A 72,089-nucleotide genomic window follows, 5' to 3' on the forward strand; every position below is an offset into this window, starting at 1 on the left:
AGAACAAGGGGTAATCACAGCTTGAAAAATAAAAAGGACATGCCTTAAAGCTCGATTTCAACGGATTATGAGGCACGTGCGAATTCAACCACAAAAAGGTATCAGCTCACACTTGTCAGAATAACCATCTTTAAGAAAACTACAAACAATAAATGCTGAAGGTGTTGTGGAGAAATGCACACCCTCAACTTCAAGAGGGACGTAACTTGGAAAGGGCCACGAATGAGAACAGAATGGATGTGCCTCAAAAAGGTCAACGTTGAGCTACCGTATGATCCAGCAGGCCCACTCCTCGACCTAAAATCTAAGAAGAGAGAATTGCAAAGACACAGGCAGGCAAATCTGCATGGCACAGTATTACAATAGCCAAGATATGGAAGTAACCAAAAAGTCCACCAACAGATGGGTGGACAAAGAAGAACTCCTCCATGTACAGATGGAATATCCGCTAGTGAAAAAAGTGAAACAATGCCATTTGCAGCACCATAGATGAGTCTAGACGTAATCACGCCACGTGTAGTAAGTGAGAAAGCAAAAGACACATATCCTATCATATCACTTTTAGGAGTTACTTAAAAATTGATACCAATGAAGATATTTCCACAGAGAAAGGCAACCACAGATTCATTAAAAAAAACTCATGGTTCACCAAATAGAAAGGGATGAGGATTGGCTACATTACCATATTGGGGTTAACAGAGATATACAAACCATGTGAAATATATAATCACCAAAGACGTACGGAAGACCAGGAGAGAGACTACTCAACATTGTGTCATAAACTACATGGAAAAAGGACTCGAGGAAGAATAGATACACGTATATGTGTGAAAGAACCACATCTTGCACACCTAGAACAAACAAACCATTGTAATCAAATTTGCTGGGATAAAAAATAAAAAGTAAATTACAAATATGAACAAGAAGTAATGAGACATAAACTTACAGGGCTTTTTCCTGGCACATTCCATTCTAATTTACAACCTAGAACACCACTTCCATTAAGGCTCTGTTTCCCCAGTAACCAAATTTGGTAAAGGAGAAATGCTGCCACCTTCTGACCTGTCCCTGCAGGAGCAGCTTTAAACTCACACCTAATGGTCACTTAGCATTCCCAAGGACTCAGGGCTGTAAAGGACACCTGCCCTCAAAAATTGTGCTGAAGTAGGGAATGGACAAAAAAATTCAAAACAGGCAAATGTTTCAAGAAGAGAGTATGAAGAGTTAAGTTTTACTCACGCTCTTTAAAAAAAAAAAAAGGAAAATGGATAAAAGCTCAACCTCAGGGAGTGTTAGACCCATGCAATCTAATCTACAAAAAGTTTCAACTTACACCAGTCGACTGACCATCAGCAGAACGTCTACAAACAATAAATGCTGAAGGGGTTTTAGGGAACTGTGTACCCTCTACCTGCTGGTGAGACGTAAAGGGGTAACAGCCAATAATGAGAACAGAAAGGAGCTGTGTTTAAAAGTAAAAATGGAGGTACCATTCAATCCAGCAGGCGCACCATTGGACCTCTCACCTGAGAAGACAAGAATCGAGAAGACACAGGCCGCAAAAGCTGCAGTGCAGCCTTATTCACAATAGCCAAGAAAGTGAAGCAATCAAAATGTCCAACTAGAGGTGAATGGATAAAGAAGAAGTGGTCCATGTACACAATGGAATATTAGCCATGGAAGACAATGAACTATTGCTCTCTGAGGCACCACAAATGAGTCTGGAGATAATCATGAAACATGAGGTAAGTCGGAAAGCAAAAGACCTATATTCTATGATATCACTTATAGGCGTTCTCTAATAACTGACACAAATGAACGTATTTCCACAGAGAAAGACACTCACAGACTTAGAAAACAAACTATGCTCATCTAAACGGAAAGGTGGGGGGAATGGATAAATTAAGATTAGTGTTACTATATGTATACAAACACATATTATATACATATATCAAAAAGACCGACCATATAGCAAGGGAGGTCTGCGGAACCCTCAGTAACATTTTACATGGGAAGAGGATCTGTACTTGCATAGACGTATATAATGTACAAATGAACCAGATCGTGTACACCTGGGAGAAGCAATATTCTTAGCTTTACCCCAATTAAAAAAAATTTTAAAACCAAGAAGAAATAATGAGACATAATCTTATGGGGGTTTCTCCATGCACATTCCAATGTAATTTACAACCTAGGAACACGACTTCCAGAAAGACTCTGCTGCCCTCGTACCCAGATTTGGGAATGGAGAAATGCTGCCTCCTTGAGCCACTTCCCACAACAGCAGCTTTAAATCCATTGCCAAAGGTCACTAAATATTCACCAAACTTGCAGTTCCGTAAATGACACCTGCTCTCTAAAAAAATTCTGGGGTGGAAAATCGACCAAAAACTTCAAAAGAGGGCAACCTTCCAAGAAGACAATTTCAAGAGTTATATTGTACTCCCAATTGTTTCCTTTTTTTAACAGAAAAGAAAACGGCAGAGAAAAATGATGAGTTTTACGAATTTTCAAAGACATGCAAACCCAAATTACAAACACCTATCAGCTCACAGCAGCCAGAAGGGCCGTTAGCATAAATGCTGCAAACAATACATGCTGAAGCGATTGTGGAGAAATGCGTACCCTCGATTCTAAGGGGGACGTGGTAAGAGCCACTAATGAAAACACAAAGAAGGTGCTTTGCAAAGGGTAACACGGTGCTACCAGTCAATCAATCCCAACCACTGCTGGGCCTATCACCTGAGAAAATGAGAATAAAAAGTCACAGGCTGGCAATCCTGCACCCCAACAATATTTACCATAGCCAACACTTGGAAGCAATGAAAATGTCCATCAACCGAGGAATGCACAAAGTAGAAGTGGTCCATGTACACAGTGGAAAATCACTCCAATAAAAAATAAAAAGTAAATTTAGAAAACCAACAAAAGTAAGGAGACATCAGCTTGTGTGGGTTTGTCCGGGCACACTCCACTCTAATTTATAACCGAGAAACACGACAGGCCGCAAGGGCTTTTCCCTAGGTAACAGGGTGGGGAACATAGAAACGCTGCCACCCTCTGGCAGTTACCTGCAAAAGCAGCTTTAAAGGCTTTGCTAATGGTCATTTCATAGGAACAAGTACTGCAGAACTGTAAATGAAACCTGCCCTCAAAATGTCTTGAGGGAGGTAATGGCCCAAACATTTCAAAATGTGACACACACTTTAAGAGAACACTTTGAAGAACAAGGGGTAATCACAGCTTGAAAAATAAAAAGGACATGCCTTAAAGCTCGATTTCAACGGATTATGAGGCACGTGCGAATTCAACCACAAAAAGGTATCAGCTCACACTTGTCAGAATAACCATCTTTAAGAAAACTACAAACAATAAATGCTGAAGGTGTTGTGGAGAAATGCACACCCTCAACTTCAAGAGGGACGTAACTTGGAAAGGGCCACGAATGAGAACAGAATGGATGTGCCTCAAAAAGGTCAACGTTGAGCTACCGTATGATCCAGCAGGCCCACTCCTCGACCTAAAATCTAAGAAGAGAGAATTGCAAAGACACAGGCAGGCAAATCTGCATGGCACAGTATTACAATAGCCAAGATATGGAAGTAACCAAAAAGTCCACCAACAGATGGGTGGACAAAGAAGAACTCCTCCATGTACAGATGGAATATCCGCTAGTGAAAAAAGTGAAACAATGCCATTTGCAGCACCATAGATGAGTCTAGACGTAATCACGCCACGTGTAGTAAGTGAGAAAGCAAAAGACACATATCCTATCATATCACTTTTAGGAGTTACTTAAAAATTGATACCAATGAAGATATTTCCACAGAGAAAGGCAACCACAGATTCATTAAAAAAACTCATGGTTCACCAAATAGAAAGGGATGAGGATTGGCTACATTACCATATTGGGGTTAACAGAGATATACAAACCATGTGAAATATATAATCACCAAAGACGTACGGAAGACCAGGAGAGAGACTACTCAACATTGTGTCATAAACTACATGGAAAAAGGACTCGAGGAAGAATAGATACACGTATATGTGTGAAAGAACCACATCTTGCACACCTAGAACAAACAAACCATTGTAATCAAATTTGCTGGGATAAAAAATAAAAAGTAAATTACAAATATGAACAAGAAGTAATGAGACATAAACTTACAGGGCTTTTTCCTGGCACATTCCATTCTAATTTACAACCTAGAACACCACTTCCATTAAGGCTCTGTTTCCCCAGTAACCAAATTTGGTAAAGGAGAAATGCTGCCACCTTCTGACCTGTCCCTGCAGGAGCAGCTTTAAACTCACACCTAATGGTCACTTAGCATTCCCAAGGACTCAGGGCTGTAAAGGACACCTGCCCTCAAAAATTGTGCTGAAGTAGGGAATGGACAAAAAAATTCAAAACAGGCAAATGTTTCAAGAAGAGAGTATGAAGAGTTAAGTTTTACTCACGCTCTTTAAAAAAAAAAAAAGGAAAATGGATAAAAGCTCAACCTCAGGGAGTGTTAGACCCATGCAATCTAATCTACAAAAAGTTTCAACTTACACCAGTCGACTGACCATCAGCAGAACGTCTACAAACAATAAATGCTGAAGGGGTTTTAGGGAACTGTGTACCCTCTACCTGCTGGTGAGACGTAAAGGGGTAACAGCCAATAATGAGAACAGAAAGGAGCTGTGTTTAAAAGTAAAAATGGAGGTACCATTCAATCCAGCAGGCGCACCATTGGACCTCTCACCTGAGAAGACAAGAATCGAGAAGACACAGGCCGCAAAAGCTGCAGTGCAGCCTTATTCACAATAGCCAAGAAAGTGAAGCAATCAAAATGTCCAACTAGAGGTGAATGGATAAAGAAGAAGTGGTCCATGTACACAATGGAATATTAGCCATGGAAGACAATGAACTATTGCTCTCTGAGGCACCACAAATGAGTCTGGAGATAATCACGAAACATGAGGTAAGTCGGAAAGCAAAAGACCTATATTCTATGATATCACTTATAGGCGTTCTCTAATAACTGACACAAATGAACGTATTTCCACAGAGAAAGACACTCACAGACTTAGAAAACAAACTATGCTCATCTAAACGGAAAGGTGGGGGGAATGGATAAATTAAGATTAGTGTTACTATATGTATACAAACACATATTATATACATATATCAAAAAGACCGACCATATAGCAAGGGAGGTCTGCGGAACCCTCAGTAACATTTTACATGGGAAGAGGATCTGTACTTGCATAGACGTATATAATGTACAAATGAACCAGATCGTGTACACCTGGGAGAAACAATATTCTTAGCTTTACCCCAATTAAAAAAAAATTTTAAAACCAAGAAGAAATAATGAGACATAATCTTATGGGGGTTTCTCCATGCACATTCCAATGTAATTTACAACCTAGGAACACGACTTCCAGAAAGACTCTGCTGCCCTCGTACCCAGATTTGGGAATGGAGAAATGCTGCCTCCTTGAGCCACTTCCCACAACAGCAGCTTTAAATCCATTGCCAAAGGTCACTAAATATTCACCAAACTTGCAGTTCCGTAAATGACACCTGCTCTCTAAAAAAATTCTGGGGTGGAAAATCGACCAAAAACTTCAAAAGAGGGCAACCTTCCAAGAAGACAATTTCAAGAGTTATATTGTACTCCCAATTGTTTCCTTTTTTTAACAGAAAAGAAAACGGCAGAGAAAAATGATGAGTTTTACGAATTTTCAAAGACATGCAAACCCAAATTACAAACACCTATCAGCTCACAGCAGCCAGAAGGGCCGTTAGCATAAATGCTGCAAACAATACATGCTGAAGCGATTGTGGAGAAATGCGTACCCTCGATTCTAAGGGGGACGTGGTAAGAGCCACTAATGAAAACACAAAGAAGGTGCTTTGCAAAGGGTAACACGGTGCTACCAGTCAATCAATCCCAACCACTGCTGGGCCTATCACCTGAGAAAATGAGAATAAAAAGTCACAGGCTGGCAATCCTGCACCCCAACAATATTTACCATAGCCAACACTTGGAAGCAATGAAAATGTCCATCAACCGAGGAATGCACAAAGTAGAAGTGGTCCATGTACACAGTGGAAAATCACTCCAATAAAAAATAAAAAGTAAATTTAGAAAACCAACAAAAGTAAGGAGACATCAGCTTGTGTGGGTTTGTCCGGGCACACTCCACTCTAATTTATAACCGAGAAACACGACAGGCCGCAAGGGCTTTTCCCTAGGTAACAGGGTGGGGAACATAGAAACGCTGCCACCCTCTGGCAGTTACCTGCAAAAGCAGCTTTAAAGGCTTTGCTAATGGTCATTTCATAGGAACAAGTACTGCAGAACTGTAAATGAAACCTGCCCTCAAAATGTCTTGAGGGAGGTAATGGCCAAAACATTTCAAAATGTGACACACACTTTAAGAGAACACTTTGAAGAACAAGGGGTAATCACAGCTTGAAAAATAAAAAGGACATGCCTTAAAGCTCGATTTCAACGGATTATGAGGCACGTGCGAATTCAACCACAAAAAGGTATCAGCTCACACTTGTCAGAATAACCATCTTTAAGAAAACTACAAACAATAAATGCTGAAGGTGTTGTGGAGAAATGCACACCCTCAACTTCAAGAGGGACGTAACTTGGAAAGGGCCACGAATGAGAACAGAATGGATGTGCCTCAAAAAGGTCAACGTTGAGCTACCGTATGATCCAGCAGGCCCACTCCTCGACCTAAAATCTAAGAAGAGAGAATTGCAAAGACACAGGCAGGCAAATCTGCATGGCACAGTATTACAATAGCCAAGATATGGAAGTAACCAAAAAGTCCACCAACAGATGGGTGGACAAAGAAGAACTCCTCCATGTACAGATGGAATATCCGCTAGTGAAAAAAGTGAAACAATGCCATTTGCAGCACCATAGATGAGTCTAGACGTAATCACGCCACGTGTAGTAAGTGAGAAAGCAAAAGACACATATCCTATCATATCACTTTTAGGAGTTACTTAAAAATTGATACCAATGAAGATATTTCCACAGAGAAAGGCAACCACAGATTCATTAAAAAAACTCATGGTTCACCAAATAGAAAGGGATGAGGATTGGCTACATTACCATATTGGGGTTAACAGAGATATACAAACCATGTGAAATATATAATCACCAAAGACGTACGGAAGACCAGGAGAGAGACTACTCAACATTGTGTCATAAACTACATGGAAAAAGGACTCGAGGAAGAATAGATACACGTATATGTGTGAAAGAACCACATCTTGCACACCTAGAACAAACAAACCATTGTAATCAAATTTGCTGGGATAAAAAATAAAAAGTAAATTACAAATATGAACAAGAAGTAATGAGACATAAACTTACAGGGCTTTTTCCTGGCACATTCCATTCTAATTTACAACCTAGAACACCACTTCCATTAAGGCTCTGTTTCCCCAGTAACCAAATTTGGTAAAGGAGAAATGCTGCCACCTTCTGACCTGTCCCTGCAGGAGCAGCTTTAAACTCACACCTAATGGTCACTTAGCATTCCCAAGGACTCAGGGCTGTAAAGGACACCTGCCCTCAAAAATTGTGCTGAAGTAGGGAATGGACAAAAAAATTCAAAACAGGCAAATGTTTCAAGAAGAGAGTATGAAGAGTTAAGTTTTACTCACGCTCTTTAAAAAAAAAAAAAGGAAAATGGATAAAAGCTCAACCTCAGGGAGTGTTAGACCCATGCAATCTAATCTACAAAAAGTTTCAACTTACACCAGTCGACTGACCATCAGCAGAACGTCTACAAACAATAAATGCTGAAGGGGTTTTAGGGAACTGTGTACCCTCTACCTGCTGGTGAGACGTAAAGGGGTAACAGCCAATAATGAGAACAGAAAGGAGCTGTGTTTAAAAGTAAAAATGGAGGTACCATTCAATCCAGCAGGCGCACCATTGGACCTCTCACCTGAGAAGACAAGAATCGAGAAGACACAGGCCGCAAAAGCTGCAGTGCAGCCTTATTCACAATAGCCAAGAAAGTGAAGCAATCAAAATGTCCAACTAGAGGTGAATGGATAAAGAAGAAGTGGTCCATGTACACAATGGAATATTAGCCATGGAAGACAATGAACTATTGCTCTCTGAGGCACCACAAATGAGTCTGGAGATAATCACGAAACATGAGGTAAGTCGGAAAGCAAAAGACCTATATTCTATGATATCACTTATAGGCGTTCTCTAATAACTGACACAAATGAACGTATTTCCACAGAGAAAGACACTCACAGACTTAGAAAACAAACTATGCTCATCTAAACGGAAAGGTGGGGGGAATGGATAAATTAAGATTAGTGTTACTATATGTATACAAACACATATTATATACATATATCAAAAAGACCGACCATATAGCAAGGGAGGTCTGCGGAACCCTCAGTAACATTTTACATGGGAAGAGGATCTGTACTTGCATAGACGTATATAATGTACAAATGAACCAGATCGTGTACACCTGGGAGAAACAATATTCTTAGCTTTACCCCAATTAAAAAAAAATTTTAAAACCAAGAAGAAATAATGAGACATAATCTTATGGGGGTTTCTCCATGCACATTCCAATGTAATTTACAACCTAGGAACACGACTTCCAGAAAGACTCTGCTGCCCTCGTACCCAGATTTGGGAATGGAGAAATGCTGCCTCCTTGAGCCACTTCCCACAACAGCAGCTTTAAATCCATTGCCAAAGGTCACTAAATATTCACCAAACTTGCAGTTCCGTAAATGACACCTGCTCTCTAAAAAAATTCTGGGGTGGAAAATCGACCAAAAACTTCAAAAGAGGGCAACCTTCCAAGAAGACAATTTCAAGAGTTATATTGTACTCCCAATTGTTTCCTTTTTTTAACAGAAAAGAAAACGGCAGAGAAAAATGATGAGTTTTACGAATTTTCAAAGACATGCAAACCCAAATTACAAACACCTATCAGCTCACAGCAGCCAGAAGGGCCGTTAGCATAAATGCTGCAAACAATACATGCTGAAGCGATTGTGGAGAAATGCGTACCCTCGATTCTAAGGGGGACGTGGTAAGAGCCACTAATGAAAACACAAAGAAGGTGCTTTGCAAAGGGTAACACGGTGCTACCAGTCAATCAATCCCAACCACTGCTGGGCCTATCACCTGAGAAAATGAGAATAAAAAGTCACAGGCTGGCAATCCTGCACCCCAACAATATTTACCATAGCCAACACTTGGAAGCAATGAAAATGTCCATCAACCGAGGAATGCACAAAGTAGAAGTGGTCCATGTACACAGTGGAAAATCACTCCAATAAAAAATAAAAAGTAAATTTAGAAAACCAACAAAAGTAAGGAGACATCAGCTTGTGTGGGTTTGTCCGGGCACACTCCACTCTAATTTATAACCGAGAAACACGACAGGCCGCAAGGGCTTTTCCCTAGGTAACAGGGTGGGGAACATAGAAACGCTGCCACCCTCTGGCAGTTACCTGCAAAAGCAGCTTTAAAGGCTTTGCTAATGGTCATTTCATAGGAACAAGTACTGCAGAACTGTAAATGAAACCTGCCCTCAAAATGTCTTGAGGGAGGTAATGGCCCAAACATTTCAAAATGTGACACACACTTTAAGAGAACACTTTGAAGAACAAGGGGTAATCACAGCTTGAAAAATAAAAAGGACATGCCTTAAAGCTCGATTTCAACGGATTATGAGGCACGTGCGAATTCAACCACAAAAAGGTATCAGCTCACACTTGTCAGAATAACCATCTTTAAGAAAACTACAAACAATAAATGCTGAAGGTGTTGTGGAGAAATGCACACCCTCAACTTCAAGAGGGACGTAACTTGGAAAGGGCCACGAATGAGAACAGAATGGATGTGCCTCAAAAAGGTCAACGTTGAGCTACCGTATGATCCAGCAGGCCCACTCCTCGACCTAAAATCTAAGAAGAGAGAATTGCAAAGACACAGGCAGGCAAATCTGCATGGCACAGTATTACAATAGCCAAGATATGGAAGTAACCAAAAAGTCCACCAACAGATGGGTGGACAAAGAAGAACTCCTCCATGTACAGATGGAATATCCGCTAGTGAAAAAAGTGAAACAATGCCATTTGCAGCACCATAGATGAGTCTAGACGTAATCACGCCACGTGTAGTAAGTGAGAAAGCAAAAGACACATATCCTATCATATCACTTTTAGGAGTTACTTAAAAATTGATACCAATGAAGATATTTCCACAGAGAAAGGCAACCACAGATTCATTAAAAAAACTCATGGTTCACCAAATAGAAAGGGATGAGGATTGGCTACATTACCATATTGGGGTTAACAGAGATATACAAACCATGTGAAATATATAATCACCAAAGACGTACGGAAGACCAGGAGAGAGACTACTCAACATTGTGTCATAAACTACATGGAAAAAGGACTCGAGGAAGAATAGATACACGTATATGTGTGAAAGAACCACATCTTGCACACCTAGAACAAACAAACCATTGTAATCAAATTTGCTGGGATAAAAAATAAAAAGTAAATTACAAATATGAACAAGAAGTAATGAGACATAAACTTACAGGGCTTTTTCCTGGCACATTCCATTCTAATTTACAACCTAGAACACCACTTCCATTAAGGCTCTGTTTCCCCAGTAACCAAATTTGGTAAAGGAGAAATGCTGCCACCTTCTGACCTGTCCCTGCAGGAGCAGCTTTAAACTCACACCTAATGGTCACTTAGCATTCCCAAGGACTCAGGGCTGTAAAGGACACCTGCCCTCAAAAATTGTGCTGAAGTAGGGAATGGACAAAAAAATTCAAAACAGGCAAATGTTTCAAGAAGAGAGTATGAAGAGTTAAGTTTTACTCACGCTCTTTAAAAAAAAAAAAAAGGAAAATGGATAAAAGCTCAACCTCAGGGAGTGTTAGACCCATGCAATCTAATCTACAAAAAGTTTCAACTTACACCAGTCGACTGACCATCAGCAGAACGTCTACAAACAATAAATGCTGAAGGGGTTTTAGGGAACTGTGTACCCTCTACCTGCTGGTGAGACGTAAAGGGGTAACAGCCAATAATGAGAACAGAAAGGAGCTGTGTTTAAAAGTAAAAATGGAGGTACCATTCAATCCAGCAGGCGCACCATTGGACCTCTCACCTGAGAAGACAAGAATCGAGAAGACACAGGCCGCAAAAGCTGCAGTGCAGCCTTATTCACAATAGCCAAGAAAGTGAAGCAATCAAAATGTCCAACTAGAGGTGAATGGATAAAGAAGAAGTGGTCCATGTACACAATGGAATATTAGCCATGGAAGACAATGAACTATTGCTCTCTGAGGCACCACAAATGAGTCTGGAGATAATCACGAAACATGAGGTAAGTCGGAAAGCAAAAGACCTATATTCTATGATATCACTTATAGGCGTTCTCTAATAACTGACACAAATGAACGTATTTCCACAGAGAAAGACACTCACAGACTTAGAAAACAAACTATGCTCATCTAAACGGAAAGGTGGGGGGAATGGATAAATTAAGATTAGTGTTACTATATGTATACAAACACATATTATATACATATATCAAAAAGACCGACCATATAGCAAGGGAGGTCTGCGGAACCCTCAGTAACATTTTACATGGGAAGAGGATCTGTACTTGCATAGACGTATATAATGTACAAATGAACCAGATCGTGTACACCTGGGAGAAACAATATTCTTAGCTTTACCCCAATTAAAAAAAAATTTTAAAACCAAGAAGAAATAATGAGACATAATCTTATGGGGGTTTCTCCATGCACATTCCAATGTAATTTACAACCTAGGAACACGACTTCCAGAAAGACTCTGCTGCCCTCGTACCCAGATTTGGGAATGGAGAAATGCTGCCTCCTTGAGCCACTTCCCACAACAGCAGCTTTAAATCCATTGCCAAAGGTCACTAAATATTCACCAAACTTGCAGTTCCGTAAATGACACCTGCTCTCTAAAAAAATTCTGGGGTGGAAAATCGACCAAAAACTTCAAAAGAGGGCAACCTTCCAAGAAGACAATTTCAAGAGTTATATTGTACTCCCAATTGTTTCCTTTTTTTAACAGAAAAGAAAACGGCAGAGAAAAATGATGAGTTTTACGAATTTTCAAAGACATGCAAACCCAAATTACAAACACCTATCAGCTCACAGCAGCCAGAAGGGCCGTTAGCATAAATGCTGCAAACAATACATGCTGAAGCGATTGTGGAGAAATGCGTACCCTCGATTCTAAGGGGGACGTGGTAAGAGCCACTAATGAAAACACAAAGAAGGTGCTTTGCAAAGGGTAACACGGTGCTACCAGTCAATCAATCCCAACCACTGCTGGGCCTATCACCTGAGAAAATGAGAATAAAAAGTCACAGGCTGGCAATCCTGCACCCCAACAATATTTACCATAGCCAACACTTGGAAGCAATGAAAATGTCCATCAACCGAGGAATGCACAAAGTAGAAGTGGTCCATGTACACAGTGGAAAATCACTCCAATAAAAAATAAAAAGTAAATTTAGAAAACCAACAAAAGTAAGGAGACATCAGCTTGTGTGGGTTTGTCCGGGCACACTCCACTCTAATTTATAACCGAGAAACACGACAGGCCGCAAGGGCTTTTCCCTAGGTAACAGGGTGGGGAACATAGAAACGCTGCCACCCTCTGGCAGTTACCTGCAAAAGCAGCTTTAAAGGCTTTGCTAATGGTCATTTCATAGGAACAAGTACTGCAGAACTGTAAATGAAACCTGCCCTCAAAATGTCTTGAGGGAGGTAATGGCCAAAACATTTCAAAATGTGACACACACTTTAAGAGAACACTTTGAAGAACAAGGGGTAATCACAGCTTGAAAAATAAAAAGGACATGCCTTAAAGCTCGATTTCAACGGATTATGAGGCACGTGCGAATTCAACCACAAAAAGGTATCAGCTCACACTTGTCAGAATAACCATCTTTAAGAAAACTACAAACAATAAATGCTGAAGGTGTTGTGGAGAAATGCACACCCTCAACTTCAAGAGGGACGTAACTTGGAAAGGGCCACGAATGAGAACAGAATGGATGTGCCTCAAAAAGGTCAACGTTGAGCTACCGTATGATCCAGCAGGCCCACTCCTCGACCTAAAATCTAAGAAGAGAGAATTGCAAAGACACAGGCAGGCAAATCTGCATGGCACAGTATTACAATAGCCAAGATATGGAAGTAACCAAAAAGTCCACCAACAGATGGGTGGACAAAGAAGAACTCCTCCATGTACAGATGGAATATCCGCTAGTGAAAAAAGTGAAACAATGCCATTTGCAGCACCATAGATGAGTCTAGACGTAATCACGCCACGTGTAGTAAGTGAGAAAGCAAAAGACACATATCCTATCATATCACTTTTAGGAGTTACTTAAAAATTGATACCAATGAAGATATTTCCACAGAGAAAGGCAACCACAGATTCATTAAAAAAACTCATGGTTCACCAAATAGAAAGGGATGAGGATTGGCTACATTACCATATTGGGGTTAACAGAGATATACAAACCATGTGAAATATATAATCACCAAAGACGTACGGAAGACCAGGAGAGAGACTACTCAACATTGTGTCATAAACTACATGGAAAAAGGACTCGAGGAAGAATAGATACACGTATATGTGTGAAAGAACCACATCTTGCACACCTAGAACAAACAAACCATTGTAATCAAATTTGCTGGGATAAAAAATAAAAAGTAAATTACAAATATGAACAAGAAGTAATGAGACATAAACTTACAGGGCTTTTTCCTGGCACATTCCATTCTAATTTACAACCTAGAACACCACTTCCATTAAGGCTCTGTTTCCCCAGTAACCAAATTTGGTAAAGGAGAAATGCTGCCACCTTCTGACCTGTCCCTGCAGGAGCAGCTTTAAACTCACACCTAATGGTCACTTAGCATTCCCAAGGACTCAGGGCTGTAAAGGACACCTGCCCTCAAAAATTGTGCTGAAGTAGGGAATGGACAAAAAAATTCAAAACAGGCAAATGTTTCAAGAAGAGAGTATGAAGAGTTAAGTTTTACTCACGCTCTTTAAAAAAAAAAAAAGGAAAATGGATAAAAGCTCAACCTCAGGGAGTGTTAGACCCATGCAATCTAATCTACAAAAAGTTTCAACTTACACCAGTCGACTGACCATCAGCAGAACGTCTACAAACAATAAATGCTGAAGGGGTTTTAGGGAACTGTGTACCCTCTACCTGCTGGTGAGACGTAAAGGGGTAACAGCCAATAATGAGAACAGAAAGGAGCTGTGTTTAAAAGTAAAAATGGAGGTACCATTCAATCCAGCAGGCGCACCATTGGACCTCTCACCTGAGAAGACAAGAATCGAGAAGACACAGGCCGCAAAAGCTGCAGTGCAGCCTTATTCACAATAGCCAAGAAAGTGAAGCAATCAAAATGTCCAACTAGAGGTGAATGGATAAAGAAGAAGTGGTCCATGTACACAATGGAATATTAGCCATGGAAGACAATGAACTATTGCTCTCTGAGGCACCACAAATGAGTCTGGAGATAATCACGAAACATGAGGTAAGTCGGAAAGCAAAAGACCTATATTCTATGATATCACTTATAGGCGTTCTCTAATAACTGACACAAATGAACGTATTTCCACAGAGAAAGACACTCACAGACTTAGAAAACAAACTATGCTCATCTAAACGGAAAGGTGGGGGGAATGGATAAATTAAGATTAGTGTTACTATATGTATACAAACACATATTATATACATATATCAAAAAGACCGACCATATAGCAAGGGAGGTCTGCGGAACCCTCAGTAACATTTTACATGGGAAGAGGATCTGTACTTGCATAGACGTATATAATGTACAAATGAACCAGATCGTGTACACCTGGGAGAAACAATATTCTTAGCTTTACCCCAATTAAAAAAAAATTTTAAAACCAAGAAGAAATAATGAGACATAATCTTATGGGGGTTTCTCCATGCACATTCCAATGTAATTTACAACCTAGGAACACGACTTCCAGAAAGACTCTGCTGCCCTCGTACCCAGATTTGGGAATGGAGAAATGCTGCCTCCTTGAGCCACTTCCCACAACAGCAGCTTTAAATCCATTGCCAAAGGTCACTAAATATTCACCAAACTTGCAGTTCCGTAAATGACACCTGCTCTCTAAAAAAATTCTGGGGTGGAAAATCGACCAAAAACTTCAAAAGAGGGCAACCTTCCAAGAAGACAATTTCAAGAGTTATATTGTACTCCCAATTGTTTCCTTTTTTTAACAGAAAAGAAAACGGCAGAGAAAAATGATGAGTTTTACGAATTTTCAAAGACATGCAAACCCAAATTACAAACACCTATCAGCTCACAGCAGCCAGAAGGGCCGTTAGCATAAATGCTGCAAACAATACATGCTGAAGCGATTGTGGAGAAATGCGTACCCTCGATTCTAAGGGGGACGTGGTAAGAGCCACTAATGAAAACACAAAGAAGGTGCTTTGCAAAGGGTAACACGGTGCTACCAGTCAATCAATCCCAACCACTGCTGGGCCTATCACCTGAGAAAATGAGAATAAAAAGTCACAGGCTGGCAATCCTGCACCCCAACAATATTTACCATAGCCAACACTTGGAAGCAATGAAAATGTCCATCAACCGAGGAATGCACAAAGTAGAAGTGGTCCATGTACACAGTGGAAAATCACTCCAATAAAAAATAAAAAGTAAATTTAGAAAACCAACAAAAGTAAGGAGACATCAGCTTGTGTGGGTTTGTCCGGGCACACTCCACTCTAATTTATAACCGAGAAACACGACAGGCCGCAAGGGCTTTTCCCTAGGTAACAGGGTGGGGAACATAGAAACGCTGCCACCCTCTGGCAGTTACCTGCAAAAGCAGCTTTAAAGGCTTTGCTAATGGTCATTTCATAGGAACAAGTACTGCAGAACTGTAAATGAAACCTGCCCTCAAAATGTCTTGAGGGAGGTAATGGCCCAAACATTTCAAAATGTGACACACACTTTAAGAGAACACTTTGAAGAACAAGGGGTAATCACAGCTTGAAAAATAAAAAGGACATGCCTTAAAGCTCGATTTCAACGGATTATGAGGCACGTGCGAATTCAACCACAAAAAGGTATCAGCTCACACTTGTCAGAATAACCATCTTTAAGAAAACTACAAACAATAAATGCTGAAGGTGTTGTGGAGAAATGCACACCCTCAACTTCAAGAGGGACGTAACTTGGAAAGGGCCACGAATGAGAACAGAATGGATGTGCCTCAAAAAGGTCAACGTTGAGCTACCGTATGATCCAGCAGGCCCACTCCTCGACCTAAAATCTAAGAAGAGAGAATTGCAAAGACACAGGCAGGCAAATCTGCATGGCACAGTATTACAATAGCCAAGATATGGAAGTAACCAAAAAGTCCACCAACAGATGGGTGGACAAAGAAGAACTCCTCCATGTACAGATGGAATATCCGCTAGTGAAAAAAGTGAAACAATGCCATTTGCAGCACCATAGATGAGTCTAGACGTAATCACGCCACGTGTAGTAAGTGAGAAAGCAAAAGACACATATCCTATCATATCACTTTTAGGAGTTACTTAAAAATTGATACCAATGAAGATATTTCCACAGAGAAAGGCAACCACAGATTCATTAAAAAAACTCATGGTTCACCAAATAGAAAGGGATGAGGATTGGCTACATTACCATATTGGGGTTAACAGAGATATACAAACCATGTGAAATATATAATCACCAAAGACGTACGGAAGACCAGGAGAGAGACTACTCAACATTGTGTCATAAACTACATGGAAAAAGGACTCGAGGAAGAATAGATACACGTATATGTGTGAAAGAACCACATCTTGCACACCTAGAACAAACAAACCATTGTAATCAAATTTGCTGGGATAAAAAATAAAAAGTAAATTACAAATATGAACAAGAAGTAATGAGACATAAACTTACAGGGCTTTTTCCTGGCACATTCCATTCTAATTTACAACCTAGAACACCACTTCCATTAAGGCTCTGTTTCCCCAGTAACCAAATTTGGTAAAGGAGAAATGCTGCCACCTTCTGACCTGTCCCTGCAGGAGCAGCTTTAAACTCACACCTAATGGTCACTTAGCATTCCCAAGGACTCAGGGCTGTAAAGGACACCTGCCCTCAAAAATTGTGCTGAAGTAGGGAATGGACAAAAAAATTCAAAACAGGCAAATGTTTCAAGAAGAGAGTATGAAGAGTTAAGTTTTACTCACGCTCTTTAAAAAAAAAAAAAAGGAAAATGGATAAAAGCTCAACCTCAGGGAGTGTTAGACCCATGCAATCTAATCTACAAAAAGTTTCAACTTACACCAGTCGACTGACCATCAGCAGAACGTCTACAAACAATAAATGCTGAAGGGGTTTTAGGGAACTGTGTACCCTCTACCTGCTGGTGAGACGTAAAGGGGTAACAGCCAATAATGAGAACAGAAAGGAGCTGTGTTTAAAAGTAAAAATGGAGGTACCATTCAATCCAGCAGGCGCACCATTGGACCTCTCACCTGAGAAGACAAGAATCGAGAAGACACAGGCCGCAAAAGCTGCAGTGCAGCCTTATTCACAATAGCCAAGAAAGTGAAGCAATCAAAATGTCCAACTAGAGGTGAATGGATAAAGAAGAAGTGGTCCATGTACACAATGGAATATTAGCCATGGAAGACAATGAACTATTGCTCTCTGAGGCACCACAAATGAGTCTGGAGATAATCACGAAACATGAGGTAAGTCGGAAAGCAAAAGACCTATATTCTATGATATCACTTATAGGCGTTCTCTAATAACTGACACAAATGAACGTATTTCCACAGAGAAAGACACTCACAGACTTAGAAAACAAACTATGCTCATCTAAACGGAAAGGTGGGGGGAATGGATAAATTAAGATTAGTGTTACTATATGTATACAAACACATATTATATACATATATCAAAAAGACCGACCATATAGCAAGGGAGGTCTGCGGAACCCTCAGTAACATTTTACATGGGAAGAGGATCTGTACTTGCATAGACGTATATAATGTACAAATGAACCAGATCGTGTACACCTGGGAGAAACAATATTCTTAGCTTTACCCCAATTAAAAAAAAATTTTAAAACCAAGAAGAAATAATGAGACATAATCTTATGGGGGTTTCTCCATGCACATTCCAATGTAATTTACAACCTAGGAACACGACTTCCAGAAAGACTCTGCTGCCCTCGTACCCAGATTTGGGAATGGAGAAATGCTGCCTCCTTGAGCCACTTCCCACAACAGCAGCTTTAAATCCATTGCCAAAGGTCACTAAATATTCACCAAACTTGCAGTTCCGTAAATGACACCTGCTCTCTAAAAAAATTCTGGGGTGGAAAATCGACCAAAAACTTCAAAAGAGGGCAACCTTCCAAGAAGACAATTTCAAGAGTTATATTCTACTCCCAATTGTTTCCTTTTTTTAACAGAAAAGAAAACGGCAGAGAAAAATGATGAGTTTTACGAATTTTCAAAGACATGCAAACCCAAATTACAAACACCTATCAGCTCACAGCAGCCAGAAGGGCCGTTAGCATAAATGCTGCAAACAATACATGCTGAAGCGATTGTGGAGAAATGCGTACCCTCGATTCTAAGGGGGACGTGGTAAGAGCCACTAATGAAAACACAAAGAAGGTGCTTTGCAAAGGGTAACACGGTGCTACCAGTCAATCAATCCCAACCACTGCTGGGCCTATCACCTGAGAAAATGAGAATAAAAAGTCACAGGCTGGCAATCCTGCACCCCAACAATATTTACCATAGCCAACACTTGGAAGCAATGAAAATGTCCATCAACCGAGGAATGCACAAAGTAGAAGTGGTCCATGTACACAGTGGAAAATCACTCCAATAAAAAATAAAAAGTAAATTTAGAAAACCAACAAAAGTAAGGAGACATCAGCTTGTGTGGGTTTGTCCGGGCACACTCCACTCTAATTTATAACCGAGAAACACGACAGGCCGCAAGGGCTTTTCCCTAGGTAACAGGGTGGGGAACATAGAAACGCTGCCACCCTCTGGCAGTTACCTGCAAAAGCAGCTTTAAAGGCTTTGCTAATGGTCATTTCATAGGAACAAGTACTGCAGAACTGTAAATGAAACCTGCCCTCAAAATGTCTTGAGGGAGGTAATGGCCAAAACATTTCAAAATGTGACACACACTTTAAGAGAACACTTTGAAGAACAAGGGGTAATCACAGCTTGAAAAATAAAAAGGACATGCCTTAAAGCTCGATTTCAACGGATTATGAGGCACGTGCGAATTCAACCACAAAAAGGTATCAGCTCACACTTGTCAGAATAACCATCTTTAAGAAAACTACAAACAATAAATGCTGAAGGTGTTGTGGAGAAATGCACACCCTCAACTTCAAGAGGGACGTAACTTGGAAAGGGCCACGAATGAGAACAGAATGGATGTGCCTCAAAAAGGTCAACGTTGAGCTACCGTATGATCCAGCAGGCCCACTCCTCGACCTAAAATCTAAGAAGAGAGAATTGCAAAGACACAGGCAGGCAAATCTGCATGGCACAGTATTACAATAGCCAAGATATGGAAGTAACCAAAAAGTCCACCAACAGATGGGTGGACAAAGAAGAACTCCTCCATGTACAGATGGAATATCCGCTAGTGAAAAAAGTGAAACAATGCCATTTGCAGCACCATAGATGAGTCTAGACGTAATCACGCCACGTGTAGTAAGTGAGAAAGCAAAAGACACATATCCTATCATATCACTTTTAGGAGTTACTTAAAAATTGATACCAATGAAGATATTTCCACAGAGAAAGGCAACCACAGATTCATTAAAAAAAACTCATGGTTCACCAAATAGAAAGGGATGAGGATTGGCTACATTACCATATTGGGGTTAACAGAGATATACAAACCATGTGAAATATATAATCACCAAAGACGTACGGAAGACCAGGAGAGAGACTACTCAACATTGTGTCATAAACTACATGGAAAAAGGACTCGAGGAAGAATAGATACACGTATATGTGTGAAAGAACCACATCTTGCACACCTAGAACAAACAAACCATTGTAATCAAATTTGCTGGGATAAAAAATAAAAAGTAAATTACAAATATGAACAAGAAGTAATGAGACATAAACTTACAGGGCTTTTTCCTGGCACATTCCATTCTAATTTACAACCTAGAACACCACTTCCATTAAGGCTCTGTTTCCCCAGTAACCAAATTTGGTAAAGGAGAAATGCTGCCACCTTCTGACCTGTCCCTGCAGGAGCAGCTTTAAACTCACACCTAATGGTCACTTAGCATTCCCAAGGACTCAGGGCTGTAAAGGACACCTGCCCTCAAAAATTGTGCTGAAGTAGGGAATGGACAAAAAAATTCAAAACAGGCAAATGTTTCAAGAAGAGAGTATGAAGAGTTAAGTTTTACTCACGCTCTTTAAAAAAAAAAAAAGGAAAATGGATAAAAGCTCAACCTCAGGGAGTGTTAGACCCATGCAATCTAATCTACAAAAAGTTTCAACTTACACCAGTCGACTGACCATCAGCAGAACGTCTACAAACAATAAATGCTGAAGGGGTTTTAGGGAACTGTGTACCCTCTACCTGCTGGTGAGACGTAAAGGGGTAACAGCCAATAATGAGAACAGAAAGGAGCTGTGTTTAAAAGTAAAAATGGAGGTACCATTCAATCCAGCAGGCGCACCATTGGACCTCTCACCTGAGAAGACAAGAATCGAGAAGACACAGGCCGCAAAAGCTGCAGTGCAGCCTTATTCACAATAGCCAAGAAAGTGAAGCAATCAAAATGTCCAACTAGAGGTGAATGGATAAAGAAGAAGTGGTCCATGTACACAATGGAATATTAGCCATGGAAGACAATGAACTATTGCTCTCTGAGGCACCACAAATGAGTCTGGAGATAATCACGAAACATGAGGTAAGTCGGAAAGCAAAAGACCTATATTCTATGATATCACTTATAGGCGTTCTCTAATAACTGACACAAATGAACGTATTTCCACAGAGAAAGACACTCACAGACTTAGAAAACAAACTATGCTCATCTAAACGGAAAGGTGGGGGGAATGGATAAATTAAGATTAGTGTTACTATATGTATACAAACACATATTATATACATATATCAAAAAGACCGACCATATAGCAAGGGAGGTCTGCGGAACCCTCAGTAACATTTTACATGGGAAGAGGATCTGTACTTGCATAGACGTATATAATGTACAAATGAACCAGATCGTGTACACCTGGGAGAAGCAATATTCTTAGCTTTACCCCAATTAAAAAAAATTTTAAAACCAAGAAGAAATAATGAGACATAATCTTATGGGGGTTTCTCCATGCACATTCCAATGTAATTTACAACCTAGGAACACGACTTCCAGAAAGACTCTGCTGCCCTCGTACCCAGATTTGGGAATGGAGAAATGCTGCCTCCTTGAGCCACTTCCCACAACAGCAGCTTTAAATCCATTGCCAAAGGTCACTAAATATTCACCAAACTTGCAGTTCCGTAAATGACACCTGCTCTCTAAAAAAATTCTGGGGTGGAAAATCGACCAAAAACTTCAAAAGAGGGCAACCTTCCAAGAAGACAATTTCAAGAGTTATATTCTACTCCCAATTGTTTCCTTTTTTTAACAGAAAAGAAAACGGCAGAGAAAAATGATGAGTTTTACGAATTTTCAAAGACATGCAAACCCAAATTACAAACACCTATCAGCTCACAGCAGCCAGAAGGGCCGTTAGCATAAATGCTGCAAACAATACATGCTGAAGCGATTGTGGAGAAATGCGTACCCTCGATTCTAAGGGGGACGTGGTAAGAGCCACTAATGAAAACACAAAGAAGGTGCTTTGCAAAGGGTAACACGGTGCTACCAGTCAATCAATCCCAACCACTGCTGGGCCTATCACCTGAGAAAATGAGAATAAAAAGTCACAGGCTGGCAATCCTGCACCCCAACAATATTTACCATAGCCAACACTTGGAAGCAATGAAAATGTCCATCAACCGAGGAATGCACAAAGTAGAAGTGGTCCATGTACACAGTGGAAAATCACTCCAATAAAAAATAAAAAGTAAATTTAGAAAACCAACAAAAGTAAGGAGACATCAGCTTGTGTGGGTTTGTCCGGGCACACTCCACTCTAATTTATAACCGAGAAACACGACAGGCCGCAAGGGCTTTTCCCTAGGTAACAGGGTGGGGAACATAGAAACGCTGCCACCCTCTGGCAGTTACCTGCAAAAGCAGCTTTAAAGGCTTTGCTAATGGTCATTTCATAGGAACAAGTACTGCAGAACTGTAAATGAAACCTGCCCTCAAAATGTCTTGAGGGAGGTAATGGCCAAAACATTTCAAAATGTGACACACACTTTAAGAGAACACTTTGAAGAACAAGGGGTAATCACAGCTTGAAAAATAAAAAGGACATGCCTTAAAGCTCGATTTCAACGGATTATGAGGCACGTGCGAATTCAACCACAAAAAGGTATCAGCTCACACTTGTCAGAATAACCATCTTTAAGAAAACTACAAACAATAAATGCTGAAGGTGTTGTGGAGAAATGCACACCCTCAACTTCAAGAGGGACGTAACTTGGAAAGGGCCACGAATGAGAACAGAATGGATGTGCCTCAAAAAGGTCAACGTTGAGCTACCGTATGATCCAGCAGGCCCACTCCTCGACCTAAAATCTAAGAAGAGAGAATTGCAAAGACACAGGCAGGCAAATCTGCATGGCACAGTATTACAATAGCCAAGATATGGAAGTAACCAAAAAGTCCACCAACAGATGGGTGGACAAAGAAGAACTCCTCCATGTACAGATGGAATATCCGCTAGTGAAAAAAGTGAAACAATGCCATTTGCAGCACCATAGATGAGTCTAGACGTAATCACGCCACGTGTAGTAAGTGAGAAAGCAAAAGACACATATCCTATCATATCACTTTTAGGAGTTACTTAAAAATTGATACCAATGAAGATATTTCCACAGAGAAAGGCAACCACAGATTCATTAAAAAAAACTCATGGTTCACCAAATAGAAAGGGATGAGGATTGGCTACATTACCATATTGGGGTTAACAGAGATATACAAACCATGTGAAATATATAATCACCAAAGACGTACGGAAGACCAGGAGAGAGACTACTCAACATTGTGTCATAAACTACATGGAAAAAGGACTCGAGGAAGAATAGATACACGTATATGTGTGAAAGAACCACATCTTGCACACCTAGAACAAACAAACCATTGTAATCAAATTTGCTGGGATAAAAAATAAAAAGTAAATTACAAATATGAACAAGAAGTAATGAGACATAAACTTACAGGGCTTTTTCCTGGCACATTCCATTCTAATTTACAACCTAGAACACCACTTCCATTAAGGCTCTGTTTCCCCAGTAACCAAATTTGGTAAAGGAGAAATGCTGCCACCTTCTGACCTGTCCCTGCAGGAGCAGCTTTAAACTCACACCTAATGGTCACTTAGCATTCCCAAGGACTCAGGGCTGTAAAGGACACCTGCCCTCAAAAATTGTGCTGAAGTAGGGAATGGACAAAAAAATTCAAAACAGGCAAATGTTTCAAGAAGAGAGTATGAAGAGTTAAGTTTTACTCACGCTCTTTAAAAAAAAAAAAAGGAAAATGGATAAAAGCTCAACCTCAGGGAGTGTTAGACCCATGCAATCTAATCTACAAAAAGTTTCAACTTACACCAGTCGACTGACCATCAGCAGAACGTCTACAAACAATAAATGCTGAAGGGGTTTTAGGGAACTGTGTACCCTCTACCTGCTGGTGAGACGTAAAGGGGTAACAGCCAATAATGAGAACAGAAAGGAGCTGTGTTTAAAAGTAAAAATGGAGGTACCATTCAATCCAGCAGGCGCACCATTGGACCTCTCACCTGAGAAGACAAGAATCGAGAAGACACAGGCCGCAAAAGCTGCAGTGCAGCCTTATTCACAATAGCCAAGAAAGTGAAGCAATCAAAATGTCCAACTAGAGGTGAATGGATAAAGAAGAAGTGGTCCATGTACACAATGGAATATTAGCCATGGAAGACAATGAACTATTGCTCTCTGAGGCACCACAAATGAGTCTGGAGATAATCACGAAACATGAGGTAAGTCGGAAAGCAAAAGACCTATATTCTATGATATCACTTATAGGCGTTCTCTAATAACTGACACAAATGAACGTATTTCCACAGAGAAAGACACTCACAGACTTAGAAAACAAACTATGCTCATCTAAACGGAAAGGTGGGGGGAATGGATAAATTAAGATTAGTGTTACTATATGTATACAAACACATATTATATACATATATCAAAAAGACCGACCATATAGCAAGGGAGGTCTGCGGAACCCTCAGTAACATTTTACATGGGAAGAGGATCTGTACTTGCATAGACGTATATAATGTACAAATGAACCAGATCGTGTACACCTGGGAGAAACAATATTCTTAGCTTTACCCCAATTAAAAAAAAATTTTAAAACCAAGAAGAAATAATGAGACATAATCTTATGGGGGTTTCTCCATGCACATTCCAATGTAATTTACAACCTAGGAACACGACTTCCAGAAAGACTCTGCTGCCCTCGTACCCAGATTTGGGAATGGAGAAATGCTGCCTCCTTGAGCCACTTCCCACAACAGCAGCTTTAAATCCATTGCCAAAGGTCACTAAATATTCACCAAACTTGCAGTTCCGTAAATGACACCTGCTCTCTAAAAAAATTCTGGGGTGGAAAATCGACCAAAAACTTCAAAAGAGGGCAACCTTCCAAGAAGACAATTTCAAGAGTTATATTGTACTCCCAATTGTTTCCTTTTTTTAACAGAAAAGAAAACGGCAGAGAAAAATGATGAGTTTTACGAATTTTCAAAGACATGCAAACCCAAATTACAAACACCTATCAGCTCACAGCAGCCAGAAGGGCCGTTAGCATAAATGCTGCAAACAATACATGCTGAAGCGATTGTGGAGAAATGCGTACCCTCGATTCTAAGGGGGACGTGGTAAGAGCCACTAATGAAAACACAAAGAAGGTGCTTTGCAAAGGGTAACACGGTGCTACCAGTCAATCAATCCCAACCACTGCTGGGCCTATCACCTGAGAAAATGAGAATAAAAAGTCACAGGCTGGCAATCCTGCACCCCAACAATATTTACCATAGCCAACACTTGGAAGCAATGAAAATGTCCATCAACCGAGGAATGCACAAAGTAGAAGTGGTCCATGTACACAGTGGAAAATCACTCCAATAAAAAATAAAAAGTAAATTTAGAAAACCAACAAAAGTAAGGAGACATCAGCTTGTGTGGGTTTGTCCGGGCACACTCCACTCTAATTTATAACCGAGAAACACGACAGGCCGCAAGGGCTTTTCCCTAGGTAACAGGGTGGGGAACATAGAAACGCTGCCACCCTCTGGCAGTTACCTGCAAAAGCAGCTTTAAAGGCTTTGCTAATGGTCATTTCATAGGAACAAGTACTGCAGAACTGTAAATGAAACCTGCCCTCAAAATGTCTTGAGGGAGGTAATGGCCAAAACATTTCAAAATGTGACACACACTTTAAGAGAACACTTTGAAGAACAAGGGGTAATCACAGCTTGAAAAATAAAAAGGACATGCCTTAAAGCTCGATTTCAACGGATTATGAGGCACGTGCGAATTCAACCACAAAAAGGTATCAGCTCACACTTGTCAGAATAACCATCTTTAAGAAAACTACAAACAATAAATGCTGAAGGTGTTGTGGAGAAATGCACACCCTCAACTTCAAGAGGGACGTAACTTGGAAAGGGCCACGAATGAGAACAGAATGGATGTGCCTCAAAAAGGTCAACGTTGAGCTACCGTATGATCCAGCAGGCCCACTCCTCGACCTAAAATCTAAGAAGAGAGAATTGCAAAGACACAGGCAGGCAAATCTGCATGGCACAGTATTACAATAGCCAAGATATGGAAGTAACCAAAAAGTCCACCAACAGATGGGTGGACAAAGAAGAACTCCTCCATGTACAGATGGAATATCCGCTAGTGAAAAAAGTGAAACAATGCCATTTGCAGCACCATAGATGAGTCTAGACGTAATCACGCCACGTGTAGTAAGTGAGAAAGCAAAAGACACATATCCTATCATATCACTTTTAGGAGTTACTTAAAAATTGATACCAATGAAGATATTTCCACAGAGAAAGGCAACCACAGATTCATTAAAAAAACTCATGGTTCACCAAATAGAAAGGGATGAGGATTGGCTACATTACCATATTGGGGTTAACAGAGATATACAAACCATGTGAAATATATAATCACCAAAGACGTACGGAAGACCAGGAGAGAGACTACTCAACATTGTGTCATAAACTACATGGAAAAAGGACTCGAGGAAGAATAGATACACGTATATGTGTGAAAGAACCACATCTTGCACACCTAGAACAAACAAACCATTGTAATCAAATTTGCTGGGATAAAAAATAAAAAGTAAATTACAAATATGAACAAGAAGTAATGAGACATAAACTTACAGGGCTTTTTCCTGGCACATTCCATTCTAATTTACAACCTAGAACACCACTTCCATTAAGGCTCTGTTTCCCCAGTAACCAAATTTGGTAAAGGAGAAATGCTGCCACCTTCTGACCTGTCCCTGCAGGAGCAGCTTTAAACTCACACCTAATGGTCACTTAGCATTCCCAAGGACTCAGGGCTGTAAAGGACACCTGCCCTCAAAAATTGTGCTGAAGTAGGGAATGGACAAAAAAATTCAAAACAGGCAAATGTTTCAAGAAGAGAGTATGAAGAGTTAAGTTTTACTCACGCTCTTTAAAAAAAAAAAAAGGAAAATGGATAAAAGCTCAACCTCAGGGAGTGTTAGACCCATGCAATCTAATCTACAAAAAGTTTCAACTTACACCAGTCGACTGACCATCAGCAGAACGTCTACAAACAATAAATGCTGAAGGGGTTTTAGGGAACTGTGTACCCTCTACCTGCTGGTGAGACGTAAAGGGGTAACAGCCAATAATGAGAACAGAAAGGAGCTGTGTTTAAAAGTAAAAATGGAGGTACCATTCAATCCAGCAGGCGCACCATTGGACCTCTCACCTGAGAAGACAAGAATCGAGAAGACACAGGCCGCAAAAGCTGCAGTGCAGCCTTATTCACAATAGCCAAGAAAGTGAAGCAATCAAAATGTCCAACTAGAGGTGAATGGATAAAGAAGAAGTGGTCCATGTACACAATGGAATATTAGCCATGGAAGACAATGAACTATTGCTCTCTGAGGCACCACAAATGAGTCTGGAGATAATCACGAAACATGAGGTAAGTCGGAAAGCAAAAGACCTATATTCTATGATATCACTTATAGGCGTTCTCTAATAACTGACACAAATGAACGTATTTCCACAGAGAAAGACACTCACAGACTTAGAAAACAAACTATGCTCATCTAAACGGAAAGGTGGGGGGAATGGATAAATTAAGATTAGTGTTACTATATGTATACAAACACATATTATATACATATATCAAAAAGACCGACCATATAGCAAGGGAGGTCTGCGGAACCCTCAGTAACATTTTACATGGGAAGAGGATCTGTACTTGCATAGACGTATATAATGTACAAATGAACCAGATCGTGTACACCTGGGAGAAACAATATTCTTAGCTTTACCCCAATTAAAAAAAAATTTTAAAACCAAGAAGAAATAATGAGACATAATCTTATGGGGGTTTCTCCATGCACATTCCAATGTAATTTACAACCTAGGAACACGACTTCCAGAAAGACTCTGCTGCCCTCGTACCCAGATTTGGGAATGGAGAAATGCTGCCTCCTTGAGCCACTTCCCACAACAGCAGCTTTAAATCCATTGCCAAAGGTCACTAAATATTCACCAAACTTGCAGTTCCGTAAATGACACCTGCTCTCTAAAAAAATTCTGGGGTGGAAAATCGACCAAAAACTTCAAAAGAGGGCAACCTTCCAAGAAGACAATTTCAAGAGTTATATTGTACTCCCAATTGTTTCCTTTTTTTAACAGAAAAGAAAACGGCAGAGAAAAATGATGAGTTTTACGAATTTTCAAAGACATGCAAACCCAAATTACAAACACCTATCAGCTCACAGCAGCCAGAAGGGCCGTTAGCATAAATGCTGCAAACAATACATGCTGAAGCGATTGTGGAGAAATGCGTACCCTCGATTCTAAGGGGGACGTGGTAAGAGCCACTAATGAAAACACAAAGAAGGTGCTTTGCAAAGGGTAACACGGTGCTACCAGTCAATCAATCCCAACCACTGCTGGGCCTATCACCTGAGAAAATGAGAATAAAAAGTCACAGGCTGGCAATCCTGCACCCCAACAATATTTACCATAGCCAACACTTGGAAGCAATGAAAATGTCCATCAACCGAGGAATGCACAAAGTAGAAGTGGTCCATGTACACAGTGGAAAATCACTCCAATAAAAAATAAAAAGTAAATTTAGAAAACCAACAAAAGTAAGGAGACATCAGCTTGTGTGGGTTTGTCCGGGCACACTCCACTCTAATTTATAACCGAGAAACACGACAGGCCGCAAGGGCTTTTCCCTAGGTAACAGGGTGGGGAACATAGAAACGCTGCCACCCTCTGGCAGTTACCTGCAAAAGCAGCTTTAAAGGCTTTGCTAATGGTCATTTCATAGGAACAAGTACTGCAGAACTGTAAATGAAACCTGCCCTCAAAATGTCTTGAGGGAGGTAATGGCCCAAACATTTCAAAATGTGACACACACTTTAAGAGAACACTTTGAAGAACAAGGGGTAATCACAGCTTGAAAAATAAAAAGGACATGCCTTAAAGCTCGATTTCAACGGATTATGAGGCACGTGCGAATTCAACCACAAAAAGGTATCAGCTCACACTTGTCAGAATAACCATCTTTAAGAAAACTACAAACAATAAATGCTGAAGGTGTTGTGGAGAAATGCACACCCTCAACTTCAAGAGGGACGTAACTTGGAAAGGGCCACGAATGAGAACAGAATGGATGTGCCTCAAAAAGGTCAACGTTGAGCTACCGTATGATCCAGCAGGCCCACTCCTCGACCTAAAATCTAAGAAGAGAGAATTGCAAAGACACAGGCAGGCAAATCTGCATGGCACAGTATTACAATAGCCAAGATATGGAAGTAACCAAAAAGTCCACCAACAGATGGGTGGACAAAGAAGAACTCCTCCATGTACAGATGGAATATCCGCTAGTGAAAAAAGTGAAACAATGCCATTTGCAGCACCATAGATGAGTCTAGACGTAATCACGCCACGTGTAGTAAGTGAGAAAGCAAAAGACACATATCCTATCATATCACTTTTAGGAGTTACTTAAAAATTGATACCAATGAAGATATTTCCACAGAGAAAGGCAACCACAGATTCATTAAAAAAACTCATGGTTCACCAAATAGAAAGGGATGAGGATTGGCTACATTACCATATTGGGGTTAACAGAGATATACAAACCATGTGAAATATATAATCACCAAAGACGTACGGAAGACCAGGAGAGAGACTACTCAACATTGTGTCATAAACTACATGGAAAAAGGACTCGAGGAAGAATAGATACACGTATATGTGTGAAAGAACCACATCTTGCACACCTAGAACAAACAAACCATTGTAATCAAATTTGCTGGGATAAAAAATAAAAAGTAAATTACAAATATGAACAAGAAGTAATGAGACATAAACTTACAGGGCTTTTTCCTGGCACATTCCATTCTAATTTACAACCTAGAACACCACTTCCATTAAGGCTCTGTTTCCCCAGTAACCAAATTTGGTAAAGGAGAAATGCTGCCACCTTCTGACCTGTCCCTGCAGGAGCAGCTTTAAACTCACACCTAATGGTCACTTAGCATTCCCAAGGACTCAGGGCTGTAAAGGACACCTGCCCTCAAAAATTGTGCTGAAGTAGGGAATGGACAAAAAAATTCAAAACAGGCAAATGTTTCAAGAAGAGAGTATGAAGAGTTAAGTTTTACTCACGCTCTTTAAAAAAAAAAAAAGGAAAATGGATAAAAGCTCAACCTCAGGGAGTGTTAGACCCATGCAATCTAATCTACAAAAAGTTTCAACTTACACCAGTCGACTGACCATCAGCAGAACGTCTACAAACAATAAATGCTGAAGGGGTTTTAGGGAACTGTGTACCCTCTACCTGCTGGTGAGACGTAAAGGGGTAACAGCCAATAATGAGAACAGAAAGGAGCTGTGTTTAAAAGTAAAAATGGAGGTACCATTCAATCCAGCAGGCGCACCATTGGACCTCTCACCTGAGAAGACAAGAATCGAGAAGACACAGGCCGCAAAAGCTGCAGTGCAGCCTTATTCACAATAGCCAAGAAAGTGAAGCAATCAAAATGTCCAACTAGAGGTGAATGGATAAAGAAGAAGTGGTCCATGTACACAATGGAATATTAGCCATGGAAGACAATGAACTATTGCTCTCTGAGGCACCACAAATGAGTCTGGAGATAATCACGAAACATGAGGTAAGTCGGAAAGCAAAAGACCTATATTCTATGATATCACTTATAGGCGTTCTCTAATAACTGACACAAATGAACGTATTTCCACAGAGAAAGACACTCACAGACTTAGAAAACAAACTATGCTCATCTAAACGGAAAGGTGGGGGGAATGGATAAATTAAGATTAGTGTTACTATATGTATACAAACACATATTATATACATATATCAAAAAGACCGACCATATAGCAAGGGAGGTCTGCGGAACCCTCAGTAACATTTTACATGGGAAGAGGATCTGTACTTGCATAGACGTATATAATGTACAAATGAACCAGATCGTGTACACCTGGGAGAAACAATATTCTTAGCTTTACCCCAATTAAAAAAAAATTTTAAAACCAAGAAGAAATAATGAGACATAATCTTATGGGGGTTTCTCCATGCACATTCCAATGTAATTTACAACCTAGGAACACGACTTCCAGAAAGACTCTGCTGCCCTCGTACCCAGATTTGGGAATGGAGAAATGCTGCCTCCTTGAGCCACTTCCCACAACAGCAGCTTTAAATCCATTGCCAAAGGTCACTAAATATTCACCAAACTTGCAGTTCCGTAAATGACACCTGCTCTCTAAAAAAATTCTGGGGTGGAAAATCGACCAAAAACTTCAAAAGAGGGCAACCTTCCAAGAAGACAATTTCAAGAGTTATATTGTACTCCCAATTGTTTCCTTTTTTTAACAGAAAAGAAAACGGCAGAGAAAAATGATGAGTTTTACGAATTTTCAAAGACATGCAAACCCAAATTACAAACACCTATCAGCTCACAGCAGCCAGAAGGGCCGTTAGCATAAATGCTGCAAACAATACATGCTGAAGCGATTGTGGAGAAATGCGTACCCTCGATTCTAAGGGGGACGTGGTAAGAGCCACTAATGAAAACACAAAGAAGGTGCTTTGCAAAGGGTAACACGGTGCTACCAGTCAATCAATCCCAACCACTGCTGGGCCTATCACCTGAGAAAATGAGAATAAAAAGTCACAGGCTGGCAATCCTGCACCCCAACAATATTTACCATAGCCAACACTTGGAAGCAATGAAAATGTCCATCAACCGAGGAATGCACAAAGTAGAAGTGGTCCATGTACACAGTGGAAAATCACTCCAATAAAAAATAAAAAGTAAATTTAGAAAACCAACAAAAGTAAGGAGACATCAGCTTGTGTGGGTTTGTCCGGGCACACTCCACTCTAATTTATAACCGAGAAACACGACAGGCCGCAAGGGCTTTTCCCTAGGTAACAGGGTGGGGAACATAGAAACGCTGCCACCCTCTGGCAGTTACCTGCAAAAGCAGCTTTAAAGGCTTTGCTAATGGTCATTTCATAGGAACAAGTACTGCAGAACTGTAAATGAAACCTGCCCTCAAAATGTCTTGAGGGAGGTAATGGCCAAAACATTTCAAAATGTGACACACACTTTAAGAGAACACTTTGAAGAACAAGGGGTAATCACAGCTTGAAAAATAAAAAGGACATGCCTTAAAGCTCGATTTCAACGGATTATGAGGCACGTGCGAATTCAACCACAAAAAGGTATCAGCTCACACTTGTCAGAATAACCATCTTTAAGAAAACTACAAACAATAAATGCTGAAGGTGTTGTGGAGAAATGCACACCCTCAACTTCAAGAGGGACGTAACTTGGAAAGGGCCACGAATGAGAACAGAATGGATGTGCCTCAAAAAGGTCAACGTTGAGCTACCGTATGATCCAGCAGGCCCACTCCTCGACCTAAAATCTAAGAAGAGAGAATTGCAAAGACACAGGCAGGCAAATCTGCATGGCACAGTATTACAATAGCCAAGATATGGAAGTAACCAAAAAGTCCACCAACAGATGGGTGGACAAAGAAGAACTCCTCCATGTACAGATGGAATATCCACTAGTGAAAAAAGTGAAACAATGCCATTTGCAGCACCATAGATGAGTCTAGACGTAATCACGCCACGTGTAGTAAGTGAGAAAGCAAAAGACACATATCCTATCATATCACTTTTAGGAGTTACTTAAAAATTGATACCAATGAAGATATTTCCACAGAGAAAGGCAACCACAGATTCATTAAAAAAACTCATGGTTCACCAAATAGAAAGGGATGAGGATTGGCTACATTACCATATTGGGGTTAACAGAGATATACAAACCATGTGAAATATATAATCACCAAAGACGTACGGAAGACCAGGAGAGAGACTACTCAACATTGTGTCATAAACTACATGGAAAAAGGACTCGAGGAAGAATAGATACACGTATATGTGTGAAAGAACCACATCTTGCACACCTAGAACAAACAAACCATTGTAATCAAATTTGCTGGGATAAAAAATAAAAAGTAAATTACAAATATGAACAAGAAGTAATGAGACATAAACTTACAGGGCTTTTTCCTGGCACATTCCATTCTAATTTACAACCTAGAACACCACTTCCATTAAGGCTCTGTTTCCCCAGTAACCAAATTTGGTAAAGGAGAAATGCTGCCACCTTCTGACCTGTCCCTGCAGGAGCAGCTTTAAACTCACACCTAATGGTCACTTAGCATTCCCAAGGACTCAGGGCTGTAAAGGACACCTGCCCTCAAAAATTGTGCTGAAGTAGGGAATGGACAAAAAAATTCAAAACAGGCAAATGTTTCAAGAAGAGAGTATGAAGAGTTAAGTTTTACTCACGCTCTTTAAAAAAAAAAAAAAGGAAAATGGATAAAAGCTCAACCTCAGGGAGTGTTAGACCCATGCAATCTAATCTACAAAAAGTTTCAACTTACACCAGTCGACTGACCATCAGCAGAACGTCTACAAACAATAAATGCTGAAGGGGTTTTAGGGAACTGTGTACCCTCTACCTGCTGGTGAGACGTAAAGGGGTAACAGCCAATAATGAGAACAGAAAGGAGCTGTGTTTAAAAGTAAAAATGGAGGTACCATTCAATCCAGCAGGCGCACCATTGGACCTCTCACCTGAGAAGACAAGAATCGAGAAGACACAGGCCGCAAAAGCTGCAGTGCAGCCTTATTCACAATAGCCAAGAAAGTGAAGCAATCAAAATGTCCAACTAGAGGTGAATGGATAAAGAAGAAGTGGTCCATGTACACAATGGAATATTAGCCATGGAAGACAATGAACTATTGCTCTCTGAGGCACCACAAATGAGTCTGGAGATAATCACGAAACATGAGGTAAGTCGGAAAGCAAAAGACCTATATTCTATGATATCACTTATAGGCGTTCTCTAATAACTGACACAAATGAACGTATTTCCACAGAGAAAGACACTCACAGACTTAGAAAACAAACTATGCTCATCTAAACGGAAAGGTGGGGGGAATGGATAAATTAAGATTAGTGTTACTATATGTATACAAACACATATTATATACATATATCAAAAAGACCGACCATATAGCAAGGGAGGTCTGCGGAACCCTCAGTAACATTTTACATGGGAAGAGGATCTGTACTTGCATAGACGTATATAATGTACAAATGAACCAGATCGTGTACACCTGGGAGAAACAATATTCTTAGCTTTACCCCAATTAAAAAAAAATTTTAAAACCAAGAAGAAATAATGAGACATAATCTTATGGGGGTTTCTCCATGCACATTCCAATGTAATTTACAACCTAGGAACACGACTTCCAGAAAGACTCTGCTGCCCTCGTACCCAGATTTGGGAATGGAGAAATGCTGCCTCCTTGAGCCACTTCCCACAACAGCAGCTTTAAATCCATTGCCAAAGGTCACTAAATATTCACCAAACTTGCAGTTCCGTAAATGACACCTGCTCTCTAAAAAAATTCTGGGGTGGAAAATCGACCAAAAACTTCAAAAGAGGGCAACCTTCCAAGAAGACAATTTCAAGAGTTATATTGTACTCCCAATTGTTTCCTTTTTTTAACAGAAAAGAAAACGGCAGAGAAAAATGATGAGTTTTACGAATTTTCAAAGACATGCAAACCCAAATTACAAACACCTATCAGCTCACAGCAGCCAGAAGGGCCGTTAGCATAAATGCTGCAAACAATACATGCTGAAGCGATTGTGGAGAAATGCGTACCCTCGATTCTAAGGGGGACGTGGTAAGAGCCACTAATGAAAACACAAAGAAGGTGCTTTGCAAAGGGTAACACGGTGCTACCAGTCAATCAATCCCAACCACTGCTGGGCCTATCACCTGAGAAAATGAGAATAAAAAGTCACAGGCTGGCAATCCTGCACCCCAACAATATTTACCATAGCCAACACTTGGAAGCAATGAAAATGTCCATCAACCGAGGAATGCACAAAGTAGAAGTGGTCCATGTACACAGTGGAAAATCACTCCAATAAAAAATAAAAAGTAAATTTAGAAAACCAACAAAAGTAAGGAGACATCAGCTTGTGTGGGTTTGTCCGGGCACACTCCACTCTAATTTATAACCGAGAAACACGACAGGCCGCAAGGGCTTTTCCCTAGGTAACAGGGTGGGGAACATAGAAACGCTGCCACCCTCTGGCAGTTACCTGCAAAAGCAGCTTTAAAGGCTTTGCTAATGGTCATTTCATAGGAACAAGTACTGCAGAACTGTAAATGAAACCTGCCCTCAAAATGTCTTGAGGGAGGTAATGGCCCAAACATTTCAAAATGTGACACACACTTTAAGAGAACACTTTGAAGAACAAGGGGTAATCACAGCTTGAAAAATAAAAAGGACATGCCTTAAAGCTCGATTTCAACGGATTATGAGGCACGTGCGAATTCAACCACAAAAAGGTATCAGCTCACACTTGTCAGAATAACCATCTTTAAGAAAACTACAAACAATAAATGCTGAAGGTGTTGTGGAGAAATGCACACCCTCAACTTCAAGAGGGACGTAACTTGGAAAGGGCCACGAATGAGAACAGAATGGATGTGCCTCAAAAAGGTCAACGTTGAGCTACCGTATGATCCAGCAGGCCCACTCCTCGACCTAAAATCTAAGAAGAGAGAATTGCAAAGACACAGGCAGGCAAATCTGCATGGCACAGTATTACAATAGCCAAGATATGGAAGTAACCAAAAAGTCCACCAACAGATGGGTGGACAAAGAAGAACTCCTCCATGTACAGATGGAATATCCGCTAGTGAAAAAAGTGAAACAATGCCATTTGCAGCACCATAGATGAGTCTAGACGTAATCACGCCACGTGTAGTAAGTGAGAAAGCAAAAGACACATATCCTATCATATCACTTTTAGGAGTTACTTAAAAATTGATACCAATGAAGATATTTCCACAGAGAAAGGCAACCACAGATTCATTAAAAAAACTCATGGTTCACCAAATAGAAAGGGATGAGGATTGGCTACATTACCATATTGGGGTTAACAGAGATATACAAACCATGTGAAATATATAATCACCAAAGACGTACGGAAGACCAGGAGAGAGACTACTCAACATTGTGTCATAAACTACATGGAAAAAGGACTCGAGGAAGAATAGATACACGTATATGTGTGAAAGAACCACATCTTGCACACCTAGAACAAACAAACCATTGTAATCAAATTTGCTGGGATAAAAAATAAAAAGTAAATTACAAATATGAACAAGAAGTAATGAGACATAAACTTACAGGGCTTTTTCCTGGCACATTCCATTCTAATTTACAACCTAGAACACCACTTCCATTAAGGCTCTGTTTCCCCAGTAACCAAATTTGGTAAAGGAGAAATGCTGCCACCTTCTGACCTGTCCCTGCAGGAGCAGCTTTAAACTCACACCTAATGGTCACTTAGCATTCCCAAGGACTCAGGGCTGTAAAGGACACCTGCCCTCAAAAATTGTGCTGAAGTAGGGAATGGACAAAAAAATTCAAAACAGGCAAATGTTTCAAGAAGAGAGTATGAAGAGTTAAGTTTTACTCACGCTCTTTAAAAAAAAAAAAAAGGAAAATGGATAAAAGCTCAACCTCAGGGAGTGTTAGACCCATGCAATCTAATCTACAAAAAGTTTCAACTTACACCAGTCGACTGACCATCAGCAGAACGTCTACAAACAATAAATGCTGAAGGGGTTTTAGGGAACTGTGTACCCTCTACCTGCTGGTGAGACGTAAAGGGGTAACAGCCAATAATGAGAACAGAAAGGAGCTGTGTTTAAAAGTAAAAATGGAGGTACCATTCAATCCAGCAGGCGCACCATTGGACCTCTCACCTGAGAAGACAAGAATCGAGAAGACACAGGCCGCAAAAGCTGCAGTGCAGCCTTATTCACAATAGCCAAGAAAGTGAAGCAATCAAAATGTCCAACTAGAGGTGAATGGATAAAGAAGAAGTGGTCCATGTACACAATGGAATATTAGCCATGGAAGACAATGAACTATTGCTCTCTGAGGCACCACAAATGAGTCTGGAGATAATCACGAAACATGAGGTAAGTCGGAAAGCAAAAGACCTATATTCTATGATATCACTTATAGGCGTTCTCTAATAACTGACACAAATGAACGTATTTCCACAGAGAAAGACACTCACAGACTTAGAAAACAAACTATGCTCATCTAAACGGAAAGGTGGGGGGAATGGATAAATTAAGATTAGTGTTACTATATGTATACAAACACATATTATATACATATATCAAAAAGACCGACCATATAGCAAGGGAGGTCTGCGGAACCCTCAGTAACATTTTACATGGGAAGAGGATCTGTACTTGCATAGACGTATATAATGTACAAATGAACCAGATCGTGTACACCTGGGAGAAACAATATTCTTAGCTTTACCCCAATTAAAAAAAAATTTTAAAACCAAGAAGAAATAATGAGACATAATCTTATGGGGGTTTCTCCATGCACATTCCAATGTAATTTACAACCTAGGAACACGACTTCCAGAAAGACTCTGCTGCCCTCGTACCCAGATTTGGGAATGGAGAAATGCTGCCTCCTTGAGCCACTTCCCACAACAGCAGCTTTAAATCCATTGCCAAAGGTCACTAAATATTCACCAAACTTGCAGTTCCGTAAATGACACCTGCTCTCTAAAAAAATTCTGGGGTGGAAAATCGACCAAAAACTTCAAAAGAGGGCAACCTTCCAAGAAGACAATTTCAAGAGTTATATTGTACTCCCAATTGTTTCCTTTTTTTAACAGAAAAGAAAACGGCAGAGAAAAATGATGAGTTTTACGAATTTTCAAAGACATGCAAACCCAAATTACAAACACCTATCAGCTCACAGCAGCCAGAAGGGCCGTTAGCATAAATGCTGCAAACAATACATGCTGAAGCGATTGTGGAGAAATGCGTACCCTCGATTCTAAGGGGGACGTGGTAAGAGCCACTAATGAAAACACAAAGAAGGTGCTTTGCAAAGGGTAACACGGTGCTACCAGTCAATCAATCCCAACCACTGCTGGGCCTATCACCTGAGAAAATGAGAATAAAAAGTCACAGGCTGGCAATCCTGCACCCCAACAATATTTACCATAGCCAACACTTGGAAGCAATGAAAATGTCCATCAACCGAGGAATGCACAAAGTAGAAGTGGTCCATGTACACAGTGGAAAATCACTCCAATAAAAAATAAAAAGTAAATTTAGAAAACCAACAAAAGTAAGGAGACATCAGCTTGTGTGGGTTTGTCCGGGCACACTCCACTCTAATTTATAACCGAGAAACACGACAGGCCGCAAGGGCTTTTCCCTAGGTAACAGGGTGGGGAACATAGAAACGCTGCCACCCTCTGGCAGTTACCTGCAAAAGCAGCTTTAAAGGCTTTGCTAATGGTCATTTCATAGGAACAAGTACTGCAGAACTGTAAATGAAACCTGCCCTCAAAATGTCTTGAGGGAGGTAATGGCCAAAACATTTCAAAATGTGACACACACTTTAAGAGAACACTTTGAAGAACAAGGGGTAATCACAGCTTGAAAAATAAAAAGGACATGCCTTAAAGCTCGATTTCAACGGATTATGAGGCACGTGCGAATTCAACCACAAAAAGGTATCAGCTCACACTTGTCAGAATAACCATCTTTAAGAAAACTACAAACAATAAATGCTGAAGGTGTTGTGGAGAAATGCACACCCTCAACTTCAAGAGGGACGTAACTTGGAAAGGGCCACGAATGAGAACAGAATGGATGTGCCTCAAAAAGGTCAACGTTGAGCTACCGTATGATCCAGCAGGCCCACTCCTCGACCTAAAATCTAAGAAGAGAGAATTGCAAAGACACAGGCAGGCAAATCTGCATGGCACAGTATTACAATAGCCAAGATATGGAAGTAACCAAAAAGTCCACCAACAGATGGGTGGACAAAGAAGAACTCCTCCATGTACAGATGGAATATCCGCTAGTGAAAAAAGTGAAACAATGCCATTTGCAGCACCATAGATGAGTCTAGACGTAATCACGCCACGTGTAGTAAGTGAGAAAGCAAAAGACACATATCCTATCATATCACTTTTAGGAGTTACTTAAAAATTGATACCAATGAAGATATTTCCACAGAGAAAGGCAACCACAGATTCATTAAAAAAACTCATGGTTCACCAAATAGAAAGGGATGAGGATTGGCTACATTACCATATTGGGGTTAACAGAGATATACAAACCATGTGAAATATATAATCACCAAAGACGTACGGAAGACCAGGAGAGAGACTACTCAACATTGTGTCATAAACTACATGGAAAAAGGACTCGAGGAAGAATAGATACACGTATATGTGTGAAAGAACCACATCTTGCACACCTAGAACAAACAAACCATTGTAATCAAATTTGCTGGGATAAAAAATAAAAAGTAAATTACAAATATGAACAAGAAGTAATGAGACATAAACTTACAGGGCTTTTTCCTGGCACATTCCATTCTAATTTACAACCTAGAACACCACTTCCATTAAGGCTCTGTTTCCCCAGTAACCAAATTTGGTAAAGGAGAAATGCTGCCACCTTCTGACCTGTCCCTGCAGGAGCAGCTTTAAACTCACACCTAATGGTCACTTAGCATTCCCAAGGACTCAGGGCTGTAAAGGACACCTGCCCTCAAAAATTGTGCTGAAGTAGGGAATGGACAAAAAAATTCAAAACAGGCAAATGTTTCAAGAAGAGAGTATGAAGAGTTAAGTTTTACTCACGCTCTTTAAAAAAAAAAAAGGAAAATGGATAAAAGCTCAACCTCAGGGAGTGTTAGACCCATGCAATCTAATCTACAAAAAGTTTCAACTTACACCAGTCGACTGACCATCAGCAGAACGTCTACAAACAATAAATGCTGAAGGGGTTTTAGGGAACTGTGTACCCTCTACCTGCTGGTGAGACGTAAAGGGGTAACAGCCAATAATGAGAACAGAAAGGAGCTGTGTTTAAAAGTAAAAATGGAGGTACCATTCAATCCAGCAGGCGCACCATTGGACCTCTCACCTGAGAAGACAAGAATCGAGAAGACACAGGCCGCAAAAGCTGCAGTGCAGCCTTATTCACAATAGCCAAGAAAGTGAAGCAATCAAAATGTCCAACTAGAGGTGAATGGATAAAGAAGAAGTGGTCCATGTACACAATGGAATATTAGCCATGGAAGACAATGAACTATTGCTCTCTGAGGCACCACAAATGAGTCTGGAGATAATCACGAAACATGAGGTAAGTCGGAAAGCAAAAGACCTATATTCTATGATATCACTTATAGGCGTTCTCTAATAACTGACACAAATGAACGTATTTCCACAGAGAAAGACACTCACAGACTTAGAAAACAAACTATGCTCATCTAAACGGAAAGGTGGGGGGAATGGATAAATTAAGATTAGTGTTACTATATGTATACAAACACATATTATATACATATATCAAAAAGACCGACCATATAGCAAGGGAGGTCTGCGGAACCCTCAGTAACATTTTACATGGGAAGAGGATCTGTACTTGCATAGACGTATATAATGTACAAATGAACCAGATCGTGTACACCTGGGAGAAACAATATTCTTAGCTTTACCCCAATTAAAAAAAAATTTTAAAACCAAGAAGAAATAATGAGACATAATCTTATGGGGGTTTCTCCATGCACATTCCAATGTAATTTACAACCTAGGAACACGACTTCCAGAAAGACTCTGCTGCCCTCGTACCCAGATTTGGGAATGGAGAAATGCTGCCTCCTTGAGCCACTTCCCACAACAGCAGCTTTAAATCCATTGCCAAAGGTCACTAAATATTCACCAAACTTGCAGTTCCGTAAATGACACCTGCTCTCTAAAAAAATTCTGGGGTGGAAAATCGACCAAAAACTTCAAAAGAGGGCAACCTTCCAAGAAGACAATTTCAAGAGTTATATTGTACTCCCAATTGTTTCCTTTTTTTAACAGAAAAGAAAACGGCAGAGAAAAATGATGAGTTTTACGAATTTTCAAAGACATGCAAACCCAAATTACAAACACCTATCAGCTCACAGCAGCCAGAAGGGCCGTTAGCATAAATGCTGCAAACAATACATGCTGAAGCGATTGTGGAGAAATGCGTACCCTCGATTCTAAGGGGGACGTGGTAAGAGCCACTAATGAAAACACAAAGAAGGTGCTTTGCAAAGGGTAACACGGTGCTACCAGTCAATCAATCCCAACCACTGCTGGGCCTATCACCTGAGAAAATGAGAATAAAAAGTCACAGGCTGGCAATCCTGCACCCCAACAATATTTACCATAGCCAACACTTGGAAGCAATGAAAATGTCCATCAACCGAGGAATGCACAAAGTAGAAGTGGTCCATGTACACAGTGGAAAATCACTCCAATAAAAAATAAAAAGTAAATTTAGAAAACCAACAAAAGTAAGGAGACATCAGCTTGTGTGGGTTTGTCCGGGCACACTCCACTCTAATTTATAACCGAGAAACACGACAGGCCGCAAGGGCTTTTCCCTAGGTAACAGGGTGGGGAACATAGAAACGCTGCCACCCTCTGGCAGTTACCTGCAAAAGCAGCTTTAAAGGCTTTGCTAATGGTCATTTCATAGGAACAAGTACTGCAGAACTGTAAATGAAACCTGCCCTCAAAATGTCTTGAGGGAGGTAATGGCCCAAACATTTCAAAATGTGACACACACTTTAAGAGAACACTTTGAAGAACAAGGGGTAATCACAGCTTGAAAAATAAAAAGGACATGCCTTAAAGCTCGATTTCAACGGATTATGAGGCACGTGCGAATTCAACCACAAAAAGGTATCAGCTCACACTTGTCAGAATAACCATCTTTAAGAAAACTACAAACAATAAATGCTGAAGGTGTTGTGGAGAAATGCACACCCTCAACTTCAAGAGGGACGTAACTTGGAAAGGGCCACGAATGAGAACAGAATGGATGTGCCTCAAAAAGGTCAACGTTGAGCTACCGTATGATCCAGCAGGCCCACTCCTCGACCTAAAATCTAAGAAGAGAGAATTGCAAAGACACAGGCAGGCAAATCTGCATGGCACAGTATTACAATAGCCAAGATATGGAAGTAACCAAAAAGTCCACCAACAGATGGGTGGACAAAGAAGAACTCCTCCATGTACAGATGGAATATCCGCTAGTGAAAAAAGTGAAACAATGCCATTTGCAGCACCATAGATGAGTCTAGACGTAATCACGCCACGTGTAGTAAGTGAGAAAGCAAAAGACACATATCCTATCATATCACTTTTAGGAGTTACTTAAAAATTGATACCAATGAAGATATTTCCACAGAGAAAGGCAACCACAGATTCATTAAAAAAACTCATGGTTCACCAAATAGAAAGGGATGAGGATTGGCTACATTACCATATTGGGGTTAACAGAGATATACAAACCATGTGAAATATATAATCACCAAAGACGTACGGAAGACCAGGAGAGAGACTACTCAACATTGTGTCATAAACTACATGGAAAAAGGACTCGAGGAAGAATAGATACACGTATATGTGTGAAAGAACCACATCTTGCACACCTAGAACAAACAAACCATTGTAATCAAATTTGCTGGGATAAAAAATAAAAAGTAAATTACAAATATGAACAAGAAGTAATGAGACATAAACTTACAGGGCTTTTTCCTGGCACATTCCATTCTAATTTACAACCTAGAACACCACTTCCATTAAGGCTCTGTTTCCCCAGTAACCAAATTTGGTAAAGGAGAAATGCTGCCACCTTCTGACCTGTCCCTGCAGGAGCAGCTTTAAACTCACACCTAATGGTCACTTAGCATTCCCAAGGACTCAGGGCTGTAAAGGACACCTGCCCTCAAAAATTGTGCTGAAGTAGGGAATGGACAAAAAAATTCAAAACAGGCAAATGTTTCAAGAAGAGAGTATGAAGAGTTAAGTTTTACTCACGCTCTTTAAAAAAAAAAAAAAGGAAAATGGATAAAAGCTCAACCTCAGGGAGTGTTAGACCCATGCAATCTAATCTACAAAAAGTTTCAACTTACACCAGTCGACTGACCATCAGCAGAACGTCTACAAACAATAAATGCTGAAGGGGTTTTAGGGAACTGTGTACCCTCTACCTGCTGGTGAGACGTAAAGGGGTAACAGCCAATAATGAGAACAGAAAGGAGCTGTGTTTAAAAGTAAAAATGGAGGTACCATTCAATCCAGCAGGCGCACCATTGGACCTCTCACCTGAGAAGACAAGAATCGAGAAGACACAGGCCGCAAAAGCTGCAGTGCAGCCTTATTCACAATAGCCAAGAAAGTGAAGCAATCAAAATGTCCAACTAGAGGTGAATGGATAAAGAAGAAGTGGTCCATGTACACAATGGAATATTAGCCATGGAAGACAATGAACTATTGCTCTCTGAGGCACCACAAATGAGTCTGGAGATAATCACGAAACATGAGGTAAGTCGGAAAGCAAAAGACCTATATTCTATGATATCACTTATAGGCGTTCTCTAATAACTGACACAAATGAACGTATTTCCACAGAGAAAGACACTCACAGACTTAGAAAACAAACTATGCTCATCTAAACGGAAAGGTGGGGGGAATGGATAAATTAAGATTAGTGTTACTATATGTATACAAACACATATTATATACATATATCAAAAAGACCGACCATATAGCAAGGGAGGTCTGCGGAACCCTCAGTAACATTTTACATGGGAAGAGGATCTGTACTTGCATAGACGTATATAATGTACAAATGAACCAGATCGTGTACACCTGGGAGAAACAATATTCTTAGCTTTACCCCAATTAAAAAAAAATTTTAAAACCAAGAAGAAATAATGAGACATAATCTTATGGGGGTTTCTCCATGCACATTCCAATGTAATTTACAACCTAGGAACACGACTTCCAGAAAGACTCTGCTGCCCTCGTACCCAGATTTGGGAATGGAGAAATGCTGCCTCCTTGAGCCACTTCCCACAACAGCAGCTTTAAATCCATTGCCAAAGGTCACTAAATATTCACCAAACTTGCAGTTCCGTAAATGACACCTGCTCTCTAAAAAAATTCTGGGGTGGAAAATCGACCAAAAACTTCAAAAGAGGGCAACCTTCCAAGAAGACAATTTCAAGAGTTATATTGTACTCCCAATTGTTTCCTTTTTTTAACAGAAAAGAAAACGGCAGAGAAAAATGATGAGTTTTACGAATTTTCAAAGACATGCAAACCCAAATTACAAACACCTATCAGCTCACAGCAGCCAGAAGGGCCGTTAGCATAAATGCTGCAAACAATACATGCTGAAGCGATTGTGGAGAAATGCGTACCCTCGATTCTAAGGGGGACGTGGTAAGAGCCACTAATGAAAACACAAAGAAGGTGCTTTGCAAAGGGTAACACGGTGCTACCAGTCAATCAATCCCAACCACTGCTGGGCCTATCACCTGAGAAAATGAGAATAAAAAGTCACAGGCTGGCAATCCTGCACCCCAACAATATTTACCATAGCCAACACTTGGAAGCAATGAAAATGTCCATCAACCGAGGAATGCACAAAGTAGAAGTGGTCCATGTACACAGTGGAAAATCACTCCAATAAAAAATAAAAAGTAAATTTAGAAAACCAACAAAAGTAAGGAGACATCAGCTTGTGTGGGTTTGTCCGGGCACACTCCACTCTAATTTATAACCGAGAAACACGACAGGCCGCAAGGGCTTTTCCCTAGGTAACAGGGTGGGGAACATAGAAACGCTGCCACCCTCTGGCAGTTACCTGCAAAAGCAGCTTTAAAGGCTTTGCTAATGGTCATTTCATAGGAACAAGTACTGCAGAACTGTAAATGAAACCTGCCCTCAAAATGTCTTGAGGGAGGTAATGGCCAAAACATTTCAAAATGTGACACACACTTTAAGAGAACACTTTGAAGAACAAGGGGTAATCACAGCTTGAAAAATAAAAAGGACATGCCTTAAAGCTCGATTTCAACGGATTATGAGGCACGTGCGAATTCAACCACAAAAAGGTATCAGCTCACACTTGTCAGAATAACCATCTTTAAGAAAACTACAAACAATAAATGCTGAAGGTGTTGTGGAGAAATGCACACCCTCAACTTCAAGAGGGACGTAACTTGGAAAGGGCCACGAATGAGAACAGAATGGATGTGCCTCAAAAAGGTCAACGTTGAGCTACCGTATGATCCAGCAGGCCCACTCCTCGACCTAAAATCTAAGAAGAGAGAATTGCAAAGACACAGGCAGGCAAATCTGCATGGCACAGTATTACAATAGCCAAGATATGGAAGTAACCAAAAAGTCCACCAACAGATGGGTGGACAAAGAAGAACTCCTCCATGTACAGATGGAATATCCGCTAGTGAAAAAAGTGAAACAATGCCATTTGCAGCACCATAGATGAGTCTAGACGTAATCACGCCACGTGTAGTAAGTGAGAAAGCAAAAGACACATATCCTATCATATCACTTTTAGGAGTTACTTAAAAATTGATACCAATGAAGATATTTCCACAGAGAAAGGCAACCACAGATTCATTAAAAAAACTCATGGTTCACCAAATAGAAAGGGATGAGGATTGGCTACATTACCATATTGGGGTTAACAGAGATATACAAACCATGTGAAATATATAATCACCAAAGACGTACGGAAGACCAGGAGAGAGACTACTCAACATTGTGTCATAAACTACATGGAAAAAGGACTCGAGGAAGAATAGATACACGTATATGTGTGAAAGAACCACATCTTGCACACCTAGAACAAACAAACCATTGTAATCAAATTTGCTGGGATAAAAAATAAAAAGTAAATTACAAATATGAACAAGAAGTAATGAGACATAAACTTACAGGGCTTTTTCCTGGCACATTCCATTCTAATTTACAACCTAGAACACCACTTCCATTAAGGCTCTGTTTCCCCAGTAACCAAATTTGGTAAAGGAGAAATGCTGCCACCTTCTGACCTGTCCCTGCAGGAGCAGCTTTAAACTCACACCTAATGGTCACTTAGCATTCCCAAGGACTCAGGGCTGTAAAGGACACCTGCCCTCAAAAATTGTGCTGAAGTAGGGAATGGACAAAAAAATTCAAAACAGGCAAATGTTTCAAGAAGAGAGTATGAAGAGTTAAGTTTTACTCACGCTCTTTAAAAAAAAAAAAAGGAAAATGGATAAAAGCTCAACCTCAGGGAGTGTTAGACCCATGCAATCTAATCTACAAAAAGTTTCAACTTACACCAGTCGACTGACCATCAGCAGAACGTCTACAAACAATAAATGCTGAAGGGGTTTTAGGGAACTGTGTACCCTCTACCTGCTGGTGAGACGTAAAGGGGTAACAGCCAATAATGAGAACAGAAAGGAGCTGTGTTTAAAAGTAAAAATGGAGGTACCATTCAATCCAGCAGGCGCACCATTGGACCTCTCACCTGAGAAGACAAGAATCGAGAAGACACAGGCCGCAAAAGCTGCAGTGCAGCCTTATTCACAATAGCCAAGAAAGTGAAGCAATCAAAATGTCCAACTAGAGGTGAATGGATAAAGAAGAAGTGGTCCATGTACACAATGGAATATTAGCCATGGAAGACAATGAACTATTGCTCTCTGAGGCACCACAAATGAGTCTGGAGATAATCACGAAACATGAGGTAAGTCGGAAAGCAAAAGACCTATATTCTATGATATCACTTATAGGCGTTCTCTAATAACTGACACAAATGAACGTATTTCCCCAGAGAAAGACACTCACAGACTTAGAAAACAAACTATGCTCATCTAAACGGAAAGGTGGGGGGAATGGATAAATTAAGATTAGTGTTACTATATGTATACAAACACATATTATATACATATATCAAAAAGACCGACCATATAGCAAGGGAGGTCTGCGGAACCCTCAGTAACATTTTACATGGGAAGAGGATCTGTACTTGCATAGACGTATATAATGTACAAATGAACCAGATCGTGTACACCTGGGAGAAACAATATTCTTAGCTTTACCCCAATTAAAAAAAAATTTTAAAACCAAGAAGAAATAATGAGACATAATCTTATGGGGGTTTCTCCATGCACATTCCAATGTAATTTACAACCTAGGAACACGACTTCCAGAAAGACTCTGCTGCCCTCGTACCCAGATTTGGGAATGGAGAAATGCTGCCTCCTTGAGCCACTTCCCACAACAGCAGCTTTAAATCCATTGCCAAAGGTCACTAAATATTCACCAAACTTGCAGTTCCGTAAATGACACCTGCTCTCTAAAAAAATTCTGGGGTGGAAAATCGACCAAAAACTTCAAAAGAGGGCAACCTTCCAAGAAGACAATTTCAAGAGTTATATTGTACTCCCAATTGTTTCCTTTTTTTAACAGAAAAGAAAACGGCAGAGAAAAATGATGAGTTTTACGAATTTTCAAAGACATGCAAACCCAAATTACAAACACCTATCAGCTCACAGCAGCCAGAAGGGCCGTTAGCATAAATGCTGCAAACAATACATGCTGAAGCGATTGTGGAGAAATGCGTACCCTCGATTCTAAGGGGGACGTGGTAAGAGCCACTAATGAAAACACAAAGAAGGTGCTTTGCAAAGGGTAACACGGTGCTACCAGTCAATCAATCCCAACCACTGCTGGGCCTATCACCTGAGAAAATGAGAATAAAAAGTCACAGGCTGGCAATCCTGCACCCCAACAATATTTACCATAGCCAACACTTGGAAGCAATGAAAATGTCCATCAACCGAGGAATGCACAAAGTAGAAGTGGTCCATGTACACAGTGGAAAATCACTCCAATAAAAAATAAAAAGTAAATTTAGAAAACCAACAAAAGTAAGGAGACATCAGCTTGTGTGGGTTTGTCCGGGCACACTCCACTCTAATTTATAACCGAGAAACACGACAGGCCGCAAGGGCTTTTCCCTAGGTAACAGGGTGGGGAACATAGAAACGCTGCCACCCTCTGGCAGTTACCTGCAAAAGCAGCTTTAAAGGCTTTGCTAATGGTCATTTCATAGGAACAAGTACTGCAGAACTGTAAATGAAACCTGCCCTCAAAATGTCTTGAGGGAGGTAATGGCCAAAACATTTCAAAATGTGACACACACTTTAAGAGAACACTTTGAAGAACAAGGGGTAATCACAGCTTGAAAAATAAAAAGGACATGCCTTAAAGCTCGATTTCAACGGATTATGAGGCACGTGCGAATTCAACCACAAAAAGGTATCAGCTCACACTTGTCAGAATAACCATCTTTAAGAAAACTACAAACAATAAATGCTGAAGGTGTTGTGGAGAAATGCACACCCTCAACTTCAAGAGGGACGTAACTTGGAAAGGGCCACGAATGAGAACAGAATGGATGTGCCTCAAAAAGGTCAACGTTGAGCTACCGTATGATCCAGCAGGCCCACTCCTCGACCTAAAATCTAAGAAGAGAGAATTGCAAAGACACAGGCAGGCAAATCTGCATGGCACAGTATTACAATAGCCAAGATATGGAAGTAACCAAAAAGTCCACCAACAGATGGGTGGACAAAGAAGAACTCCTCCATGTACAGATGGAATATCCGCTAGTGAAAAAAGTGAAACAATGCCATTTGCAGCACCATAGATGAGTCTAGACGTAATCACGCCACGTGTAGTAAGTGAGAAAGCAAAAGACACATATCCTATCATATCACTTTTAGGAGTTACTTAAAAATTGATACCAATGAAGATATTTCCACAGAGAAAGGCAACCACAGATTCATTAAAAAAACTCATGGTTCACCAAATAGAAAGGGATGAGGATTGGCTACATTACCATATTGGGGTTAACAGAGATATACAAACCATGTGAAATATATAATCACCAAAGACGTACGGAAGACCAGGAGAGAGACTACTCAACATTGTGTCATAAACTACATGGAAAAAGGACTCGAGGAAGAATAGATACACGTATATGTGTGAAAGAACCACATCTTGCACACCTAGAACAAACAAACCATTGTAATCAAATTTGCTGGGATAAAAAATAAAAAGTAAATTACAAATATGAACAAGAAGTAATGAGACATAAACTTACAGGGCTTTTTCCTGGCACATTCCATTCTAATTTACAACCTAGAACACCACTTCCATTAAGGCTCTGTTTCCCCAGTAACCAAATTTGGTAAAGGAGAAATGCTGCCACCTTCTGACCTGTCCCTGCAGGAGCAGCTTTAAACTCACACCTAATGGTCACTTAGCATTCCCAAGGACTCAGGGCTGTAAAGGACACCTGCCCTCAAAAATTGTGCTGAAGTAGGGAATGGACAAAAAAATTCAAAACAGGCAAATGTTTCAAGAAGAGAGTATGAAGAGTTAAGTTTTACTCACGCTCTTTAAAAAAAAAAAAAGGAAAATGGATAAAAGCTCAACCTCAGGGAGTGTTAGACCCATGCAATCTAATCTACAAAAAGTTTCAACTTACACCAGTCGACTGACCATCAGCAGAACGTCTACAAACAATAAATGCTGAAGGGGTTTTAGGGAACTGTGTACCCTCTACCTGCTGGTGAGACGTAAAGGGGTAACAGCCAATAATGAGAACAGAAAGGAGCTGTGTTTAAAAGTAAAAATGGAGGTACCATTCAATCCAGCAGGCGCACCATTGGACCTCTCACCTGAGAAGACAAGAATCGAGAAGACACAGGCCGCAAAAGCTGCAGTGCAGCCTTATTCACAATAGCCAAGAAAGTGAAGCAATCAAAATGTCCAACTAGAGGTGAATGGATAAAGAAGAAGTGGTCCATGTACACAATGGAATATTAGCCATGGAAGACAATGAACTATTGCTCTCTGAGGCACCACAAATGAGTCTGGAGATAATCACGAAACATGAGGTAAGTCGGAAAGCAAAAGACCTATATTCTATGATATCACTTATAGGCGTTCTCTAATAACTGACACAAATGAACGTATTTCCCCAGAGAAAGACACTCACAGACTTAGAAAACAAACTATGCTCATCTAAACGGAAAGGTGGGGGGAATGGATAAATTAAGATTAGTGTTACTATATGTATACAAACACATATTATATACATATATCAAAAAGACCGACCATATAGCAAGGGAGGTCTGCGGAACCCTCAGTAACATTTTACATGGGAAGAGGATCTGTACTTGCATAGACGTATATAATGTACAAATGAACCAGATCGTGTACACCTGGGAGAAACAATATTCTTAGCTTTACCCCAATTAAAAAAAAATTTTAAAACCAAGAAGAAATAATGAGACATAATCTTATGGGGGTTTCTCCATGCACATTCCAATGTAATTTACAACCTAGGAACACGACTTCCAGAAAGACTCTGCTGCCCTCGTACCCAGATTTGGGAATGGAGAAATGCTGCCTCCTTGAGCCACTTCCCACAACAGCAGCTTTAAATCCATTGCCAAAGGTCACTAAATATTCACCAAACTTGCAGTTCCGTAAATGACACCTGCTCTCTAAAAAAATTCTGGGGTGGAAAATCGACCAAAAACTTCAAAAGAGGGCAACCTTCCAAGAAGACAATTTCAAGAGTTATATTGTACTCCCAATTGTTTCCTTTTTTTAACAGAAAAGAAAACGGCAGAGAAAAATGATGAGTTTTACGAATTTTCAAAGACATGCAAACCCAAATTACAAACACCTATCAGCTCACAGCAGCCAGAAGGGCCGTTAGCATAAATGCTGCAAACAATACATGCTGAAGCGATTGTGGAGAAATGCGTACCCTCGATTCTAAGGGGGACGTGGTAAGAGCCACTAATGAAAACACAAAGAAGGTGCTTTGCAAAGGGTAACACGGTGCTACCAGTCAATCAATCCCAACCACTGCTGGGCCTATCACCTGAGAAAATGAGAATAAAAAGTCACAGGCTGGCAATCCTGCACCCCAACAATATTTACCATAGCCAACACTTGGAAGCAATGAAAATGTCCATCAACCGAGGAATGCACAAAGTAGAAGTGGTCCATGTACACAGTGGAAAATCACTCCAATAAAAAATAAAAAGTAAATTTAGAAAACCAACAAAAGTAAGGAGACATCAGCTTGTGTGGGTTTGTCCGGGCACACTCCACTCTAATTTATAACCGAGAAACACGACAGGCCGCAAGGGCTTTTCCCTAGGTAACAGGGTGGGGAACATAGAAACGCTGCCACCCTCTGGCAGTTACCTGCAAAAGCAGCTTTAAAGGCTTTGCTAATGGTCATTTCATAGGAACAAGTACTGCAGAACTGTAAATGAAACCTGCCCTCAAAATGTCTTGAGGGAGGTAATGGCCAAAACATTTCAAAATGTGACACACACTTTAAGAGAACACTTTGAAGAACAAGGGGTAATCACAGCTTGAAAAATAAAAAGGACATGCCTTAAAGCTCGATTTCAACGGATTATGAGGCACGTGCGAATTCAACCACAAAAAGGTATCAGCTCACACTTGTCAGAATAACCATCTTTAAGAAAACTACAAACAATAAATGCTGAAGGTGTTGTGGAGAAATGCACACCCTCAACTTCAAGAGGGACGTAACTTGGAAAGGGCCACGAATGAGAACAGAATGGATGTGCCTCAAAAAGGTCAACGTTGAGCTACCGTATGATCCAGCAGGCCCACTCCTCGACCTAAAATCTAAGAAGAGAGAATTGCAAAGACACAGGCAGGCAAATCTGCATGGCACAGTATTACAATAGCCAAGATATGGAAGTAACCAAAAAGTCCACCAACAGATGGGTGGACAAAGAAGAACTCCTCCATGTACAGATGGAATATCCGCTAGTGAAAAAAGTGAAACAATGCCATTTGCAGCACCATAGATGAGTCTAGACGTAATCACGCCACGTGTAGTAAGTGAGAAAGCAAAAGACACATATCCTATCATATCACTTTTAGGAGTTACTTAAAAATTGATACCAATGAAGATATTTCCACAGAGAAAGGCAACCACAGATTCATTAAAAAAACTCATGGTTCACCAAATAGAAAGGGATGAGGATTGGCTACATTACCATATTGGGGTTAACAGAGATATACAAACCATGTGAAATATATAATCACCAAAGACGTACGGAAGACCAGGAGAGAGACTACTCAACATTGTGTCATAAACTACATGGAAAAAGGACTCGAGGAAGAATAGATACACGTATATGTGTGAAAGAACCACATCTTGCACACCTAGAACAAACAAACCATTGTAATCAAATTTGCTGGGATAAAAAATAAAAAGTAAATTACAAATATGAACAAGAAGTAATGAGACATAAACTTACAGGGCTTTTTCCTGGCACATTCCATTCTAATTTACAACCTAGAACACCACTTCCATTAAGGCTCTGTTTCCCCAGTAACCAAATTTGGTAAAGGAGAAATGCTGCCACCTTCTGACCTGTCCCTGCAGGAGCAGCTTTAAACTCACACCTAATGGTCACTTAGCATTCCCAAGGACTCAGGGCTGTAAAGGACACCTGCCCTCAAAAATTGTGCTGAAGTAGGGAATGGACAAAAAAATTCAAAACAGGCAAATGTTTCAAGAAGAGAGTATGAAGAGTTAAGTTTTACTCACGCTCTTTAAAAAAAAAAAAAGGAAAATGGATAAAAGCTCAACCTCAGGGAGTGTTAGACCCATGCAATCTAATCTACAAAAAGTTTCAACTTACACCAGTCGACTGACCATCAGCAGAACGTCTACAAACAATAAATGCTGAAGGGGTTTTAGGGAACTGTGTACCCTCTACCTGCTGGTGAGACGTAAAGGGGTAACAGCCAATAATGAGAACAGAAAGGAGCTGTGTTTAAAAGTAAAAATGGAGGTACCATTCAATCCAGCAGGCGCACCATTGGACCTCTCACCTGAGAAGACAAGAATCGAGAAGACACAGGCCGCAAAAGCTGCAGTGCAGCCTTATTCACAATAGCCAAGAAAGTGAAGCAATCAAAATGTCCAACTAGAGGTGAATGGATAAAGAAGAAGTGGTCCATGTACACAATGGAATATTAGCCATGGAAGACAATGAACTATTGCTCTCTGAGGCACCACAAATGAGTCTGGAGATAATCACGAAACATGAGGTAAGTCGGAAAGCAAAAGACCTATATTCTATGATATCACTTATAGGCGTTCTCTAATAACTGACACAAATGAACGTATTTCCCCAGAGAAAGACACTCACAGACTTAGAAAACAAACTATGCTCATCTAAACGGAAAGGTGGGGGGAATGGATAAATTAAGATTAGTGTTACTATATGTATACAAACACATATTATATACATATATCAAAAAGACCGACCATATAGCAAGGGAGGTCTGCGGAACCCTCAGTAACATTTTACATGGGAAGAGGATCTGTACTTGCATAGACGTATATAATGTACAAATGAACCAGATCGTGTACACCTGGGAGAAACAATATTCTTAGCTTTACCCCAATTAAAAAAAAATTTTAAAACCAAGAAGAAATAATGAGACATAATCTTATGGGGGTTTCTCCATGCACATTCCAATGTAATTTACAACCTAGGAACACGACTTCCAGAAAGACTCTGCTGCCCTCGTACCCAGATTTGGGAATGGAGAAATGCTGCCTCCTTGAGCCACTTCCCACAACAGCAGCTTTAAATCCATTGCCAAAGGTCACTAAATATTCACCAAACTTGCAGTTCCGTAAATGACACCTGCTCTCTAAAAAAATTCTGGGGTGGAAAATCGACCAAAAACTTCAAAAGAGGGCAACCTTCCAAGAAGACAATTTCAAGAGTTATATTGTACTCCCAATTGTTTCCTTTTTTTAACAGAAAAGAAAACGGCAGAGAAAAATGATGAGTTTTACGAATTTTCAAAGACATGCAAACCCAAATTACAAACACCTATCAGCTCACAGCAGCCAGAAGGGCCGTTAGCATAAATGCTGCAAACAATACATGCTGAAGCGATTGTGGAGAAATGCGTACCCTCGATTCTAAGGGGGACGTGGTAAGAGCCACTAATGAAAACACAAAGAAGGTGCTTTGCAAAGGGTAACACGGTGCTACCAGTCAATCAATCCCAACCACTGCTGGGCCTATCACCTGAGAAAATGAGAATAAAAAGTCACAGGCTGGCAATCCTGCACCCCAACAATATTTACCATAGCCAACACTTGGAAGCAATGAAAATGTCCATCAACCGAGGAATGCACAAAGTAGAAGTGGTCCATGTACACAGTGGAAAATCACTCCAATAAAAAATAAAAAGTAAATTTAGAAAACCAACAAAAGTAAGGAGACATCAGCTTGTGTGGGTTTGTCCGGGCACACTCCACTCTAATTTATAACCGAGAAACACGACAGGCCGCAAGGGCTTTTCCCTAGGTAACAGGGTGGGGAACATAGAAACGCTGCCACCCTCTGGCAGTTACCTGCAAAAGCAGCTTTAAAGGCTTTGCTAATGGTCATTTCATAGGAACAAGTACTGCAGAACTGTAAATGAAACCTGCCCTCAAAATGTCTTGAGGGAGGTAATGGCCAAAACATTTCAAAATGTGACACACACTTTAAGAGAACACTTTGAAGAACAAGGGGTAATCACAGCTTGAAAAATAAAAAGGACATGCCTTAAAGCTCGATTTCAACGGATTATGAGGCACGTGCGAATTCAACCACAAAAAGGTATCAGCTCACACTTGTCAGAATAACCATCTTTAAGAAAACTACAAACAATAAATGCTGAAGGTGTTGTGGAGAAATGCACACCCTCAACTTCAAGAGGGACGTAACTTGGAAAGGGCCACGAATGAGAACAGAATGGATGTGCCTCAAAAAGGTCAACGTTGAGCTACCGTATGATCCAGCAGGCCCACTCCTCGACCTAAAATCTAAGAAGAGAGAATTGCAAAGACACAGGCAGGCAAATCTGCATGGCACAGTATTACAATAGCCAAGATATGGAAGTAACCAAAAAGTCCACCAACAGATGGGTGGACAAAGAAGAACTCCTCCATGTACAGATGGAATATCCGCTAGTGAAAAAAGTGAAACAATGCCATTTGCAGCACCATAGATGAGTCTAGACGTAATCACGCCACGTGTAGTAAGTGAGAAAGCAAAAGACACATATCCTATCATATCACTTTTAGGAGTTACTTAAAAATTGATACCAATGAAGATATTTCCACAGAGAAAGGCAACCACAGATTCATTAAAAAAACTCATGGTTCACCAAATAGAAAGGGATGAGGATTGGCTACATTACCATATTGGGGTTAACAGAGATATACAAACCATGTGAAATATATAATCACCAAAGACGTACGGAAGACCAGGAGAGAGACTACTCAACATTGTGTCATAAACTACATGGAAAAAGGACTCGAGGAAGAATAGATACACGTATATGTGTGAAAGAACCACATCTTGCACACCTAGAACAAACAAACCATTGTAATCAAATTTGCTGGGATAAAAAATAAAAAGTAAATTACAAATATGAACAAGAAGTAATGAGACATAAACTTACAGGGCTTTTTCCTGGCACATTCCATTCTAATTTACAACCTAGAACACCACTTCCATTAAGGCTCTGTTTCCCCAGTAACCAAATTTGGTAAAGGAGAAATGCTGCCACCTTCTGACCTGTCCCTGCAGGAGCAGCTTTAAACTCACACCTAATGGTCACTTAGCATTCCCAAGGACTCAGGGCTGTAAAGGACACCTGCCCTCAAAAATTGTGCTGAAGTAGGGAATGGACAAAAAAATTCAAAACAGGCAAATGTTTCAAGAAGAGAGTATGAAGAGTTAAGTTTTACTCACGCTCTTTAAAAAAAAAAAAAGGAAAATGGATAAAAGCTCAACCTCAGGGAGTGTTAGACCCATGCAATCTAATCTACAAAAAGTTTCAACTTACACCAGTCGACTGACCATCAGCAGAACGTCTACAAACAATAAATGCTGAAGGGGTTTTAGGGAACTGTGTACCCTCTACCTGCTGGTGAGACGTAAAGGGGTAACAGCCAATAATGAGAACAGAAAGGAGCTGTGTTTAAAAGTAAAAATGGAGGTACCATTCAATCCAGCAGGCGCACCATTGGACCTCTCACCTGAGAAGACAAGAATCGAGAAGACACAGGCCGCAAAAGCTGCAGTGCAGCCTTATTCACAATAGCCAAGAAAGTGAAGCAATCAAAATGTCCAACTAGAGGTGAATGGATAAAGAAGAAGTGGTCCATGTACACAATGGAATATTAGCCATGGAAGACAATGAACTATTGCTCTCTGAGGCACCACAAATGAGTCTGGAGATAATCACGAAACATGAGGTAAGTCGGAAAGCAAAAGACCTATATTCTATGATATCACTTATAGGCGTTCTCTAATAACTGACACAAATGAACGTATTTCCACAGAGAAAGACACTCACAGACTTAGAAAACAAACTATGCTCATCTAAACGGAAAGGTGGGGGGAATGGATAAATTAAGATTAGTGTTACTATATGTATACAAACACATATTATATACATATATCAAAAAGACCGACCATATAGCAAGGGAGGTCTGCGGAACCCTCAGTAACATTTTACATGGGAAGAGGATCTGTACTTGCATAGACGTATATAATGTACAAATGAACCAGATCGTGTACACCTGGGAGAAACAATATTCTTAGCTTTACCCCAATTAAAAAAAAATTTTAAAACCAAGAAGAAATAATGAGACATAATCTTATGGGGGTTTCTCCATGCACATTCCAATGTAATTTACAACCTAGGAACACGACTTCCAGAAAGACTCTGCTGCCCTCGTACCCAGATTTGGGAATGGAGAAATGCTGCCTCCTTGAGCCACTTCCCACAACAGCAGCTTTAAATCCATTGCCAAAGGTCACTAAATATTCACCAAACTTGCAGTTCCGTAAATGACACCTGCTCTCTAAAAAAATTCTGGGGTGGAAAATCGACCAAAAACTTCAAAAGAGGGCAACCTTCCAAGAAGACAATTTCAAGAGTTATATTGTACTCCCAATTGTTTCCTTTTTTTAACAGAAAAGAAAACGGCAGAGAAAAATGATGAGTTTTACGAATTTTCAAAGACATGCAAACCCAAATTACAAACACCTATCAGCTCACAGCAGCCAGAAGGGCCGTTAGCATAAATGCTGCAAACAATACATGCTGAAGCGATTGTGGAGAAATGCGTACCCTCGATTCTAAGGGGGACGTGGTAAGAGCCACTAATGAAAACACAAAGAAGGTGCTTTGCAAAGGGTAACACGGTGCTACCAGTCAATCAATCCCAACCACTGCTGGGCCTATCACCTGAGAAAATGAGAATAAAAAGTCACAGGCTGGCAATCCTGCACCCCAACAATATTTACCATAGCCAACACTTGGAAGCAATGAAAATGTCCATCAACCGAGGAATGCACAAAGTAGAAGTGGTCCATGTACACAGTGGAAAATCACTCCAATAAAAAATAAAAAGTAAATTTAGAAAACCAACAAAAGTAAGGAGACATCAGCTTGTGTGGGTTTGTCCGGGCACACTCCACTCTAATTTATAACCGAGAAACACGACAGGCCGCAAGGGCTTTTCCCTAGGTAACAGGGTGGGGAACATAGAAACGCTGCCACCCTCTGGCAGTTACCTGCAAAAGCAGCTTTAAAGGCTTTGCTAATGGTCATTTCATAGGAACAAGTACTGCAGAACTGTAAATGAAACCTGCCCTCAAAATGTCTTGAGGGAGGTAATGGCCAAAACATTTCAAAATGTGACACACACTTTAAGAGAACACTTTGAAGAACAAGGGGTAATCACAGCTTGAAAAATAAAAAGGACATGCCTTAAAGCTCGATTTCAACGGATTATGAGGCACGTGCGAATTCAACCACAAAAAGGTATCAGCTCACACTTGTCAGAATAACCATCTTTAAGAAAACTACAAACAATAAATGCTGAAGGTGTTGTGGAGAAATGCACACCCTCAACTTCAAGAGGGACGTAACTTGGAAAGGGCCACGAATGAGAACAGAATGGATGTGCCTCAAAAAGGTCAACGTTGAGCTACCGTATGATCCAGCAGGCCCACTCCTCGACCTAAAATCTAAGAAGAGAGAATTGCAAAGACACAGGCAGGCAAATCTGCATGGCACAGTATTACAATAGCCAAGATATGGAAGTAACCAAAAAGTCCACCAACAGATGGGTGGACAAAGAAGAACTCCTCCATGTACAGATGGAATATCCGCTAGTGAAAAAAGTGAAACAATGCCATTTGCAGCACCATAGATGAGTCTAGACGTAATCACGCCACGTGTAGTAAGTGAGAAAGCAAAAGACACATATCCTATCATATCACTTTTAGGAGTTACTTAAAAATTGATACCAATGAAGATATTTCCACAGAGAAAGGCAACCACAGATTCATTAAAAAAACTCATGGTTCACCAAATAGAAAGGGATGAGGATTGGCTACATTACCATATTGGGGTTAACAGAGATATACAAACCATGTGAAATATATAATCACCAAAGACGTACGGAAGACCAGGAGAGAGACTACTCAACATTGTGTCATAAACTACATGGAAAAAGGACTCGAGGAAGAATAGATACACGTATATGTGTGAAAGAACCACATCTTGCACACCTAGAACAAACAAACCATTGTAATCAAATTTGCTGGGATAAAAAATAAAAAGTAAATTACAAATATGAACAAGAAGTAATGAGACATAAACTTACAGGGCTTTTTCCTGGCACATTCCATTCTAATTTACAACCTAGAACACCACTTCCATTAAGGCTCTGTTTCCCCAGTAACCAAATTTGGTAAAGGAGAAATGCTGCCACCTTCTGACCTGTCCCTGCAGGAGCAGCTTTAAACTCACACCTAATGGTCACTTAGCATTCCCAAGGACTCAGGGCTGTAAAGGACACCTGCCCTCAAAAATTGTGCTGAAGTAGGGAATGGACAAAAAAATTCAAAACAGGCAAATGTTTCAAGAAGAGAGTATGAAGAGTTAAGTTTTACTCACGCTCTTTAAAAAAAAAAAAAGGAAAATGGATAAAAGCTCAACCTCAGGGAGTGTTAGACCCATGCAATCTAATCTACAAAAAGTTTCAACTTACACCAGTCGACTGACCATCAGCAGAACGTCTACAAACAATAAATGCTGAAGGGGTTTTAGGGAACTGTGTACCCTCTACCTGCTGGTGAGACGTAAAGGGGTAACAGCCAATAATGAGAACAGAAAGGAGCTGTGTTTAAAAGTAAAAATGGAGGTACCATTCAATCCAGCAGGCGCACCATTGGACCTCTCACCTGAGAAGACAAGAATCGAGAAGACACAGGCCGCAAAAGCTGCAGTGCAGCCTTATTCACAATAGCCAAGAAAGTGAAGCAATCAAAATGTCCAACTAGAGGTGAATGGATAAAGAAGAAGTGGTCCATGTACACAATGGAATATTAGCCATGGAAGACAATGAACTATTGCTCTCTGAGGCACCACAAATGAGTCTGGAGATAATCACGAAACATGAGGTAAGTCGGAAAGCAAAAGACCTATATTCTATGATATCACTTATAGGCGTTCTCTAATAACTGACACAAATGAACGTATTTCCACAGAGAAAGACACTCACAGACTTAGAAAACAAACTATGCTCATCTAAACGGAAAGGTGGGGGGAATGGATAAATTAAGATTAGTGTTACTATATGTATACAAACACATATTATATACATATATCAAAAAGACCGACCATATAGCAAGGGAGGTCTGCGGAACCCTCAGTAACATTTTACATGGGAAGAGGATCTGTACTTGCATAGACGTATATAATGTACAAATGAACCAGATCGTGTACACCTGGGAGAAACAATATTCTTAGCTTTACCCCAATTAAAAAAAAATTTTAAAACCAAGAAGAAATAATGAGACATAATCTTATGGGGGTTTCTCCATGCACATTCCAATGTAATTTACAACCTAGGAACACGACTTCCAGAAAGACTCTGCTGCCCTCGTACCCAGATTTGGGAATGGAGAAATGCTGCCTCCTTGAGCCACTTCCCACAACAGCAGCTTTAAATCCATTGCCAAAGGTCACTAAATATTCACCAAACTTGCAGTTCCGTAAATGACACCTGCTCTCTAAAAAAATTCTGGGGTGGAAAATCGACCAAAAACTTCAAAAGAGGGCAACCTTCCAAGAAGACAATTTCAAGAGTTATATTGTACTCCCAATTGTTTCCTTTTTTTAACAGAAAAGAAAACGGCAGAGAAAAATGATGAGTTTTACGAATTTTCAAAGACATGCAAACCCAAATTACAAACACCTATCAGCTCACAGCAGCCAGAAGGGCCGTTAGCATAAATGCTGCAAACAATACATGCTGAAGCGATTGTGGAGAAATGCGTACCCTCGATTCTAAGGGGGACGTGGTAAGAGCCACTAATGAAAACACAAAGAAGGTGCTTTGCAAAGGGTAACACGGTGCTACCAGTCAATCAATCCCAACCACTGCTGGGCCTATCACCTGAGAAAATGAGAATAAAAAGTCACAGGCTGGCAATCCTGCACCCCAACAATATTTACCATAGCCAACACTTGGAAGCAATGAAAATGTCCATCAACCGAGGAATGCACAAAGTAGAAGTGGTCCATGTACACAGTGGAAAATCACTCCAATAAAAAATAAAAAGTAAATTTAGAAAACCAACAAAAGTAAGGAGACATCAGCTTGTGTGGGTTTGTCCGGGCACACTCCACTCTAATTTATAACCGAGAAACACGACAGGCCGCAAGGGCTTTTCCCTAGGTAACAGGGTGGGGAACATAGAAACGCTGCCACCCTCTGGCAGTTACCTGCAAAAGCAGCTTTAAAGGCTTTGCTAATGGTCATTTCATAGGAACAAGTACTGCAGAACTGTAAATGAAACCTGCCCTCAAAATGTCTTGAGGGAGGTAATGGCCCAAACATTTCAAAATGTGACACACACTTTAAGAGAACACTTTGAAGAACAAGGGGTAATCACAGCTTGAAAAATAAAAAGGACATGCCTTAAAGCTCGATTTCAACGGATTATGAGGCACGTGCGAATTCAACCACAAAAAGGTATCAGCTCACACTTGTCAGAATAACCATCTTTAAGAAAACTACAAACAATAAATGCTGAAGGTGTTGTGGAGAAATGCACACCCTCAACTTCAAGAGGGACGTAACTTGGAAAGGGCCACGAATGAGAACAGAATGGATGTGCCTCAAAAAGGTCAACGTTGAGCTACCGTATGATCCAGCAGGCCCACTCCTCGACCTAAAATCTAAGAAGAGAGAATTGCAAAGACACAGGCAGGCAAATCTGCATGGCACAGTATTACAATAGCCAAGATATGGAAGTAACCAAAAAGTCCACCAACAGATGGGTGGACAAAGAAGAACTCCTCCATGTACAGATGGAATATCCGCTAGTGAAAAAAGTGAAACAATGCCATTTGCAGCACCATAGATGAGTCTAGACGTAATCACGCCACGTGTAGTAAGTGAGAAAGCAAAAGACACATATCCTATCATATCACTTTTAGGAGTTACTTAAAAATTGATACCAATGAAGATATTTCCACAGAGAAAGGCAACCACAGATTCATTAAAAAAACTCATGGTTCACCAAATAGAAAGGGATGAGGATTGGCTACATTACCATATTGGGGTTAACAGAGATATACAAACCATGTGAAATATATAATCACCAAAGACGTACGGAAGACCAGGAGAGAGACTACTCAACATTGTGTCATAAACTACATGGAAAAAGGACTCGAGGAAGAATAGATACACGTATATGTGTGAAAGAACCACATCTTGCACACCTAGAACAAACAAACCATTGTAATCAAATTTGCTGGGATAAAAAATAAAAAGTAAATTACAAATATGAACAAGAAGTAATGAGACATAAACTTACAGGGCTTTTTCCTGGCACATTCCATTCTAATTTACAACCTAGAACACCACTTCCATTAAGGCTCTGTTTCCCCAGTAACCAAATTTGGTAAAGGAGAAATGCTGCCACCTTCTGACCTGTCCCTGCAGGAGCAGCTTTAAACTCACACCTAATGGTCACTTAGCATTCCCAAGGACTCAGGGCTGTAAAGGACACCTGCCCTCAAAAATTGTGCTGAAGTAGGGAATGGACAAAAAAATTCAAAACAGGCAAATGTTTCAAGAAGAGAGTATGAAGAGTTAAGTTTTACTCACGCTCTTTAAAAAAAAAAAAAGGAAAATGGATAAAAGCTCAACCTCAGGGAGTGTTAGACCCATGCAATCTAATCTACAAAAAGTTTCAACTTACACCAGTCGACTGACCATCAGCAGAACGTCTACAAACAATAAATGCTGAAGGGGTTTTAGGGAACTGTGTACCCTCTACCTGCTGGTGAGACGTAAAGGGGTAACAGCCAATAATGAGAACAGAAAGGAGCTGTGTTTAAAAGTAAAAATGGAGGTACCATTCAATCCAGCAGGCGCACCATTGGACCTCTCACCTGAGAAGACAAGAATCGAGAAGACACAGGCCGCAAAAGCTGCAGTGCAGCCTTATTCACAATAGCCAAGAAAGTGAAGCAATCAAAATGTCCAACTAGAGGTGAATGGATAAAGAAGAAGTGGTCCATGTACACAATGGAATATTAGCCATGGAAGACAATGAACTATTGCTCTCTGAGGCACCACAAATGAGTCTGGAGATAATCACGAAACATGAGGTAAGTCGGAAAGCAAAAGACCTATATTCTATGATATCACTTATAGGCGTTCTCTAATAACTGACACAAATGAACGTATTTCCACAGAGAAAGACACTCACAGACTTAGAAAACAAACTATGCTCATCTAAACGGAAAGGTGGGGGGAATGGATAAATTAAGATTAGTGTTACTATATGTATACAAACACATATTATATACATATATCAAAAAGACCGACCATATAGCAAGGGAGGTCTGCGGAACCCTCAGTAACATTTTACATGGGAAGAGGATCTGTACTTGCATAGACGTATATAATGTACAAATGAACCAGATCGTGTACACCTGGGAGAAACAATATTCTTAGCTTTACCCCAATTAAAAAAAAATTTTAAAACCAAGAAGAAATAATGAGACATAATCTTATGGGGGTTTCTCCATGCACATTCCAATGTAATTTACAACCTAGGAACACGACTTCCAGAAAGACTCTGCTGCCCTCGTACCCAGATTTGGGAATGGAGAAATGCTGCCTCCTTGAGCCACTTCCCACAACAGCAGCTTTAAATCCATTGCCAAAGGTCACTAAATATTCACCAAACTTGCAGTTCCGTAAATGACACCTGCTCTCTAAAAAAATTCTGGGGTGGAAAATCGACCAAAAACTTCAAAAGAGGGCAACCTTCCAAGAAGACAATTTCAAGAGTTATATTGTACTCCCAATTGTTTCCTTTTTTTAACAGAAAAGAAAACGGCAGAGAAAAATGATGAGTTTTACGAATTTTCAAAGACATGCAAACCCAAATTACAAACACCTATCAGCTCACAGCAGCCAGAAGGGCCGTTAGCATAAATGCTGCAAACAATACATGCTGAAGCGATTGTGGAGAAATGCGTACCCTCGATTCTAAGGGGGACGTGGTAAGAGCCACTAATGAAAACACAAAGAAGGTGCTTTGCAAAGGGTAACACGGTGCTACCAGTCAATCAATCCCAACCACTGCTGGGCCTATCACCTGAGAAAATGAGAATAAAAAGTCACAGGCTGGCAATCCTGCACCCCAACAATATTTACCATAGCCAACACTTGGAAGCAATGAAAATGTCCATCAACCGAGGAATGCACAAAGTAGAAGTGGTCCATGTACACAGTGGAAAATCACTCCAATAAAAAATAAAAAGTAAATTTAGAAAACCAACAAAAGTAAGGAGACATCAGCTTGTGTGGGTTTGTCCGGGCACACTCCACTCTAATTTATAACCGAGAAACACGACAGGCCGCAAGGGCTTTTCCCTAGGTAACAGGGTGGGGAACATAGAAACGCTGCCACCCTCTGGCAGTTACCTGCAAAAGCAGCTTTAAAGGCTTTGCTAATGGTCATTTCATAGGAACAAGTACTGCAGAACTGTAAATGAAACCTGCCCTCAAAATGTCTTGAGGGAGGTAATGGCCAAAACATTTCAAAATGTGACACACACTTTAAGAGAACACTTTGAAGAACAAGGGGTAATCACAGCTTGAAAAATAAAAAGGACATGCCTTAAAGCTCGATTTCAACGGATTATGAGGCACGTGCGAATTCAACCACAAAAAGGTATCAGCTCACACTTGTCAGAATAACCATCTTTAAGAAAACTACAAACAATAAATGCTGAAGGTGTTGTGGAGAAATGCACACCCTCAACTTCAAGAGGGACGTAACTTGGAAAGGGCCACGAATGAGAACAGAATGGATGTGCCTCAAAAAGGTCAACGTTGAGCTACCGTATGATCCAGCAGGCCCACTCCTCGACCTAAAATCTAAGAAGAGAGAATTGCAAAGACACAGGCAGGCAAATCTGCATGGCACAGTATTACAATAGCCAAGATATGGAAGTAACCAAAAAGTCCACCAACAGATGGGTGGACAAAGAAGAACTCCTCCATGTACAGATGGAATATCCGCTAGTGAAAAAAGTGAAACAATGCCATTTGCAGCACCATAGATGAGTCTAGACGTAATCACGCCACGTGTAGTAAGTGAGAAAGCAAAAGACACATATCCTATCATATCACTTTTAGGAGTTACTTAAAAATTGATACCAATGAAGATATTTCCACAGAGAAAGGCAACCACAGATTCATTAAAAAAACTCATGGTTCACCAAATAGAAAGGGATGAGGATTGGCTACATTACCATATTGGGGTTAACAGAGATATACAAACCATGTGAAATATATAATCACCAAAGACGTACGGAAGACCAGGAGAGAGACTACTCAACATTGTGTCATAAACTACATGGAAAAAGGACTCGAGGAAGAATAGATACACGTATATGTGTGAAAGAACCACATCTTGCACACCTAGAACAAACAAACCATTGTAATCAAATTTGCTGGGATAAAAAATAAAAAGTAAATTACAAATATGAACAAGAAGTAATGAGACATAAACTTACAGGGCTTTTTCCTGGCACATTCCATTCTAATTTACAACCTAGAACACCACTTCCATTAAGGCTCTGTTTCCCCAGTAACCAAATTTGGTAAAGGAGAAATGCTGCCACCTTCTGACCTGTCCCTGCAGGAGCAGCTTTAAACTCACACCTAATGGTCACTTAGCATTCCCAAGGACTCAGGGCTGTAAAGGACACCTGCCCTCAAAAATTGTGCTGAAGTAGGGAATGGACAAAAAAATTCAAAACAGGCAAATGTTTCAAGAAGAGAGTATGAAGAGTTAAGTTTTACTCACGCTCTTTAAAAAAAAAAAAGGAAAATGGATAAAAGCTCAACCTCAGGGAGTGTTAGACCCATGCAATCTAATCTACAAAAAGTTTCAACTTACACCAGTCGACTGACCATCAGCAGAACGTCTACAAACAATAAATGCTGAAGGGGTTTTAGGGAACTGTGTACCCTCTACCTGCTGGTGAGACGTAAAGGGGTAACAGCCAATAATGAGAACAGAAAGGAGCTGTGTTTAAAAGTAAAAATGGAGGTACCATTCAATCCAGCAGGCGCACCATTGGACCTCTCACCTGAGAAGACAAGAATCGAGAAGACACAGGCCGCAAAAGCTGCAGTGCAGCCTTATTCACAATAGCCAAGAAAGTGAAGCAATCAAAATGTCCAACTAGAGGTGAATGGATAAAGAAGAAGTGGTCCATGTACACAATGGAATATTAGCCATGGAAGACAATGAACTATTGCTCTCTGAGGCACCACAAATGAGTCTGGAGATAATCACGAAACATGAGGTAAGTCGGAAAGCAAAAGACCTATATTCTATGATATCACTTATAGGCGTTCTCTAATAACTGACACAAATGAACGTATTTCCACAGAGAAAGACACTCACAGACTTAGAAAACAAACTATGCTCATCTAAACGGAAAGGTGGGGGGAATGGATAAATTAAGATTAGTGTTACTATATGTATACAAACACATATTATATACATATATCAAAAAGACCGACCATATAGCAAGGGAGGTCTGCGGAACCCTCAGTAACATTTTACATGGGAAGAGGATCTGTACTTGCATAGACGTATATAATGTACAAATGAACCAGATCGTGTACACCTGGGAGAAACAATATTCTTAGCTTTACCCCAATTAAAAAAAAATTTTAAAACCAAGAAGAAATAATGAGACATAATCTTATGGGGGTTTCTCCATGCACATTCCAATGTAATTTACAACCTAGGAACACGACTTCCAGAAAGACTCTGCTGCCCTCGTACCCAGATTTGGGAATGGAGAAATGCTGCCTCCTTGAGCCACTTCCCACAACAGCAGCTTTAAATCCATTGCCAAAGGTCACTAAATATTCACCAAACTTGCAGTTCCGTAAATGACACCTGCTCTCTAAAAAAATTCTGGGGTGGAAAATCGACCAAAAACTTCAAAAGAGGGCAACCTTCCAAGAAGACAATTTCAAGAGTTATATTGTACTCCCAATTGTTTCCTTTTTTTAACAGAAAAGAAAACGGCAGAGAAAAATGATGAGTTTTACGAATTTTCAAAGACATGCAAACCCAAATTACAAACACCTATCAGCTCACAGCAGCCAGAAGGGCCGTTAGCATAAATGCTGCAAACAATACATGCTGAAGCGATTGTGGAGAAATGCGTACCCTCGATTCTAAGGGGGACGTGGTAAGAGCCACTAATGAAAACACAAAGAAGGTGCTTTGCAAAGGGTAACACGGTGCTACCAGTCAATCAATCCCAACCACTGCTGGGCCTATCACCTGAGAAAATGAGAATAAAAAGTCACAGGCTGGCAATCCTGCACCCCAACAATATTTACCATAGCCAACACTTGGAAGCAATGAAAATGTCCATCAACCGAGGAATGCACAAAGTAGAAGTGGTCCATGTACACAGTGGAAAATCACTCCAATAAAAAATAAAAAGTAAATTTAGAAAACCAACAAAAGTAAGGAGACATCAGCTTGTGTGGGTTTGTCCGGGCACACTCCACTCTAATTTATAACCGAGAAACACGACAGGCCGCAAGGGCTTTTCCCTAGGTAACAGGGTGGGGAACATAGAAACGCTGCCACCCTCTGGCAGTTACCTGCAAAAGCAGCTTTAAAGGCTTTGCTAATGGTCATTTCATAGGAACAAGTACTGCAGAACTGTAAATGAAACCTGCCCTCAAAATGTCTTGAGGGAGGTAATGGCCCAAACATTTCAAAATGTGACACACACTTTAAGAGAACACTTTGAAGAACAAGGGGTAATCACAGCTTGAAAAATAAAAAGGACATGCCTTAAAGCTCGATTTCAACGGATTATGAGGCACGTGCGAATTCAACCACAAAAAGGTATCAGCTCACACTTGTCAGAATAACCATCTTTAAGAAAACTACAAACAATAAATGCTGAAGGTGTTGTGGAGAAATGCACACCCTCAACTTCAAGAGGGACGTAACTTGGAAAGGGCCACGAATGAGAACAGAATGGATGTGCCTCAAAAAGGTCAACGTTGAGCTACCGTATGATCCAGCAGGCCCACTCCTCGACCTAAAATCTAAGAAGAGAGAATTGCAAAGACACAGGCAGGCAAATCTGCATGGCACAGTATTACAATAGCCAAGATATGGAAGTAACCAAAAAGTCCACCAACAGATGGGTGGACAAAGAAGAACTCCTCCATGTACAGATGGAATATCCGCTAGTGAAAAAAGTGAAACAATGCCATTTGCAGCACCATAGATGAGTCTAGACGTAATCACGCCACGTGTAGTAAGTGAGAAAGCAAAAGACACATATCCTATCATATCACTTTTAGGAGTTACTTAAAAATTGATACCAATGAAGATATTTCCACAGAGAAAGGCAACCACAGATTCATTAAAAAAACTCATGGTTCACCAAATAGAAAGGGATGAGGATTGGCTACATTACCATATTGGGGTTAACAGAGATATACAAACCATGTGAAATATATAATCACCAAAGACGTACGGAAGACCAGGAGAGAGACTACTCAACATTGTGTCATAAACTACATGGAAAAAGGACTCGAGGAAGAATAGATACACGTATATGTGTGAAAGAACCACATCTTGCACACCTAGAACAAACAAACCATTGTAATCAAATTTGCTGGGATAAAAAATAAAAAGTAAATTACAAATATGAACAAGAAGTAATGAGACATAAACTTACAGGGCTTTTTCCTGGCACATTCCATTCTAATTTACAACCTAGAACACCACTTCCATTAAGGCTCTGTTTCCCCAGTAACCAAATTTGGTAAAGGAGAAATGCTGCCACCTTCTGACCTGTCCCTGCAGGAGCAGCTTTAAACTCACACCTAATGGTCACTTAGCATTCCCAAGGACTCAGGGCTGTAAAGGACACCTGCCCTCAAAAATTGTGCTGAAGTAGGGAATGGACAAAAAAATTCAAAACAGGCAAATGTTTCAAGAAGAGAGTATGAAGAGTTAAGTTTTACTCACGCTCTTTAAAAAAAAAAAAAAGGAAAATGGATAAAAGCTCAACCTCAGGGAGTGTTAGACCCATGCAATCTAATCTACAAAAAGTTTCAACTTACACCAGTCGACTGACCATCAGCAGAACGTCTACAAACAATAAATGCTGAAGGGGTTTTAGGGAACTGTGTACCCTCTACCTGCTGGTGAGACGTAAAGGGGTAACAGCCAATAATGAGAACAGAAAGGAGCTGTGTTTAAAAGTAAAAATGGAGGTACCATTCAATCCAGCAGGCGCACCATTGGACCTCTCACCTGAGAAGACAAGAATCGAGAAGACACAGGCCGCAAAAGCTGCAGTGCAGCCTTATTCACAATAGCCAAGAAAGTGAAGCAATCAAAATGTCCAACTAGAGGTGAATGGATAAAGAAGAAGTGGTCCATGTACACAATGGAGTATTAGCCATGGAAGACAATGAACTATTGCGCTCTGAGGCACCACAAATGAGTCTGGAGATAATCACGAAACATGAGGTAAGTCGGAAAGCAAAAGACCTATATTCTATGATATCACTTATAGGCGTTCTCTAATAACTGACACAAATGAACGTATTTCCACAGAGAAAGACACTCACAGACTTAGAAAACAAACTATGCTCATCTAAACGGAAAGGTGGGGGGAATGGATAAATTAAGATTAGTGTTACTATATGTATACAAACACATATTATATACATATATCAAAAAGACCGACCATATAGCAAGGGAGGTCTGCGGAACCCTCAGTAACATTTTACATGGGAAGAGGATCTGTACTTGCATAGACGTATATAATGTACAAATGAACCAGATCGTGTACACCTGGGAGAAACAATATTCTTAGCTTTACCCCAATTAAAAAAAATTTTAAAACCAAGAAGAAATAATGAGACATAATCTTATGGGGGTTTCTCCATGCACATTCCAATGTAATTTACAACCTAGGAACACGACTTCCAGAAAGACTCTGCTGCCCTCGTACCCAGATTTGGGAATGGAGAAATGCTGCCTCCTTGAGCCACTTCCCACAACAGCAGCTTTAAATCCATTGCCAAAGGTCACTAAATATTCACCAAACTTGCAGTTCCGTAAATGACACCTGCTCTCTAAAAAAATTCTGGGGTGGAAAATCGACCAAAAACTTCAAAAGAGGGCAACCTTCCAAGAAGACAATTTCAAGAGTTATATTGTACTCCCAATTGTTTCCTTTTTTTAACAGAAAAGAAAACGGCAGAGAAAAATGATGAGTTTTACGAATTTTCAAAGACATGCAAACCCAAATTACAAACACCTATCAGCTCACAGCAGCCAGAAGGGCCGTTAGCATAAATCCTGCAAACAATAAATGCTGAAGCGATTGTGGAGAAATGCGTACCCTCGATTCTAAGGGGGACGTGGTAAGAGCCACTAATGAAAACACAAAGAAGGTGCTTTGCAAAGGGTAACACGGTGCTACCAGTCAATCAATCCCAACCACTGCTGGGCCTATCACCTGAGAAAATGAGAATAAAAAGTCACAGGCTGGCAATCCTGCACCCCAACAATATTTACCATAGCCAACACTTGGAAGCAATGAAAATGTCCATCAACCGAGGAATGCACAAAGTAGAAGTGGTCCATGTACACAGTGGAAAATCACTCCAAAAAAAATAAAAAGTAAATTTAAAAAACCAACAAAAGTAAGGAGACATCAGCTTGTGTGGGTTTGTCCGGGCACACTCCACTCTAATTTATAACCGAGAAACACGACAGGCCGCAAGGGCTTTTCCCTAGGTAACAGGGTGGGGAACATAGAAACGCTGCCACCCTCTGGCAGTTACCTGCAAAAGCAGCTTTAAAGGCTTTGCTAATGGTCATTTCATAGGAACAAGTACTGCAGAACTGTAAATGAAACCTGCCCTCAAAATGTCTTGAGGGAGGTAATGGCCCAAACATTTCAAAATGTGACACACACTTTAAGAGAACACTTTGAAGAACAAGGGGTAATCACAGCTTGAAAAATAAAAAGGACATGCCTTAAAGCTCAATTTCAACGGATTATGAGGCACGTGCGAATTCAACCACAAAAAGGTATCAGCTCACACTTGTCAGAATAACCATCTTTAAGAAAACTACAAACAATAAATGCTGAAGGTGTTGTGGAGAAATGCACACCCTCAACTTCAAGAGGGACGTAACTTGGAAAGGGCCACGAATGAGAACAGAATGGATGTGCCTCAAAAAGGTCAACGTTGAGCTACCGTATGATCCAGCAGGCCCACTCCTCGACCTAAAATCTAAGAAGAGAGAATTGCAAAGACACAGGCAGGCAAATCTGCATGGCACAGTATTACAATAGCCAAGATATGGAAGTAACCAAAAAGTCCACCAACAGATGGGTGGACAAAGAAGAACTCCTCCATGTACAGATGGAATATCCGCTAGTGAAAAAAGTGAAACAATGCCATTTGCAGCACCATAGATGAGTCTAGACGTAATCACGCCACGTGTAGTAAGTGAGAAAGCAAAAGACACATATCCTATCATATCACTTTTAGGAGTTACTTAAAAATTGATACCAATGAAGATATTTCCACAGAGAAAGGCAACCACAGATTCATTAAAAAAACTCATGGTTCACCAAATAGAAAGGGATGAGGATTGGCTACATTACCATATTGGGGTTAACAGAGATATACAAACCATGTGAAATATATAATCACCAAAGACGTACGGAAGACCAGGAGAGAGACTACTCAACATTGTGTCATAAACTACATGGAAAAAGGACTCGAGGAAGAATAGATACACGTATATGTGTGAAAGAACCACATCTTGCACACCTAGAACAAACAAACCATTGTAATCAAATTTGCTGGGATAAAAAATAAAAAGTAAATTACAAATATGAACAAGAAGTAATGAGACATAAACTTACAGGGCTTTTTCCTGGCACATTCCATTCTAATTTACAACCTAGAACACCACTTCCATTAAGGCTCTGTTTCCCCAGTAACCAAATTTGGTAAAGGAGAAATGCTGCCACCTTCTGACCTGTCCCTGCAGGAGCAGCTTTAAACTCACACCTAATGGTCACTTAGCATTCCCAAGGACTCAGGGCTGTAAAGGACACCTGCCCTCAAAAATTGTGCTGAAGTAGGGAATGGACAAAA

Source organism: Balaenoptera ricei, chromosome 2 (assembly GCF_028023285.1).
Source record: "Balaenoptera ricei isolate mBalRic1 chromosome 2, mBalRic1.hap2, whole genome shotgun sequence".
Classification (NCBI taxonomy): Eukaryota; Metazoa; Chordata; class Mammalia; order Artiodactyla; family Balaenopteridae; genus Balaenoptera; species Balaenoptera ricei.